The following is a 72089-nucleotide window of genomic DNA, read 5'->3' on the forward strand; positions in this document are numbered from 1 at the left end:
TGATGGCCACTTTCCTTTTACCACGATAAATTTCCATTTAATATGATTGAAAACACCAATTTATTTATTTTTAAGTTCCAGGGTACATGTGCAGAATGTGCAGGTTTGTTACACAGGTAAAGGTGTGCCATGGTGATTTTCTGCATGGATCAACCCATCACCTAGGAATTAAGCCCAGTATGCATTAGCTATTTTTCCTAATGCTCTCCCTCCTCTTGCTCCCCTTGACAGGCCTTAGTGTGTGTTGTTCCCCTCCCTGTGTCTATGTGTTCACATTGTTCAGCTACCACTTATGAGAACATGCTGTGTTTGGTTTTCTGTTCCTATGTTAATTTGCTGAGGATCATGGCTTCCAGCTCCTTCCATGTGCCTGAAAAGGACATGATCTCTTTTTAAGGCTGCATAGTATTCCATGGTGTATATGTACCACATTTTCCTTATCCAGTCTATCAATGATGGGCATTTGGGTTGATTCCATGTCTTTGCTATTGTGAATAGAACTGCAATGAACATACACATGCATGTATCTTTATAGTAGAATGATTCCTATTCCTTTGGGTATATACTCAGTAGTGGGACTGCTGGGTCAAATGGTATTTCTTGTTCTAGATCCTTGAGGAATCACCACATTATCTGCCACAATGGTTAAACTAATTTACATTCCCACCAACAGTATAAAAGTGTTCCTATTTTTCTGCAGCCTCACCAGCATCTGTTGTTTCCTAACTTTTTAATCACCATTCTAACTGGTGTGAGATGATATCTCAATGTGGTTTTGATTTGCATTTCTCTAATGACCAGTGATGTTGAGCTTTTTTCATATGCTTGTTGATCACATAAATGTCTTCTTTTGAGAAGTGTCTGTTCATTTCCTTTGCCCACTTTTTAATGGGGTTTCTTGTAAATTTAAGTTCCTTGTAGACTCTGAATATTAGACCTTTGTGAGATGGATGGACTGCAAAAATTTTCTCCGATTCTGTAGGTTGTCTGCTCTGATGATAGTTTCTATTTCTATGTAGTAGCTCTTTAATTTAGTTAGATCCCATTTGTCAGTTTTTGCTTTTGTTGCAATTGCTTTTGATGTTTTCATCAAAACATCAAAAGGACCTAGGCACTTTGCCTGTGCCTAGGTCCTAAATGGTAATGCTTAGATTTTCTTCTGGTGTTTTTATTATTTTGGGTTTTACATTTAAGTCGTTAATCCATCTCAAGTTAATATTTGTATAAGGTGTAAGGAAGGGGTCCAGTTTCAGTTTTCTACATATGGCTAGCCAGTTCTCCTCACACCATTTATTAAATAGGGAATACTTTTTCCATTGCTTGTTTTTGTCTGGTTTGTTGAAAATCAGATGGCTGTAGATGTACAGTCTTATTTCTGACTTCTCTACTCTGTTCCATTGGTCTGTGTGTCTGTTTTTTACAAGTACCATGCTGTTTTGGTTACTGTAGCTTTGTAGTATAGTTTGAAGTCAGGTAGCATGATGCCTCCAGCTTTGTTCTTTTGGCTTAAGATTGTCTTGGCTATTCAGACTCTCTTTCAGTTCCATATGAATTTTCAAATAGTTTTTTCTGATTCTGTGAAGAATGTCAATGATAGTTTAATGGGAATAGCATTGAATCTACAAATTACTTTGGGTAGTATGGCCATTTTCACAATATTGATTCTCCCTATCCATGAGCATGGAATGTTTTTTCCATTTTTTCATGTCCTCTCTGATTTCCTTGAGCAGTGGTTTATAGTTTTCCTTGAAGAGGTCCTTCACTTCCCTTGTTACCTGTATTCCTAGGTATTTTATTCTTTTTGTAGCAATTGTGAATGGGAGTTCATTCATGATTTGGCTCTCACTTGTCTGTTGTTGGTGTATAGGAATGCTTGTGATTTTTGCACATTGATTTTGTATCCTGAGACTTTGCTGAAGTTGCTTATCAACTCAAGGAACTATTGGGCTGAGAAGATGGGGTTTTCTAAATATAGGATCATGTCATCTGCAAACAGAGACAATTTGAGTTCCTTTCTTCCTATTTGAATACACTTTATTTCTTTCTCTTGTCTGACTGCCCTGGCCAGAACTTCCAATACTATGTTGAATAGGAGTGGTGAGAGAGGGCATCCTTGTCTTGTGCCAAAAACCCCAATTTATATTACATACATGAGATGGGAATAAAGCATGGTCTTTATTTAACAAAAACTAAAAGTAGGAGTCAACACTGTGAGGGATACACAATAATATGAAATGGAACTAATGCAAAAGTAAATTTTCTTATAATATCCTGCTAGAATTTTTTCTCCTATTTTTAGATACAAGACTTTTGCCTTATTAGTTTTCACTTGTAAACATTTTTTCCCATCTTTTCAAGGTTGGACAGAGCTTTGTTTTCCACCCTAACTTGCTTCTTGGAGTGAAAGGTGGCCCCTAGCTGTCCAGGGCTTAGTTGATACGATTTTGCTTTTGGATTTAGTTAGAAGGCACATATTTTCCACAGCCTTCCACCCTCTGGGCATGCAAGCAAAGTTCATACACAACATTGCAAGTAAACAAAAGTAAATAGAACAGCTAAAACCTTCTTTCAGGGAAAGGCAAACAGATTAGTGAAGGCCAAACCACAGTATGATTCTTGCCTATGCCCCCAAGATAAGTCAGCCATACTCACTCTAGAGAGAAATTGTGCATGTGTTGTGGGAGGGTGTGAGTGTGTGGTGTAGCCCACATATAGTTTGCCCTTCATGGGCCCTGTACAATATGGCCTGTGATACGGATTAGTTCTAAAGTCATTATACTTGTGGATGGTGGTGATACTAGTCCTGTCTCCCTTCAGCAGAAAAAGAACATTTAGCCAAAATACTTAGTTTATGTTTTTAAGAAATGTTTCCTACACAAGAAATCTTTCCCCTTCCCAATCCATTCCCTTCCTGCAGATTCCCAAGTCTAGACTTAGCTATCAAATCCAACTTTTGCCACCATGGGTATGCACCAGGCAGTGAGGGAAAAGGAACAGATGAACCTCCCCACAAAGCAAGTGAGCCACCTGGGTCATAATTGCATGATGTCTAGTCTCCAAAAATGGCAATATGCCTCCATCAAATAAAGGAGCACTCAGGTGGCCTTTTCTCTTCAGACTTCAGAGACTAGCATCCACAAGGGAGGAAGGCACACATCTAATCAGCTAATAGACATTTTCAGAGGCTCTCCTTATGCCTTGACAAGGAATTTACATTTTTAATGTGTTGCCATTTCTATTTTTTAATTTTTAAGCTCTGGAGTACATGTACAGGATGTGCAGGTTTGTTACATAGGTGAACATGTGCCATAGTGGTTTGCTGCACCTATTAACCCATTACTTAGGTATTAAGCCCAGTATGCACTAGCTACTCTTCCTGATGCTCTCCCTCCCCCAACCCCGCCCCCTGAGAGGCCCCAGTGTGTGTTGTTCCCCTCCCTGTGTCCATGTGTTCTCATTGCTCAGATCCCACTTATAAGTGAGAACATGCAGTGTTTGGTTGTCTGTTGCTGCGTTAGTTTGCTGAGGATAATAGCTTCCAGCTCCATTAGCTACAGCCTCTTTTCTTGATCACCAATCCTTATGAGGCAAGCATCCATGGCACCTCACTTATCAGAAAATTAAAACAGCCCAAGAATTGGTGTTCCTCGGCCATTCTAGTCTGATTCACAGTTCTTTACGGGTCACTGCTAATGTCCAAGCCAACGGGCTAGGCTTTCTACGGGAGGCCAAGAGGTAGGAAACACATTCTGCTTCCCTAAGAGTTCACAGACTACTTGGGGAGGTAAGTTTCATACGTGATGTAATTAGTAAATAACAAAAAGGCAAGTGTGATTAAAACATGAAAGCGTGAAGCCATTGAGGTTCAGGGAAATAAATATTTCATTATCTCCACTATACTCCATTACCAAGGCAGAAAAGTAAATTAGAATTTCTTGAAATATTTTCAGTGACAAATGAAATAAAAATTCTCTTTTCCTAGCCTATGAGCAGCAAAGTCAAATAGTCATATCACATTGGTACCTCATCATTCTGTTTACTTGATGGAGGAAAAAAAAAAAGTATCAACAAAGCCACCATTTCTCTATGAATCCAAATATCTTTGGTTTCCACTTTGCTTTCTTTATTAACACAGAATACTTTTTTGAAAGAAAGAATGTTATACATGTAGCAATCAATACCTGTTGTATTTTAGCCCTTTAAATGTATCCGACAAGTCCATGTCAGCTGTTAGGCTGTTAGGGGAACCCATAAAAAAGCAACCTCCCAGGACATCTCCGGGCTCCCTTTAGCCTGCCAGTACCAGTCATCCCATTCACTGGTTCACCAGTTCTGCCCCTCTTCCAGACTCTTTGATGCCAAATCTTGGTACTGCACCTATCAGGTGCCTTGGATTAGCCACATCACCCCTTCAGAACACAACATCCCAGAAAGACCTTTGTTTGCCTTGTTCCACCCAATCCTCGCCCAGAAAACACAGCCCTGCAAGACCCAAGGGTGATGGTTAGGGTGTAAGGGTCATCATAAGGGCCAAAGGTGTGGAAGTAAAAGACAACATTCTGGAAGGAACTGGGGCTTTCTCTTGACTAAAGAACTTTTTGATGCCAGAGTAGTACATATTGTAAAACATCTGCTTTACCTGCATACAGCCTGCTCCCCCAACCCCAGTGACTGAGCTCTTCGTGGTATGAGGCAAGGACTTTCTTAGCTCCTCATTCTAGCACAATTCTGGGAAAAATAACATGCAAGTGGTTGCCTAATTAATTAATTAATCCATGCTCCAAGGTTAATTAACTCCCCCAAACAAAACTTTCATTTATTCCATGGTCTTGACTAGAGTGGAGAAGGAAAACAATCTAATTGAATTAATTCACTTAAAGGCATAAATTATTTAAAAAAAATACATATCGTCCTGAAGTAGGACTTGGCAATGGTATTTTTAAAAATCTCCCCAGGAGGTTTGCATGAGCAGACTGGGTTGAGAACTACTGGCATAGAAAACCCTGTGTGTTCTCACTCTGCTTCTCTCTTCTGTTGCTTCTGCCATCATCCACTCCATGCCTGCACATATCTGGCTGTGCTACAATAGATGCACACCTTGCCCTCCCACACCCCCACACCTCTCCACCATACTTGGAGAAATCAAAAGTATGGGACCATGTTACTCTCTCCCCAACATCTTCTCATCACTATTCATATTTGCCTCCTGAATTACTTTTTCCTTAGAAATGGATGTCAGAAATTATGTTTCATTTGGAACAAGAGTTAAATTATCAGAGGAAAATACCATCTCTCCATAAGGAAACTGTATCAGTAATACTTGGAAATCATGGGAAATATAATTAGACTAAATGAGAAGAAAATACAAAGATGTAGCAGCACATCTCAGTGGTAAATAGATTTTGTTGGTGTTGATTTTCTTCATCTTTGGGGTGAAACCCATTTTCTAACTCCAGAAAAAGATTTATCCTAGTTGCCAGAGCTGTGAAAGGGAGTCATAATATCCAACACCTCTCCCCATTGCATCCTCATCCTCAAGCACAAAATAGCCACACAGTTTGGTAATGACTTAGGAGCTGCTGATGGTAGAGCTTAGAGTTCCATTCTGATGGATTCAAACCTGACTCATTCTGCTGGATTTCTGTAATAGCAGAGGGGGTCTCAGTGACCAAATACAGTGAGCTCAGGCAGTTTTCAAGTACATAAAAATGGATGTTTATCATGAAATCATCATAATTGTACTTTCTGATGATGGAGCTGCTGCACTCATGACTCCATCTGAAATATTTAGGGCTTATTCATTTAAGATGATCCTGAAACAGCCCCTTCACATACATGCATTTTCCAAGCAATATAAATGTGGTAGGGGAAAAAGAGTTATGGGGATTTATTCAGATTAATTAATACACAAGAGGAAAGAGATATATGTGATTAAACTAACTTCCCAGGTTCATCATAAATATTTTATTCATTTATATGACTCTGCAATTCTGTTTTTGTCACTTAGAAAATAACCCTAGATGTGAGGACTTGAAACTTCCTATGAGTGAAAACAGGGTACAAGGATTCCTTACAGCCAGGACTGCAGCTGGAGACACACAAAGAGGGAGCTATCTTTATTCAGAAGATATGACACTTCCAAGGAAGATAAGAAGGTCACACCATCACTGCATGCCTTGGGCCAACTCTGGCTCTCTGAAGACAACATAAGGTAAGAAAGGGGCATCAAAAGGTCTCTATGTATTAAATGCATAGTTTCCACTAATATTTATCAAAACTCTCTTTTCAACTTCCTTCCAATCCCAAAGATACTCCAGCAGCACACTCTTTAACTCCTCCCTAGAAAACTCTTCATCACCCAGTCAGAGCCTTGCTTTCTCCCTTTATTTCAGGGGCAGGGTGGGGGATTCTGGCAGAGACCACATCACTACGCCCATTGAGGCAGAGATCCTCTTGAGTTCTGGGGAAAGGGAAATGTCTGTGAACACACAGGTCTCATGAATTTGTATCCCATCGTACACTCATAACATACCCTTGTATTTTAGATATTTTCCTGTTTCCTTAAATAAATTATAGATTACTGAAGGCAAGAACTATGTTGTATTAACCTTCGTATTTTAGTGCAATGTAGGTTTTCAATAATAGTTTGTGAAATGAAAGAATTAAAATATGTACAAACAAAAGTCAAAGATTAAAATTTGTATTTCATTCATTCTTCCTGAAAACAACACACACTACACCCTCAGTTCATATTTTCTGATGATGATAAAATAGGAAGGCAAACCAATCTGAGTGAGGAGGCAAAGGTCTGTGCCCTGTTCACGGAGGACTCACTGGTATTTTCTGCCTCTGCCACCCTCTCTTTCCCGTGCTGCCTTCAGTCCAAGCCTGTGGTGTCCTTCAGGGTATGCCAATGGTGCTGATGCAACATCATGGAATTTATGATAGGCACCTGGCTTCCTAGAGCATCTTCAGCTGAAACCAGTGGTCCAGAAGGGTGTCTCTCAGTTGATGAATTTCCAAACAGTAGGAATTTCATCAATTTTCAAAACCGCATGACACTGAGGGTCTCAGGGGTTATTTATTTCACTCTAAGTCACGAAAATTTCCTTCCTAAAGCATCTCCAGCAAGTATTGATGAGTTCTCACTACGCACAAAACATCTCAAAATTCTGCCACACAACTGTACATATTAGATAGTGTTCCCTTGAGTTCTACCAGATCGTTCACCATGAAATTTCTATCCAATAGTTCTAGTGCTGTTCTCTGGGGTTACACAGACGCCTAACAATCCCGACTGTTCTGTGACTCTTTTCTCACCCCTTCCTCAATTCATCATGGTATATTCTGACGTTCCTCATTGTCAAGAATTGCGAACATCTAAGATTTCACCCGTTTCAAGCTAACAAGTCCGTCTTTTCATTTTGTAGATGCTAGCCAAAGACACAAGACTCACGGGTCAAAGAAAAAGGTCTTTGTTACTCATAGCACAGAAAGAAGCATGAGCTTCATGTTTGCATCAGTTCTTCTTGCTCTCCAAATCCCAAAGTAGGCAAGGTGGAGGTAGGCCAAGGTGAATTCTGTGAATACAGTGCGTTTATGACACAGCTAAGGAAACCTGAGCTCAAGAAACCCCCAATATTACAAGGGAGCTGCTAGAAAGCTTGCCCAGCTTCCAAGAGGGAGACACCATCTTTATTATCCTGGTCAGGAAACAAATCCGCCCTTTTCCCCTACAGTGATACTCTGTCCCCATCTTCAAAACCTGTTGCAGATATATTATATCTTTGAAAAGCTGGTCCATAACGAAGCAATGCCTCTTGTTCAAAAGATGAGCACAAATGCAGGAGAAGCCTGGAGCATTGTCTCCCAACATGTGTCTTCTTGATTTCCTTGACTCCTTATCATACGCCCAAGTTGAACAATGTATTTCTGTGCCACCCAGAGCTGAGTGTCACTTTCTAAATGGGCTTGACCAGTGCAGAGGACAGGACTGTCCCTTCCAAAGTCTGAACATGCACCTTTAGTAATGCAGTCGACGATTACATTGTTGATTTTCGGACTCCACGGCTTTCACAGGGACTGAAAATGTTTCATTAAAGATATATTACTTTGGAACTGGAGGCACAAAACCATTTCTTTGTCAAGGGAAAATGATATAGGAAGGAAAGCACCATGTCAGGAATTCTATAACTTCAGCATTGCTGTATTGGCCCGGGTGGAGGAAGCCCAGGAGGAAGGAGAGGAGGCAAAGGTTCGCCCCAACCCTACAGTCTTTCAGTCAGATTGAGATTGCAGTCAGCCAAACGTCTTGAGTTTCTTCCCCCTAACAGTAATTCAGCCTCTTCTCTCTTGGACTTGCACAACTGGTTATACATATGTGTGTGTGTGTGTGTGTGTGTGTGTATATATATATAGTGTGTGTGTGTGTAGTTTTTATATCTGCTGAAATTTATCAGATATTATTTGTTCTTAATTTTCTTTTCCTGTTTTTTGTTTTTGTTTGTTTGTTTGTTTTTGACAACTCAGGCTGGAGTGCAGTGGTGCAATCTCAGCTCACTGCAACCTCCGCCTCCCAGGTTTAAGCAATTCTCCTGTCTCAGCCTCCTGAGTAGCTGGGACTACAGGCACCCACCACTGCACCCGGCTAATTTTTTGAACTTTTAGTAGTGATGGGGTTTCACCATATTGGTCAGGCCGGTCTCGAACTCCTGACCTCAGGTGATCCACCCACCTCGGCCTCCCAGAGTGCTGGGATTACAGGCGAGAGCCGCCGCGCCCGGCCATCTGTTCTTTCTTTTAGTTCTCTACAACCCACTTGGCTCCCGGGTTTGTTAAACATCATGATCCCTACACTCCAAAGAATTAATCAGCTTGGCTCCACAGCTGCCTTTTTATTTTTCATTATCAACAACATCGTACAAGAAACTCATTTCAACCACTGAAGGTTGTCGTTTGAGTGCTACGTACATATATATACAGGCACATATACACATATAAATTCACATCAACAGACACACTGGAAATGTGCTCGCTTCCACACAAAGGCACATGGTATGGACTCTTCTCCCAACACACACTCAGACACATACCTCAGGACAACACAAAAATGGGCTCAAAGCACACAGCAGGCAGGGAGCAGTGTGTGCTAAGTACGGCCTGGTTGGAGCTGAGAACACTTGCTCTGGTCAGGTGGGGAGGGGCGCATAGCACACAGTGAAACAGGAGGAGGTGTAGCTTTTCCAGGCATGTCTTAAATATCCTGAACCGGATATTGTTGTCATGGAGCCCCATGAGCAAAAACTTCTTGAAAAAGAGAGCAGGGCCAATGGGCTGAGCTTCTGTGGCAGGCCAGCACTTCAGATGAATTTGTTCTGATTGCTACCACAACACTGCAGCACAGGGCGTCTTCTCCTTGTTTTGCAAATAAGAAAATCAAGGTCCAAATAAGGCCATAAGACCATGTTACAAGGTTAGAAAGTGCCAAACCAGAGCCTGATCTGAGGGCTGTTGATCCCGGCTCACACTACCATTCAGGATGCTGCTCTAACCCCAGAGAAACTCTGAACTTCCAACCTGCAACCCAGAGCTCAGACTGCCCTTGCCCTACCACAGGCTGCAGCACATGTCCAGAGGAAAGCCCAGCTATAGAGTAACACCCAGGCAAGCCCTGTAGGTTCACCCAGACGCAGAGGAAGACCACCACCTGCTGCAGACAGTCCAGCCCTTTCCCACAGTGACACCGCCAGGTTTCCGTCATCCTACCTTAGCCAGCTCCCTTTCCTACTAGGTGAGGAACACAATGTCTAATTTACTTGGCTCACTTTTCACCAGCGACTTATCAAGAGTCAAAATTGTGTCACAAAGATTCACTCAGGAGAGCCAGACTGAGTGCAAGTCTCAGCCCCTCCATTTTCCAGTTGCATAATTTCAAGCCTTTCTCAGCTCAGCTTCCTCACCTGTAAAGTGGGAATAAGAGCAGAGTCTACCTATTGGAGATCCTGGGCAGTTTGAACGGATTGATAATAAAACACACTTAGAGTAATACCTGGCCCACAGGGAGCACAAGATACATGCTAGTTCCTATTCATGTTAGCTCTGGGAATCCCCCACGACAAGACATGCACAGCCCCTGCCTCACCACCAACACTGCAGCCGATGCTAAACACATAATTGGACAAATAATTCATTAGTGTGAGATGAGTGCAAAGAAAAAGGACAAAGTGCAAAGTGTAACAAGAGCACGCACCAGAGGGTCAGAAGGAGCAGAAACCAGCCAGATCTGGGTCGGCAAACTTCCTACGACCAGGCTAGTCCTAATAAAGTCTATTGCAACACAGCCTCACCTTTTCATTCACAGATTGGCTGTGGCTGCTTTCACTCCACAACAACAGAGTTGAGTGGGCAGGACAAAGACCTGCCAGCCCATGAAGCCAAAAATGTGTTCCACTTGGCCCTTTAAGAAAGTTTGCTGACCCCTGAGCTAGAGGAAGAAGAAAGGGAAGCTGTCCACACAGAGGGTGGAGGGAGGCTGGGCCGGGGTGGAAGGAACTTGGAAAATGTGAGTCCCTTGGGCACGCACTCCCTAAGAACCCGTGTCTCAAGACGCATTGACATAGACACCTTGCTTCATCTTCTTCTCTCTGGCCTCTGAGGAAAAGGCAAACCCTCCCCTCTGCTTCAGTTCCCCTCTCCACTAGGAACATTCTCTTCCAGACATTCTGTCACCTGTGTCTTCAGTCTCACTCTTTACTAGACCCCTTTCCTCACTGCCTCTCTCAATGACAGCCATCATCGCCCTCCCCATCCACCCAGGCCAGAAACCTAGGAGACATTCCTGCCAGCTTCTCCTTCACAAGTCACATGGTTTCCTCCCCATTACCATGCTCCTACTGCCCCATCCCCTACACCTCCATTGCCACTACCTATTTCAGGCCCTCATCAGCTCATACTAGAACCATCTCCTTCTATTCCCTCTTCCCCAGCAACTGGTCATCTTGCCTCCAGCCCCAGGCCTTCGCATCCAGCCTCCTCACTCTGCCTTAAGGATCATCACCTTAAAATGCAATTCTGATCACATCACTCCCCTGCCCAAAACCCATCAGTGGCTCCCAAATGTTTACCTGCACATTGTGCACATGTACCCTAGAACTTAAAGTATTTAAAAAAAAAAAAATCTGAACTTTTCAGCTCTGCATGATCTGCGCCCCTCGTGTCTCCAACTTTACCTCCTGCCAACTAGAATCATCTATCCTATTGTGACAATTACTTCTCTTTCTCCTTGGCCACCTAACAACTTTGGATGCCACTCCATTTTTCACAAGTTCCTCACCTCACAAGATTTTTGGCAAGAGAACAACCGCCAGATACTCATAATCCCAGCCTCCTTTGCAAGGTGCAGGTTGCCTAAAGTGAGCTAAGTTCCTCCAGTCAGAGAAACCCGAGTCAGATTCTGAGTCCGAGGCTAGAAGCATGAAGAAAGAGGCACAGCCCAGAATCCATTCTGGTGTGTGTGGAGGCGGTGATGTCAGGCTCTAGGGGTATTTCCAGAGCCCAGCACTGTGGTTTCAGTGGTGAAAGCCCTGATTGCTGTGTCCGGCAAAGGCAACGCTACTTCTTCTGGACTGCACAGTCTGCAGTGCAATCTTAAACATGGTTCCTGCATCCATAGCACTGAGCCTGGGGTTTCTGCACCCCTAGAGATTCTGAGATCTCTCTGTATTTTAGTAAACTCATTTTTTGCTGTGTAATCTAGCAAAGTTAATTTCTGTTGTTTGATACTAAGAATCCTGCCTGCTATGCCTCTGAAGTCTTTTTTCATATCCTATTTCCACCTGAGAAGGAAAAACTAAGCTCTCTCTCTTCCATGCCCCCACTGTGCACATGCACACACTCACACATACACACACACACACAGAACTGCAGTACATGTACGACATTTATATTCCTGTCTACATTCCTCTGTATTATGAACTCATTCATTCATTCATTTATCAAACATCATTATGTTTCTACTAAATACCAGATACTGCCCTAAGTCCTGGAAATATAGCAGAGAATAAGATAGAGAAAGTCTCTATCTCTATTGGGCTTATATTTTAGAAGGCAGAAGCGGCATTAACTTATTAATCTTCAAGCACCCACAAGAATGCTGGACACAGAGAATATACTCCACATGTTTACTGAATGAATGAATGATGACTTTTGAGGCCTAAGCCATTCCCTTGCCCCTCTTCAAGGCAGACTAAAGGCTAAGATCCTATGATGCCCATCACTTCCACTCTGAGCTTTGCTTCCCCACCAGCACATGACTATGAAAGGGGATTGACTCCATGACATGCCTTGATCCCATTTGCCTTGTATTAAGTCCCTGTAGTAAGAATAACTACCTTATGGCTTTCAAGCAGTGCGCAGTGAACACTGGCTGGTTGTGTTTTGGTTATTGGAGTTATCAGTGACCAAGGGTTTTGATTTACTTCTTTGTGTTCTCTTTAGCCTAATGCATTCCAGGACTGGGAACATAGTAGATGTTGAATAAATTGAGATTGAACTTGACTTAGTTGTTGGATCTATGTACATATATACTCACAAACAGAGCACGTGAAGAGAGCCACAGGGTCTAATTTTTGCAGAAAAATTCAGAACAGCCTCCGATTAGTGAGTTTGTTCCATTTCCCAAGAAATCATTTTAACCTTTAAACACAGAAGGTCAGAGTCTCCTCTCTCTGCTCATGCATAATTCCCCATGCCCTCTGCTCTTCCGTGCCGCAGCTACCTGCTGGAGAGAGAGCACTGGAGTCAGCCAGAGGAAGAACACGGGTGCTCAGAAGCCCAGGCTGCCTCCCTGGGATTTACGAAGCCCTCAGAATATGTTGTCTCATTTGCTACATTATTAATAAAATTGCAAGAAGTTTGGGAGGAAAATTTCTCCCACCTAGAGAAATTAGCATTTATGCCACACACCGCACAAAGTTAGGAAGATGAAAATCAGTAAAACAGAAAATGTTCCCTTTGAATCTTATTTGCAGTCAATACCAGCAGAGGACTTGAAACAAAGGAAGGAGTGGGATAGGTCTGGTTAGGTGAGTGAGGGTTGCCAGGTGGGTACTGCGAGTGGGCCTCACATGGGGGCTGGAGGAAATCCAGCCAGCCCCAAGCATTCAAGGGTAATCACGGTTGGTGGGTGGTGGTGGTGTTGGGTGTGGTCAGTGACAGGGGGTCCTACAATGGGCAATAGCTCATAAGAGACAAAAAAAATGCACATTGACTGACCTAAAGCCAAGGTCAGAGAGGCTGGCTTGGTAATTTCCTAAAAGGCCTCAACCGGCCTGTGGGGTTGGGCCTGCTGCAAGAGGAAATCAGGTAGGTAGAGCCATCTAAGCAGGTTGCTCTAAACAGTGAGACTAATTAGTCTTAGAACCTAAGATCTCAGTCCTTTTGAGCAGCCATGTCAAACAGCTAATGAGATAAACACCTCCTCCTAGAAGTCTTCCCTGACTCCCCCATCTCACACAGCACCTCATCATCCCAGGTCCCATTGCCCTGCTTTATCTTCTCCTCTCACTTCCTACTGCCAGCTCACATAGCTACTGATTTCTATCGCATATTATGGACTGTGGATTGCATCACATCACGTTATGATAGTAGAATACAAGCAGTATGAGGATGATGTCATATCACTCACTGCTGGTTCCTAGTCCCTAGCTTCTGGATCAGTGCCTGAGATCCCACACATATTTACTAAACTTGTAAATAACTATATCCAGAACTAAAATTCCTGACTCTTTTCACTTAAACTGTTCATAGGCTAAGTAGTTTACTTGTCCCATATTGTGCAATTATTAGCTTTTTTTTTTTTTTTTGAGAAGGAGTCTTGCTCTGCTACCCAGGCTGGAATGCAGTGATGCGATCTCGGCTCACTGCAACCTACACACCCCCACACCCAGCTAATTTTTGTATTTTTAGCAGAGACTGGGTTTCACCATGTTGGCCAGGCTGGCCTCGAACTCCTGACCTCAAGTAATCTGCCAGCCTCGGCCTCCCAAAGTGCTGGGATTATAGGCATGAGCCACTGTACCCAGCCAATTATTAACTTTTAACTAAAAATGCAGCATTTTATCTTTCAGATTTTAGACCTTTTCCCAGCCTTTTGTGATTCATACATTTTGATTCTAACACAGTTTCAGTTTCTCTCAACATCGGTCAGTTCCCCCAAAACCAAGGCAGCATGTAGTCACCGCTCTATCCAACTGGTTGACAAAGACTGAATATGCAGAAGGAGTCTCCTGACAGGCCAGCAGATACATCCCTGCAGCCCTCGATTAATTGTTCCAAATCATTTGAGTCAGGAGTCATGAAGACAGAGGCTCTCCACCCTGGAAAGCAGCTTAATGATCAAGTGACTAGATGTCTCCATTTTTACAGACGGGGTAGTGAGTGACAACGTGACAACCTCTCTTTGACATCGTCCAAAGTGCAGTGATGAGTTTAGAAACTGTGCCCATATGAAATAAATGATTTCCAAATCCTGAAAATAACCTGTTTGCGTTGAGTGGGAGCTTCCATAGTAACAAGCTTCCAGGGTGGCCTGGACTTCGATGGGTCAATCCAGAGCCTGAATTCGCCATCACCCATACTGGATGGGTGGGATCCATTCACAAAGTTCATCTCCTCTCTTTTCTCCTCCTGAGTGTGGTCCATACACAGCAATGGGAAGCTTGGGAAGCCTGCACAGGGCTTTTGGTCTCTCACTTTCTCACCCTTTCCTTTCTTCTCCCCCTTACTGAAGCAGCCAGTGCTATCCTGATCTCTTTGTTTTCCACCCTACTAAGACTGTTAACTTATTTAGATGGGGTGCATATGTCTAGAGGCCCTGATGAGCTAGGGCCAGTGGATACTCAAAAACAAAAGAGAGGTTTCTTGGCACTCTGGAAGCATAAAAACCTTTGGTTTTCAATGACTAGTTCGGAATTTACAGAAAATGTGTCTTCAAGTACCCAGAAATACAAAGGTCATGGGAAGATCCAATCATAATATGTATTGTTGAATAAATGAATGAATGAGCAACTTCAGTAAATGAAAAAAGTAAGTGCACATAGTAATGGAAGCTGTTGGTTTTCCCTTGGGACTTACTTTGGTCCAAGTGGAGACATCAGGGGAAATTCCAAACAGTGTCTAAGAAAAGCCAGGCGAGGAGAGTCCAACGCTGGGATGCAATTTGTACTCCAGGGCTCACGGTGGAACCGGTGTGTGGCTGAGACCAGATCCTTCCTCTTTCCCTCATTCCCTGAGAGTACTCCCTCAGCAAGTCACTTTCCTAAGAATCTCCTCCTCAAGCTCTGCTTCTAGGGACGCTGACCTAAGACAACATACTTCCGCCATGTGCAGTGGAGTGTTTTATATTTGATCTGGCCCTTTACCCTCCTTTTACATTCCTCCCACCCTACCGGTCATCTCCTGCCCCAGATTCCACATCAGCAGACTTCCCTTCTGCACTCTGCTCAGGGTTAACAGCTGAGACATTCCTGATGACCACGATCACTCGTGTATCCTAACTCGAAGATGTGCAGACATGAACGGTCTGGAGCCACACTTGTAGATACAAGGGGAGCAGCTTTGCTTGTGGAAGCCAAGAACGACGCGAGAGTTTCAAAGCTGCCAAAAGGTGTCTTCAATTACACGAACAGAACCCGCTGTTGCAGTCATTAATTATGTATGGAACATATTTGGGGAGGAGGACTAGGCAGGTGGTAAGACAAGCAACACCATGAGGGGGACAGAAAGAGGGAATTGCACATGCTTATTTTACAAGCTCATGGAGTGGTCTCCTTCCTAGAGCAGCTGGCCACTTCTCTTTCCCTTCTAGGAGGCTTGGAAGAAAGAAGGTGCTCTGGAGGCCAAGGCTTTAACCATCTTGTCCTGCTTCGTTCTAAATTCGGAAGGACTGGGGTCTGAAATTGCTCCTGCAGCTCTGTGGCCCGTGTGCAGAGACCCCCTCGGTGCTACCAGAAAGTCCCCTGGCCAGCTCGTTCCTTCCTGCTTCACACGGGCAACAGCAACCATTCTCCACTCACCAATCTCTTTTTCCCATCGCCTCCTTCATCATTCCCAGGAGATCTGTACCTCCAATGTCACATACATGTAGCAGACTGCAAATGCAAACTCCTGAGCCCCTTGCTTACACATACACACAACACATGCAGACAACACACAACACATACACACAACACACATATAACACACATGCATGCACCACCTGAATCTCTACCCATCCTCTCCTCTGAAAAGATGGCTGAGATGGCTTCCTCTTCCCACAGCCCACTCCACTGCTTCACCCCCCTCCCACATCTGCAACCCCTCTAGTGCGGCAGCCTCCTTCCTGGGAGTATTTTATTGTGCTGGAGTTTCACTTCTTAAAAAAAATGAGAAGAGTCATAATGAACAGATTACCTCACCTCCCACCTACAGAGAAAATAGAAAGCATCAGATGGGCATTCCTTCCCTTCCCTCCTGCATGTAAACAAACCTACCTGGGCCACTCCGAGGGAAGCCGCATCCTCCTGCTTTACCTGAACAGCATCACCTGCGTTCCACGTCCCCCTGCCCAAGGCCATTCACTTTTCCCTTAACTATTCCCTCTCCTGAACATTGTACTTTTTGCTCTGCCATCTCCTTTCCTTTTCCCATCTTTAAGTGTGGTTCTCAGTGTTAAGTCCTCAGCTCTCCTTTCTACTCATTCACTTTCCTGCCTTAATATGCCCATGTGTCATAACCTCTTCACTGGCATCTCCAGCCCAGCTCTTGTTCCTAAGCATATCTCAGGAAACAAGATCTTCCTAATGGAAAAAGCCTGCAGCAAAGCAAAACCAACCCAAAACTAAAATTTTCACAATGCTCCCCTACCCGTTTGCTATTTTTTTTTTTTTTTTTTTTGAGACAGAGTCACATTCTGTCACCCAGGCTGTAGTGCAGTGATGCAATCTCAGCTCACTGTAGCCTCAACATCCCTGGACTCAGGCAATCCTCCCATCTCAGCCTCCTGAGTAGCTGGAGCTACAGACCCACATCACCACACCCAGCTAAGTTTTGTATTTTTGTAGAGATGAGGTCTTGCCATGTTGTCCAGGCTGGTCTTGAACTCCTGTGAACTGCCTGCCTCATTTTTTTTAAAGTGCTGACATTATAGGCGTGAGCCACTGCAGCCAGCCCTTAGCTCTTTATCCTTAATGTCTCACAGTAAATTAGCATTTCCAGCCACCCAGATGCCCAAACCAGAAGGACCTAGAAAAGGTTCTTGACCCTTGACCGTTAGCTTCCTTCTTCCTCAACCAGCAAACCTTCATGCCCTATGTCTCCTAAGTGTCCTTCAAATCCATCTTTTTCTCCCTTACATTCTAACACTGGAATAGCCTCTGTTCAAATATGCAGCCCAGCCCACCCCCACTGCAGCCAGGTGTCTCTAAAATACAAACTGGAAATTGTTACCCTCTCCTTAAACCCCTTCCTTGCATATCTGCCCATACTCACAGTCCTCCTCCCAGGAGAAATAGATTCAGAGAAAAGAAATTGAGCATAATACAGCAAATCCAGGGGAAAGGAAATTATCGATTCGTACATTTGTTTGTTCATTAGATTATACCTTCAAAACTTGGAGTTAGTCCTTCTGGGACTCTCCAGGTCCAAGCAGTTAGTTTCCTTGTTTATTTCTTTCATATTTGCCTCCATTTGTTATTGTTTTCTTGGCTTCACTGTTTCTGTGCTTTCTTTAACATCTGTCTCCCCTTTAAGAATGCACATTCCTCGAAATACTAGACACTGGGGATCTAAAAGGGGGCAGGTGGGAGGAAGATGAGGGTTGAAAAATTACCTATTGGGTGCAATGTTGAATATTCAGGTGGTGGGTATACCAGAAGCCCAGTGCCTACTACTAAGAAATATATCCATGTAACAAGCCTGCACGTGGACCTGCTGAATCTATAAAAATAGTTTTTTAAAAAATAATTTCAAAACTGTTTAGAAAGAACGCATATTCCTCAAAGAAAAAATCCAGCATTGGTCTGATATGGTGTCTCAGTTAGCTAGGGCTGCTTATGTAACATACCATGGACTCAGTGACTTAAACAACAGACATTTATCTGTTACAGTTTTAGAGCTGAGAAGTCCAAGATCAGGGTGCTGGCAGGTCCAGTGTCTGGGAAGGGCCTACTTCTGGGTTTGCAGATGGCCATCTTCTCATTGTGTCCTCACATGGCAGAGAGCAGAGACAGAGGAGGCAAGCACTCTCATCTCTTATAAGGGCACTAGTCCCATTCATGAGGGCTCCACCCTCATGACCTAACTACCTCCCAAAGGCTCCATCTCCTAATACTGTCCAGTTCGGGGTTAGGTTTCAACATATGAATTTAGATGGGGGAGACACAAACATTTGGTCCATAGCATAGGGTAACCACAGCCTCTAGTACAAAGTGGGGCACACAGTAGACACCCAAGAAATATTTATGGAGTAAGAATTGAATAATTGAAAGGGCAGATGAATGGCAAATTGCCACATGGAAGTTGGCATATGGCATTCTGGCCAGAGTCAGTGCTACCAACACTAGATTTTGCCATCATCTATTGTCAAGCATTTACCAAGTACTCCCCCATGTTCAACATTCAGGTGGAATGGGCTGGGCATCAGGTAGACAGATGCAGAAGATTCAGTTCCTACACTCAAATCCCTCTGGGGAGGCCTAATACTGAGGTACAAAGGAAAAACTCCCAGCAGAGAATGAACAGATCTCCCCATGCCCAGGGCCTGACCAAGCCTGGGCTGTGCCCCACAGAGCTGCCCAGGGAAGCCAGCTGCTAAGGAAAGTTCTCACTCTTCCCTGTGTTTTTTCCAGATCCCACACACCCATTCCATCTGCTCAGCCTTGAGCAGGTGGGAGAATATACCATGACTCGGGTCAGAGACTGTCCTATGTCCTTAAAGGAAAACATGAGGGTGTGCAAATGTATAAGGACAAAAGGAGGGGAGAAGAGAATTGGGTTACAAAAAAGAAATAAAGAGAAGGAAGGGGAAAGGGGAAACCCCTTGAGTCAACATTGCTCACCTCTCCTCTACTTTCCCAGCCCCAGAGCCCAGCACGGCTCACTTGGACAACACAATGTCTTTCTCATCAAATTCCCTCCTCCCACACTCGCCAGCTACAACCCAAGCTCCAGCCAGGGTCTGCAGGAATCTTTTAAAGTACACATCAGGTTGTGCAGATGTGTCCCTCCCCTGCTTACCATCCTCCTTGGCTTCTTCTGCATTGAAAATAAAATCCAAAATTCATGCTCACTCTACAAAAATCCCTATCTGACTTGATTTCTGCCTCTGTAGACACTCCAGCCATGCTATTCTGCTTTTTGAACCTGGAAAACACCAGGCTTGGGGCAGCTTCAGGGCCTTTGCTGCCTTGGACTGCTTCTTCCCCTGATCGTCACCAGGCTGGGTCCTTCTTGACACCTCCCCAATGCCTCACATGACCACCCCTTTCTAAAGAAGTCACAGTGCCCACTCTATCTTAACATTCCTGGGTTTAAATCCTCTACAAAACTCTTACCACTGTTCTAATCGTTCATGTCTACTTTTTTTCTATATTCCCCACGTATTAATTTTCTATTGCTGCAAAACAAGTGACCACACACTCAGCAACTTAGAACAATACCCATTTACCAGGTCACAGTTCTCTAGGCTAGACATCTGGACACAGAGTGGCTGAGTTCTTGGCTTGGGGTTTCACAAGGCTGCAATAAGGGCATCAAGTGGCTATATTCTCATCTACAGCTGGGGCTTCTCTTCTGAGCTCATATGGCCATGGCAGAATTCAGTTCCTTGTGGTGGTGGGATTAAGGCTCCCATTTCCTTGGAGGCAGTCAGCCAGGGTCTGCCCTGAGTTCCTGGAGGCCACCCACATTCCCTGCCACACGGCCCCTCCAACTTCAAGGCTGGAAATGGAAGACTCTTCTCCACATCAAATCCCTCTCACACTTTGAATATCTGCCACTCAGAAAAGCTCATTCCTTCTGAAGGGATTACCTGATTATGTCAGGCACACCCAGCAGAATCACCTTTAAAGTCAACCATACCATGTAACATAACCTAAACATGGCAGTGACTCTGCCATCATATTCACAGCTCACCATCCACACGCAAGGGATGGGAGGGTTACACAGGGCATGCTCACCAGCGGGTAGAAATCTTGGGGGCTATCTTAGAATTCTGCCTACCATACCCCACTGGAGTATTTGCCTGACTTGTTATCTCTGCATCCCGAGGCCTAGTATACTACCTCCAACCACATACAGAACACGCAGAAAATGACTGTACTACAGAGCATAGTGTGTTCAACCAATGTGACTGCTCAGCAACTAAAGATGACCAAAGCCCAGGAGCCCCACCAACCCAAGCAGGTTCTGCTCATCCAGCCCAGGAACTGAGAGAACCAAAGTCCTGCATACCTGAATCCAATCACAGTCTCACTAGTGTGCCACAGCACAGTACAGGAAGCCTCTGACTGGGATACTTCTAGCACTTAGAAGATGCTTATTAGGCCAGGCATGGTGGCTCACACCTGTAATCCCAGCACTTTGGGAGACCAAGGCAGGTGGATCACAAGGTCAGGAGATTGAGAACATCCTGGCTAACATGGTGAAACCCCGTTTCTACTAAAAATACAAAAAATTAGCCGGGCATGGTGGCAGGTGCCTGTAGTCCCAGCTACTCGGGAGGCTGAGGCAGGAGAATGGCGTGAACCCAGGAGGTGGAGCTTGCAGTGAGCCAAGATAGCACCACTGCACTCCAGCCTGGGCAACAGAGCGAGACTCCATCTCAAGAAAAAAAGGAGATGCTTAAATATTTTTATTAATGGAATGAAAAGGAAGAAAAATGCTTCCAGAAACTAGAGATGGAGAGAGTTGGAAAGATCGAGGTGTTGAGGGAGCACAAAAGGAGCCCTAAGCCAATCAGGAGCCTCTGTCTCTTCCACTCAAGGCCCACCCTACACCCAACTGTGCCCAAGGCTCAGCTTGCACCCAAGCCAATCTCCTCCAGGAAGCTTCCTCTGATACCCAGCCTGCAGTCCACTGCACTGAATGCCTGCCTACCTCATTTAGCCTTTGTAGGTGGACTGCCTTTGGACATCTATTTTCTTCCATGGCAAAGTAGATCAAATTATATTTGCTGCTTAGAATTTGCCATGCCTGAGTCTTCAGTCCCTGTCTCAACTATACTCCCCTTGAGGAAGTTGGCCATCTCACCTGTCTTTGTCCCCACCTAGTACAGAGGGAGCACATTCTGGCTGTGCAGGTCACTCAGGACTTGCTTGGTGGTTTGGAATTGAGATCTGGAGAAAGCAGCAAATGGGAATTAGTCTGGGTTGGGGTAGGCACGGGGCAAAATGTGCTCGGGGAGGGACATGTTGGACTCACCAGTGCTGTTGAGGTAGCAGGGACACAGTATGAGGGCCCTGGCACCCCCAAAAAGAGCATAGAAAGACCAGAAGGTCAGAGGGCAGAGAAGAGGAGAGGAAGGAAAAGTAACCAGACCAAGAAGGTGATTCTGCCTAAATCAGATGTGGCGCCAGGCTGCTAGCTCTGTAAATACAGGTTGCTTGCGCTTGTCCAAACCTTCCAAAAGAGCCACAGGCATTCAGAACTGTCATCATTCTGCCTCATCCTTATTTGTGGTGGTGACAGTGGTCAGTATTTGGTGCACATTAAAGGATGCAGTGACATTTGTGGGGAAGATGATACAATTTTCCCTGAACATCCAAGGAGAGTAAAGAAAAATGATGTAGTCTGCTGGTGGGGTAAAAGGTGACCACAGCCCATGAATAGGACTGTCACTAACACACAAACCCCTTTCAAGTGCATAACAGGAAGACGCTGTCCACACCATGGGCTCCAGGAAGATTCTCAATATATGTAAGATGGGCCGGAGACTTACTAGACTCCTGTGCTTTGTCTAGGCTCCCCACCAGGGAAACTCACACTTAGAGGGACTCTGAGGGCAGCTTCAAAGGTAACAAGCAGGCTGGGCTGCAGGGCCTGGAAGAAAAAGAAACTGGGATTATTCATTAGGGAAGACAGGCAAGCAGGATTTCATGCAATCTTCAGGTATCAGAAGAGTTCTTAGGCAGGGCAGGCTAAGTCTTGGCAGTGGCTACTGAGGATAGAATAAGAAAAGGAGCTTAATCCCCAGTATAAGGGATTTAGAATAGCTATGGGGGAGAATTTCCTGATGGTGAAAGTTGTTAAAAGTTGCAATGAATGGTCTCTAGAGAGATTCGGGTCTGCTCTGGAAGCTTTTACAAGTAGAAGAGATTATCCTCTGGCAGAGGCAGCTTATCTCTAATCCTGCCTGAAGGCAGGGGAATGGACATAATGACCTCGGGGTCTCCTTCAGACTTGTAAAGCAGGCCTTCCCATCAGCAGGCCAGCCAGCACCAGGGTGCGCTTTGAGGAAAGCCCAGAGTGTTCCCAGAAACAAGAAGAGGCCAAGGCATGTGAGATTTCCTTTCCTTTTTCTATTTTTTAGCCACATCTGCCTTACAGCAGTGGCCAAGGTCCTCTATAATCTCAGGTCTAATCAAGGGCACCTTAGACAAGAAAGCCAAGAGCAGCTGCAGACCACAGCAGAGATAGATTACGCCCCACTCTGCACATCACCCAGACAACAGGGGCACGACCGCGGTCCTCTCCATGGAGAGCCCTGCATTTAACAAGCCGTGTGAAAACCTCGATGCCCCATCCAGGCAGAAGCAACAGAAAACCCGAGAGCATTCTCAACCTGCCGCTGCCCACTAGGATGGCCAGAAGGGCTGTGCTCGTTCCTGTTTTCCAAATGTCATGCTTCCACTTCCTGTCAGGCAAGTGACAGGCCTCCTGGGACAGCAGCCTGTGCCCAGCTGTTCACCCTTGGGGACCAGAGAAGAAAGGGATACGTTTTTAGGCATGTTGTGGCCAGACAGTGCAGACGCCGTGGTGTGGAATGACAGCGTTAGGCACGCAGAGCACTGGCTGCCGCATCCCAGAAAGCTTCTCTGCTTGTGCAGGGCTGGAAGGGGACGATTTGGGCAGAAAGAAGACTGGAGAGCTTCTAGAGTGGCTTTTCAAAGTGCTTCCCAAGTATATGACATATTTAAGGGCCACAGATGATGCAAGGTTTTCTGCAAACCAAAAAGCCAAAGAAGAAAAGACCTTTGGCCTTCCAGAAACGAGAGTTGACTCTGTGCAGTGTTCAAAGCTACAGATAAAGTTGGAAGTGGGTACAGCTTTTACTTTCAGGTCTGTTCCTCCAATGAAGAAAAACATTCTTAACCCTCATACCTTCACAGAGCTTGATCTATAAATGTTCTTTATTCCTGCTATTGCTTTCTTAAAACACAGCTGATGTCTTTCAGTGCCTCCTTCTTGTCCTCCACATCTGTTTTCACTCTTCTGAGTGATTTTCCCCGACTCATCCCTGATTCCTACCATTCAGCACTTGATAAAGTGAATTAGTCCATTCTCATACTGCTATAAAAAAAAAAACTCCCTGAGACTGGGTAATTTGTGAAGAAAAGAGGTTTAAATGACTCACAGTTCCACAGGCTGCACAGGAAGCAAGACTGGGAGGCCTCAGGAAACTTACAGTCATGGTGAAAGGGCAAAAGGAAAGCAAACACGTCTACCACAGTGGCAGAAGACAGAGAGCAAAGGGGGAAGGGCTACACACTTTTCAACAACCAAATCTCGTGAGAACTCACTCACTATCATGAGAGCAGCAAGGGGAAAATCCGCCTCCATGATCCAATCACCTCTCATAAGGTCCCTCCTTCAACACTAGGAATTACAATTCGACATGAGATTTGGGTGGGGACACAGAGCCAAACCATATCAATAAGTCACAACTTTATACCCTCCCCCACAAAAATGGCCCTGGGGCCGGTTCCCCTCACTTCAAGGATGGCCTTCCTTCTGGAGCCTTAAAACACCAGCCCTCTGTACATTGCTACCTAGACTGCACCACCCTCAGCACAGGATGGAGCTGAAGCAAATGACCATGAATATGTAGGAAAAAAAAAAAAAGCATGGAAATGTATTATTCTGTCCATTGCATTATACTAGAAACAGACAGAAATTGTTGCAAAAGCATATTAAGCATGCAATCAGCTGCATTCTCATGCCCAAATAAAGCTATTTTCATTTCATAAAGCAAAAGAGCAAGTCAAGTCATTAGGGAAATAGAAATGGGGAACTTAAATGCCTAATTGGAAGCTCTACTGCACTTGCAAAGTACCTTTGGTTTGTCTAAAAATTCAGGGGAAACACATTGAGCTTATAATTGCCGATAGATCGATGCCATGTTCCTTCCTGCATTAGCACCAAAGGAAAGTCCCTTCCTGTAGGTTCATCTCAGTCCCAGCTACACTGTGTAAACAGCAGTGACAGCCCAGAAGGAAGTGAGTGGGCTCCTGGAAGCAGGGAAAATTGAGAGGAGACCAAAAATCCCTTCCCTTTCCACTGAAGAAAAAAACCTAGGTTCACAGCAGATTTCTGGCTCTTTTAGTGTAACTCTTCCACCTCACAGTTAAAAAATGGATATGTTTGATTTATTTGTTGAGCATTTCCTATGTGCACTGTGCAACGCAAGCTAAAGTAGTTCTCGGAGCCTCAGTGACTTCATCTGTAAAGTGCAAGGGTAAAGCGTGGCAAGTGTGTTTAGCCCTAGGATTCCATGGAAATGCCCTGGGAGCAGCTGCAGGGAGAGGATCATGTGGGGATTGACAGGCAAGGGAGGACCACGTGGTGAGACTTTAGTTCTCTACCCCCTCCTCCACTTCAGTGAGATGGCCCCGCTTTTATCTATGTAATATGTGGGCATTCCACAGAAGATAAATGGGCAGCAAAAGGGTTCCGTTGCTTAAATACATGCACCTGTGCACACACACAAATCCACTGAGCTGACTAATCTCTAGGTCTAGTCCCCTAACCTTACAGTAGAAATGAGAGAAGCCCTAATTCAACAGCTCCATAGCTTGGTTAGAGAGTTCAGTTGCTGGTAGGTTCTCTGGAGTACGTATCCCAGGAGCTCAGAGTGAAACACGTCAATCATTGTTCTTCCTGGGAACGTTAGGCTTGACTTCTCCCTGGATCCTGCACATGTGGTCTTTCTGAGGTTGGGCAGGAGCAATTCCTGCATCACCTGTTTTTTTCATCAAGAACTCATCTAAACTCATCTTTTCCCAATTCGTCTAAATCGTCAACTCAACTCACACAAGTTGGAGAAATGAGAAAATTCAGGTTTATTTGTATTTTTATTTGGGTCATGGGTCCTCTTATAGATAAAGTCTTTTTATTCAGAAGTCTCTGTCTGGAGAGGGTTGGAGAGGCATTTTTCAACATAGGACTGTCCAATGAGAGGAGCCCGCAGGATCCACACAAAGCCCAGGAGAATCTTTTTCTCAGAGCCGACATGAAAATGCCCAAAGATCCCCACACCTGAAGGAATGAATCTCTAATGAATAAATACTGGGATCTCTGAGTGCAGATAAGAGTCACATCTAAAGCCTTCATGCAAAACTGGCTCCCTTTCCGCAGCCAGCCCTGCAGATCACACAGAGGCTTAGCCTTGACTTTGCTCATCCCTAGGATGGGTTCACGCTGCACTCTGGGTAGCATTTTCCTCAGGCCATGGAATGTCTGTGCACTCCCACCCCTTTATCTTCATAGAAAAGCAGACATGAAGATCAAGTTAGAAAGCACGTTCTACCCTGTTCTTCAGGAATGACACACCAGTCTCAGGCCTGCGGTTCATGAAATTAGGAGTGATTGTGAGTAAAGCACTGACATGTACAGGTGGACATCCCTAAGTGTGATTAAGTCCCTAATTGTATTGGAAACGAAACTTCAGGTTTGTCATGGAGAACACGGGTCTAGTCCCACGCGTCATCTGGGCAACACCACTGAGCTTGGCATTCAGGTCTCCATCTTTAAGTGCTGTCTGTCGGAGTCATTACAGGATATGAAACTCACTTGCTCCTGCAGCTTAAAAGATGTTTGGATTTGCATGGGCAGCAGGGACTGGTCTGTAGCTAACAAAATTCTAGCTTATCCCCAAAGACTGTAACCCCAAATGGAGAGAGCATGGAGAGAAATGGAAGGATTTGGGGAGAGGAAGAGGAGAAAACGGAAGTAGCAGAGAGTGATACATGGCTAGTCTGGTTTCCTAAACTAGTTATTACTGAGCTGTTTGCCACCTGACCCCATGTATTTTTAAAGCATACAGTTAAGGAGCATTTATTAAAATGTTTTCAAGCTGTCCTTCTAAAGAAGAAACCCTGACAGGCCACTCAGTATACTGCAAAGGTAGGTCAAATACTATTATCCCTGCTTCAAAGATTGGGAGACAACAGTATAATGGATTACCTTAATTTCCCAGAGACATGCCGTGAATTTGTTACTGGGGTGAAAAAAAAAAAAAGAAAAAGGAGAAGAAAATTAGACTAAAGAGTCCTGAAGCCTAGGCAGTCTTGCCAAAAAAGCCAATCAGTTTGAGGGAAGCAGAAACAAGCACCAAACCTCCCAGGGAGCAGCTCCAAAAACACAGTCCTTACACACACAGACACCTTCAGGAGCTCCGAATTAAAATGTGCGGTAGAAACAAATTCACCACACACAAAACCGTGATGGCTCACCACTCTGCCTTGCACTGCAGATTGAGAGAGGAGAGAAAAATAATCCAGATCCTAATTTAGTTCAGGAGCTTGTTTTCTTACACTGACAAATCTTTCTAAAAATGATTTCCTGATTAGAGTCAAACGGCTGAGGCCAAAACTCTCTGAGATTGTTGTGCTGTCAGCATGTTAATGGTGTTCCTTAGCAACTCCCTCCCCTCCACTTTTAGGAAGAAACAACACCTCTGCCAGGAATGCAAAGCTGGAGAAGCCACAGCACCTCTGATGATTCATGGCTTGGAAGGGAGGCACAGACGACTGAGGCTGACAGGAGGCTGGCACGCTGGCCAGCAGCGGCAAATGCAAAGGCAGGCGCTGGCTGGGGTGGGGAAACTGGGGAAGAGAGGAAAATGAGCTGCCACCATGTCTCTGTATCTCTTCGCTACTTGCAGCTATCATCTGCAATTGCATCAGTTGAAATGTAAAAGGTACAGTAGTGATCTAGGATTAACTCAGCATTTCAGTTTGCAGGACTCTTCCCTTTACAACAGACGGACCCCAATACTTGCACAGAACCAATCTTCTTTTCACCAGACTTAAGAATGCAAGAAATTGTCAAGAGAGATCAAGTCAGTGAAGAATAAGAAAAAGGGTTTTCTGAACTCATTTTGTTTTCTTTATCATAAACTTGGAGCATCTCCAACTTGGAGAATTGGTTGGAAATAAATGAACATCGTAATTTTATTTAGCAAATGATGTATTGATTTATTGCACACTGACAGGATGCCAGGTCTTGCCCTTTGTCATTTCATATCACTTCTTTTAGCAATGAGTACCATTGAAAAACCTTAAAGCTGGAAGGAACATCAATTCCAACAATCTCATTGTTCAGATGAGAAAACTGAGGCCTTGGGAAGTTGACTTCCCTGAGGTCATGAGTTATTTATTGGCAGATCTAGATCATGAATCCAAGTATTTCCATCATGACTACTAATTCTCAGACCAGATGCTTCAAACCTGGGCTTGGACAGTCTCAGTTTAAGAAAGGGAGAAGTGAGATTCAATTTGCCAATATTCACATCCTTGGAGGAAGTGATATTTATCCTAAGCCAAAACATATTGGTAAATTCTCTAATTTAGTCAGATGATGTCTCACTTTATATGATAAATGTTTCCAAAAAGTTGCATGCAAATCAAATTTTTGTAAATTGAATTACTTTTTTTAAAAGCACAAGACAGATTGCTTTGTAAAGGAACCCTAGGCTGAAAATGAGAAATATTTCTGCAATTTAAATAATAACTACCTCTATAATTTATCTCTTCTGTAAATTTATAATTTAATATTCCTTGGTTTTGTTTAGCATCTCTTGTTTAAAACAAGAAAGATCTATATGTATGCAGCTAGTGTCACCAAGGAGTTTAAAGTACATTAATAAAATAACTAATACTTCCTTATGCATATCCTAAAGAACTGATAAAGAATTGGTATTCCCCTTTGGCAGATGACAACAGTGAAGGTATAGAATAAAAATAGATCCAAGACCATTGAGAAAGTCAATGATGTAGATAGGATACCCACATGTTTTTGCTTAAAAATTATACATTCTGTACTTTTATCTATTGTGATATGTTACTTCCTGCTTAGGAACCCGTGGGCAGGTAGTATCTCCCAGGGAGACATTCCCCACATCACAGATGCAGGGACTCCAAGGAAATTCATGAGCCCTCTCAAAGGCCCAGGCTTTAGGAATCCAGGTAGAGCTTCATACCCTCTGTCCAATTACTTGACTTACCTAGGAAACATGAAAGCCAAAAAAGAGTTTGCTTGATGACATATTCACAGATCCATCCAGGACAATGTGTCTTTACTAAGTCCCCATCATGCATTCAAACCCACCCACTGTAGGGAAGAAAATGGGAGAATCCGGAGGCTCTACCCACAAAGACTCATGGTCCAGTTAAAGAGGCAAGGCTCACACACAAAACTGAGTCCAAGTTTACCTGGGTCTCCCTCACTCCACTGTAGATTGTTTTTGGTTTATATTTTTTAAATGTTGTTTTGTTTTAAGTTCTGGATACATGTGTAGGAGGTGCAGGTTTGTTACGTAGGTAAATGTGTGCTCTGGTGGTTTCCTGCTCCTATCAACCCATCGCCTAGGTATTAAGCCCCAAATGCATTAGTTGTTTACCCTGAGGCTCTCTGTCCCCCCACCCCCCAGCTGTAGATGGTTAAGAAGGGGGATCTCCTTCATCTTTGCAAAGTTAGCATCCTGCCTTGGAAAAAGTCATCACCTGGTGAATTTTTGGTCATAGTGAATTATTGCAACTTTATTTTATCAGCCAGAGAGGTTGGGAAGGATGTTACCTGCAAACACCTGAAGGGCTGATAGAGACTAGATGAAAGAAACACACATCATATGTATCTCCAGAATGAAATGATCTCATCTGCAAAATACAAATGATGACAATACCAACCTCAGAGAGGTGCTGAGGCACTGGAGTGGTAAAACAAATCTAAAGTATTTAGCACAAGTCTGCACACAGTGAGTGTACAATCAGTAGTGCCTATTATTTGCATTATAAGCGTCACATACTATAGTTACAGAGAAACTGGTGATAGGTCAATGTGAGAAAGAATTTTCCAAAATTATTAAGGGCTGCCCACTACTGGAAGCTACAACATGGGCTGGGCTCCTTATCCCAGAAGCTGGATGAACATCTCTCATGAAGGTATCAAGAAAAGTCTTGCTCTAGATAATAGTTGTCTTATTGCACTGGCTCACTAACCTGGTTGAGAATCAGAATAACATAGGCGGTGTTTTAAAAATAAAAGTTCTGGCGGGGCACGGTGGCTCATGCCTGTAATCCCAGCACTTTGGGAGGCCCAGGCAGGTGGATCACGAGGTCAAGAGATCGAGACCATCCTGGCCAACACTGTGAAACCCTACGTCTACTAAAAATACAAAAATTAGCTGGGCATGGTGGTGCATGCCTGTAGTCCCAGCTACCCAGGCGGTTGAGGCAGGAGAATCTCTCGAACCTGGGAGACAGAGGTTGCAGTGAGCTGGGATCGTGCCAGTGCACTCCAGCCTGGCAACAGAGTGAGACTTCAACTCAAAAAAAAAAAAAAAAAGTTCTAGGCCAAACCAGACTTAACAATTGTGGAAAGGCTCAGGAATCTCTATTTTACTGAGCATTCCTTGTGATTATTATGTAGTTTATCAAGCATGCATCTAATTACCAGTTTGAGAACCACCCTTGTAGAGAAAGTTTATGGTTTCTTCCAAATTCTAAGGCTCTAGGAGTTCCTTCATCCACCCCGGTCACCTTCAGAATAGTGTCACGGAAAACAATGCAAATTGCTAACATCAGAAAGACTAAGCTCTAATCGCTGCTCTATTATTTCTTACTAGTATGAATTAAAACATATTGATTACCCTCCCAGAGCCTCAGTTCTCTTGCCTATAAAATAGAGATTAACATGACTACCTTGTGCAAAGGTTCTTGGGGTTTTCCTGGCTCATACTAGGTCCTCAACAAATATTTATGAACTTAATAGAAAAGTACCTCTCATTGTGTGAGGCAAATAAGGACTTAATAAATAAAAGTACCTTTTCTCATCACCATCCCATGCTTATGCATTACGTAGAGGAATGTGAGTTCACCTAATTCAGGGAGACAACAGGAGACAAGAAAGTGAGAAAGGAAAACTATGGCTAGGGGAAAGATGCCAGAGGAGCAAGAAAATAGCTTAAGGGATTCCTGAAAGGGAGTGGATTTCCCAAATCTAAAGTAGAACAGATAGAGAAAAAACACAATGTATTGAACTTCAGTGTAAAAGTAAAGAAATATGAAAGTATCATAGATCTTTCTGGATTTTGTTATATACTCCAATCATTAAGTCTGCATTTAGAAATATTTATATTTGCTGAAAACCAAGAACCTTGGCACACAGGGAGAATAAAAAGAGCAAGGGACAGAGTCTAATTCATCATCGGGGGCTGTCACCTTGACAACTAGAAGAATTGGAAAGTTACAAAGTACCAACACAAAACAACATCAATCACTCAACAATGGTAAATAAATTAATCAAAAATCATTGGGTACCAAAAGGTCTTGGGGGGAAATAAAAGGCAGAAGAGAAAAATGATCAAGAGCGACAAGCAAGCAAAATTGCAGGGCCTAACCCTGTTAGAGCCGAAGCCACGTACACTGGCTGATTGCCAGCCACTCTGCCTTCAAGGCCTCACCCCCAAGCAGGGTGCCAAGCATGACCAGGTGCAAAAGTAACCATGGAGGCTGTTGTCACACATCTATGACCCCTTCTGTATTTGTATGGCAGATCCACCCAGAACCCACCGCCTACCCCTAGCAAACGGAGAACATATCATCTTTGATATACAGGTCATCCTAAATATCACAATGCTCAAAACCATGCCCTGGCTCATTCCTAGGCTGTCATATTATGTGCTTGAGTTTAGCTCCCCAAATCCCCAACTGGTCTGCTGAGAACCATTTATCACCAGCCCCAGGCCTTTGCTGAATATATGACTCTCCCCTCTGTGATGTCAAGGACCCTTACCCACCCAGAATTATGAACACCTGGGCTTACTCTCCCCAATCTGGCCTCTACTTCCCCAATTAGTTAGATTTTTCTTTACTTGGCAAAAGAAAAAAAAAAGTGGCTGTAGAGGATATTAACCAGTTAACCAACTTCCCCACTCTTTTTCCAATCAAGATGTACATAGCTGGCCCTCTAGTTTCACAAAAGACAATGATTCATAGGGCTTAGCAATGCATTAAAAGAATTGCACTCCTGAATTTTCTATGGATCCACACAGGTCATGAAGTACCCCAGCAGAGTTTAACAGATATGAGGGTTCAAGTCCCACCTTTATATTAAATATATATGCTACATCACACGTCCTTTAAAATTCACCCACCAATGATAATTCACAATTTAATTCCATTTAACAGATATTCACTGAATGTCCGCAGGGATAACAGAAATGAATGAGGCTGTATCTCTGCATTCTGAGAGCTCATAGACCAGTAAGAGAGACAGGCACCATCACAGACAGCATGACCTAAGCAGACACTGACTATGGAGAACACACAGAGAACATCAACAATGCACTGTAGGAAAAAGGACAGAATCAACCCTCATGTGAGCTTCAGGAAAGGCTTCTAGTTTGGGAGAGGAGGACAGAAATTGGATGTGACTTGGGAGAAAGGACTTGGACAATGAACATAGGAGAAGGGCATTTAAGGCACAGAGATGAGCTTGAGCTAAGCTTCAGAAGTGGGTAAATGCAGGACATACCCAGGGAATCATGAGGAGGTTGGCTTTGCTGCACATAGAAAGCAGGTCACAAGTGGGGGACATTGATGGTAAGCACTAGGAAGAGTCCTGTAAGCACAAAAGAGTCCCCCTGTCCTGGAAACTTCTGAATGCCTTGGTGCACCATATTCCCCCTTCTTTAGACATCCAGGGAGGTCAATAGGGTGAGCTTCCAGAGCACCAGGAAACCTTACCAGCTGCCTCCTCTATCTGCTGGTGGGCTGGATTCTCCAAATATGAGGGTGGCAGCAGTAACCACCAGTGGGTCCTCAGAGCTAGTCCCAGGTGGCAATGGCCACATCTGAAGTCCAGCAGGGGAGTGAACAACAACAACAAAAAATTACTTGGGTCTCAAACAGGTTACGCATAGATCACACGTGTCCAATCAGGTGATGGGTAGGTAGGTAGCAAACAGATAATGCATATGAATAAATTTTGAAAAGTGAGGCACTGTATGCATACAACCAGTTAACTGAATGAATCCACCTCAACAGAGTACAAACAAAAAGTACTAAATTCTTTGTCACAGAGACCGCTTCCAGCCCGTCCTATGAAGCAATTCCTCCCTGCTCCTTAATGAGTACCCAGTACGTCTCATAACATTTTTTGTGAACACGCAGGTTAAAAGCAAATAATCTCTTTGGAGGGGGGCATTAAAAAGTCCAGTTCTATGTAATATTGAAAATCTAAAATCTCCTTCAATGTACAACTGGTCAGGCCCACCACTGGACCAGTCTCAGAAGCCCAAGGGGAGAAGCCAGCATCCTCACTGTTTCCTTTTGCTCCCTCTTCCCCAGTTCCGCAGCTCTGAATGGGGGGTCCTATGAGTGAGTGCAGGTGGGAGAATGGGGAAGAAAGTGACAGGCAAGGTCCTCCTGGAATGACACAGATATAATCCAACACCGATGTTCTCAGAATACAGGGAATGTCCAAAGCTCGTTCTTTCCTTCATGAGGGTTTGGATAGGAACCCCAACCCTGCATTCCCCTGTAAGAGCAATGCTTCCGATAGTCTGCTGCACTCCCTCATTCTCTGTCATCTTGCAATCTACCTCTCTCTTTGGGTCCCTTCATCCCCTCACCTCTCCAGCAGGTCCCCTTGGACAGCTAGACTCCATGCAGATCTCATTCTTGAAACTTCCTTTGCACTGTTAGAAACACACACCCTAGACTGGTTACACCCTGGAAGGATAGGCAATTTCCCCAGCCTCATTCTTCCCTCTCTGCTACCTCCACCCAAGCTGACCAATAGAGTCCATACCCTGTATCCACCAAAGGCCAGAGAATACATGTCAAGCTTCCTGGGCCTCTACCTCTCTTCCCACAAAGCCTGTGGGGGAAACAGCTCACTACACATTCACAACTTTCCCCAAAGGGATCCTTATAGTGACCTCCTCTTTCCCTCCTTTTTTCTTTATCCACTGGAGGTGGGTGATGATCCAATGTGGCAGAATAGTTTGGGGTCACTTATTTTTAAGGTGCTTTGTAGATGGACTAGTATATTTCTTTGAAGTGTGAGGGTACTTGGCATATATCTTTCTTAGCCATCAGAAAAATTCTAAATATTTAACATCCCAGAACATGCCTATAAATCACAGATTTATAGAGGTTCAAAAGCCCTTAGAGATCAAACAATGCTACTCCTTCATTTTAAATATTAGAAGACTAAGCTCCTCTCCCACACTTCACCTTATACTTCTCTTATGTCCCCCACAGAAGCTACTAAAGGCTAAAAAAAGACTGAACAAGACTTGCAAGAAATGGTTCCTCCCTAGCTTCTCAGACAGTATCTCTCTTTGTAAGACTTAAACGGCTCTCCTTTTCCCAAGAGAAAGGGCCTTTGAACAGATAGCGTTACAAGGAAACTGGAAGATTCAAGCCCATGTATTAATCAGGTGGGTTTGTTTTTGCTGTGGTAACAAATAAACCCTGAAAACATCAGTGGATTAAGATAATGCAAGTGTATTTTTCATTCATTCTGTCTTAGTCTGCTTGCACTACTGTAACAAAATACCATAACACAATCAAAACTGGGTGGCTTAAACATCAGATATTTATTTTTCATTATTTTTGATTCTAGAAGTCCTAGATCAAGGCCCCAGCAGGGCTAGTTTCTGGTGAGGTCTCTCTTCCTGGTTTGCAGATGGCCACCTTCTTGCTGTGTCTTCACAGGGCCCTTACTCAGGGTGTGCACTTGGGGGAGTGGGTGGAAAGAGAGAAAAAGCTCTCCAGTGCCTCTTTTTACTAATCCTGTGAGGTAAGAGCACTAACCTTATGGCCTCATTTCACCTTAACTATCTCCACATAGACCCTGTCTCCAAAGACAGTAGTCAGTTAGCTGGAGATTAGGGTTTCAACACATGAATATAGAAGACATAACTCAGTCCACAGCATACCCCAAGTTCTATGTGGGTTTATAGATCTCCTAGACAACTCTTTTTCAAGTAGCGATTCAGGGATCCAAGCTGCTCTTCCCTTATGGTTTTACTTTATTATGGTCTTCTGGTCTTAAGATTATCCTTCAAGGTTGTCAAGGATTCAGAGATGGGGCTGAAAAAGAAACATGGTAATGACTATAATGGCTCATATTACTTCTGTACACATTTCACTGGCCAGAACAGGTCACATGGTAGACCTAAATCAAGGGAGGCTGGGAAAAGTAGAAAAGCTCACAGCAGCCCCAAGGACCAAGTCTGTGCCATTTTCTAAGCACCAATTTCATTCTGTGAACAAAGAGATTTATTCTCTTTGCTCCAGTACTGAAATCCACCCTTTCCTTGCCTAAATGCTCACTCCTCCCGATACTGTGATTTGATAAAGAAGAGGAATTTTATATTCTTAGTTATGGACAGCATGGCATTGAGTTTAAGAGCACAGACTCTGGAGTCAGAATGTCAGGATTTGAATTGCAGTTTTTCCAGTTGTTCACTCTCATCTATAACATAGGAAGAGTAATAGTACCTGCCGCAAAGAGTTGTTGCAAAGTTTCAATAAGATAATATACCTATAGGACTTAGGAGTGGCTCACGAAAATCCCTATACCAGTGTTCACTGGTGATATCTTTGGTATTATTATCCTCCATACAAAACCCTTTGCCCCATTAATTCCAGTTGCTCTTGGCTATAGAGAATTCCCTATTAGCAGACAGCACCTCACTGAAAGATAGCAGAGCACTGTAACCCATCGCTTTGGGGAAGAGGACAGCCCCTTTGCCTACTCAGCTTCCACGTCATTTTTTCAAATCACTTTTCTAAGACCCAGCCTAATCATCACAAAGTCCTCACAGTTATATTCTAGGCTCTGTGCTTCCATGGCTCAATGCCCTCACACCAGCTTTCAGTGGCCTGCAGCTCTCTGAAGAAGGAATTATGTCCTAAGGGTGAAAAGTTATTTAGTTTCCCTGCCTGACATTCTAGCTTCTGGTCTTCCAGAAACAGAGAGGCTATTGTCAGCATGCCAGGACATGACAAATGATGTGAGGGGGCTGTTATGATACAGCCATCTATCCTCTGTCAGAGACCAGAACCACAAGGCAATGGAAAATGAACAGGGAAATTGTTAATTGTGTAGCTCTAAAGGCTGCCCAAAGAAACTTCAGAGAGAAACATGTTTTTCTCTTACCTGGAGAGGCAGAATACTGAAAGCCTTTAGGAGGCATGCTGCGTAGCAAGGGGACAGGCAGTGCTAGGGGCAGGAAACTACTCCAGAGATAGTACAGGGAGCAAGAGGAGGAATACTGCAGACAATCATTGAAAAAGGAACGAATATACTTGGAGAGAGAACTATGGTTCTGTTTCCATCATACACCTATGGGACCCTATGCAAGCCCCTTAACGCCTGGAGTTGCCAGTATATGTAAAATGAAGAAGAGAGTGTCTGACTTTCCTAAAGACAGAGGGCCATTCTTGAGGACTTTCCAGCATTTAAGACTAAGTGATTCTTGAAGTATTTGATGGCCTTTCTTTTCTCCAATTCTCTTTGCCTTTGATATAGAGTTGTTTATTTGATAAATGTGAAAAGTGGGATTTCATGATCCTGGATTTAGTCTCATTCACAAACAGTTATAAGTGAAATGGAGGCTAAATACATTTATAACCAAATTTCCTTGTGCAAATCACCTTCTCTTTCTGGAGTGTGGGCTCTACTGTCACACATAAACATCTGCTATGCAGTAAGGTTCCAGTGCACGGGCTGGATCTTTCTAAAGAGAAAGACCTAACACATGTCATGCAGCCTTGATGCCTTCATTCTCTCTGGACCACAACAGAGATGCCCTTGAAAGGATTAGCAGTTTGACTCTGACATGAAGCCTACAGAATCCACATCAAAACAACAGTGCAAGATTTCTGCTTCTGCCCAAGAAGGAATAAGAGGAAACTTCATCCTCTTACCTAAAACAAAACAAAATGACAAGACAAGAAGCATAGGTAAGGCAACAGCTTTCAAGACACAGTGCATGAGGCAATGAAGGATGGTGATTTCTGAAAGCAGAGGAGCGAATGAGAAGTTTTATGATTGCCCTGATGCACTGCGTTGAGAGAATCTCTAAGCCATGACTCAAGGACAGGGAACTTAGGCATGGCCCAGCAGATACCTCTAGGTACAGCAGGTGGAGCTGAAAGTCCAGGGAGACCTAGATTTTACCATTACAAGGATTTTTTCCACATTTGAAGTAGTATAATATACTTGAAGGTAGGCTATAATAACTGAAAAGTGTTATATAAACCTTAAAGAAACCACTAAAATAACTAAACAAAGAGTTATAGCTGTAAGTCAAAAAAGGAGATAAAACAGAATAATTTTAAAATACTAAACAATCCGAAATAAGGTAGGAAAAGAAGAAATGGAGACATAAAAATAGATATAACAAAGAGAAAACAAAAGGCAAGATGATAGATTTAAACTTAACCATATCAATAATTGAAATCAATAAAGTAAATTATCTAAATACACCTTTAAAGGACACAGATTACCAAAACTGACAAAGACAGTACAAAAGAAAGAAAACTACAGACCAATGTCTCCTATGAACTTAGAAACAAAGATCCTCAACAAAACATGAGCAAATCAAATCCAATGATGTATAAAAATAATTATGTAGCATGGCCAAGTGAGATTTAGTCCAGGTATGCAAGGCTGACTCAACATTCAAAAACTCAAGCAATGTAAGCCATAACATTAGCATGCTAAAGAAGAAAAACCATATGATAATATCAAATGATGCAGAAAAGGCATTTGACAAAATCCAATAACCATTCATGGCAACTCTCAGCATGTTAGACATTGAAGAGAATTCAACTTGATCAAGAACATCTACAAAAACCCCACAGCTAACATCACGCTTAATGGTGAAAGATGAATGTCAGAAAAGGAGAACAAATTAGAGGTTGCCAGGCATTAAAGATGAGGGTGGAGTGGAGGGGAAGGGGCAAGACAAAGGATCTTTGTGTTAGTGGCACTATTCTACATCTTGATTTCAATGGTGAATACGTGAAACTACGCATGTGACCAAATTGGGCTGAACTGTAAACACACACGAATAAGCCCAAGTAAAACTTGGGAAATCTGAACAAATTTGATGGATTGTAGTGATGTCAATATCCTGGTTGTGATACCGTAATGTGGTTTTGCAAGATGATACTGAGGGAAATTGAACAAGGGGAACGCAAGATGTCTCTATTATCTCTTACAACTACATATGACTCTATCACAAAATAAAAGTTGTTTTAAAGGCAGAGATTGTCAGATTGGACTAAAAATATATAAGACCAAACTTTTGCTACCTATAAGAAACATATTTTAAATATAAATACATAAAGAGATTAAATGTAGAAGAATGAAAATACATACAAATGAAAATTCAAAATCCAAAGTGGTCCAAAATCTGAAATTTTTGAGTGCTAACAACATGACACTAAAAGGAACTGTTCATTGGAGCTTTTCAGATTTTGAATTTTTGGATTAGGAATACTCAACTTACATGTATACACACATACATGTATATACATATATATATACACATTATATATGCATATATTATGCTCATATTAAAATAAAACTAGGATGGCTATATTAATATGAGCAAAGTAGATTTCAGAGCAAAGAATATTATCAAGGATAAAGGAGGTGATGTCACAATCATAAAAGGGTCAACAATTTTAAATGTTGATGCAATTTATAACAGAGTTTCAAAATTATTTTGTGCAAATAATTTTGCACCTGAAGCAAAAACTGAAAGAACTTCAAGAAGAAATAGATCCCCAATTATAGTCAGATAGATTAACATTCATCTCCCAATAACTGACACAACAAGTACAAAGAAAATCAGGAAAATGAGGAATCCAATACTAGAACAACACTGTCATAGTCACCTGTAAGACCAATTTTTATAAAAGCTTTATTTGTATGAGCAAAAGCTGGAAATAACCCAAATGTACCTCAACTTGTAAATAGATAAACAAATGTTGGTTATAACCATACAATGGAATATTACTCCACAACAAAGAGAATGAACTGTTTATACACATAAAACATGGATGAATACCAAAATAACTATGCCCATGGAAAAGGTCAGTCAAAAGAGTATCTACTGTTAGATTCCATTTACAGAAAATACTCAAAGATGCAAATGAATCTATAGCGACAGCAGATCACTGGGCTGCCTGGGGATGAGGAGCAGTGAGTGGTGGGAGGGAGAGAATTACAAGTGGACTCTAAGAGCCCTTTATGGGTAGCAGATTGTTCATTATCTTGATGGTTGTGACCGTCTCATGGGTGTATACATTAGTCAAATCTGATCATACTGTGTAGTTTAAGTATGTGAAGTTTATTGAATGTCAATAAAGCTGTTAAACATATACATACAGACACATACATATAAACATATACAGATGCATACACAGTATGACCAGCACTCATGAAGGGGCATCAACCATGGTCTCCAGCTGATCTCCTCTGCCCTAGCCAGACCTGTATCTTCACTGTTTCAGACACCTTGAGCCTCTTCCTTCTGTCTGCTGCTTCAAACTCTATTTGTCCTTCAAAAATCAAAATGAGTCCAGCTTCCTGCAGAAAATCTTTCATGACCTCTCAGTCCTGACTCTCTCTGCACCTACAGACTACAACAGTCTGATGTGAGAGTGCCTTCATCACTCAAATGGAACCTGAGCTCCCTGAGACCAGGATTCCTGACATCGGGATCCCTCCTCTACCTGTATAAGTCTGAGCCCAAGAAGTTTCAATCAATACCTGTTGATTATTTTGTTGATGAATCTCCCACTGAGAGATCTCCCTCTGTGACAACTCTTTGATAACACAGCCTTAATTTTCCTTTTTAAAAAAAGAAACATCTCATGTACCTTTGGCCTTTGCCTCTGCCAGGGACCTCTGTATTTCCAACCAGAGGTTGTCTTAGGGAAGGTCCTGTGTGCTTGCTCATGTAAGAGTTCCCTGCAGCTGGCTTCAATGCAGAGCTCACTGCAGCAAACCAGAGACTAAGGACTGCTTCAGTCTCCTCTGTGCTTCCCGTACCCCAGGGGTTCAGCAGCCTTTGCAGAGAAACCATGCAGTGACCTGTTGTTCCCACAGCCTCAGAACATAGGACGACATCTGGTGTCAACTAACTCCTTGCCCACATGAGTAAACCAAAGCCAGGGAGGGCATGTGGCCAGTTCTGGGTCATTCACTGAACCTTGCTTTCTTCATTTGTGCTTTCTTTGTGTTAGGCTTTATCAAGAGAAGAGATCATAAGATAAACAGTGGATAGCCCTCAACCCCCTGCCCTTTCCCTAGGCAGAGAAGAGCCATCACAAGTTCTCCATGCTCTTCTACAGATGTGTCACGATCAAATTCTCCATCGTTTGGTTAAAAATCATTTCTTCTGCACCTCACACTCCAATCAACTGTTTTGTTTTTTTTTTTTTTTTAAGTCAATAGGCTGACAGCCTTAGAAGTGGATAAAGATATTAGCAGGAGGCCTGCTGTTTGCAACGAGCATCAGACAAATAATAATCAATAGTTTTTATCTCCTAATGACTGGATGGCAATCGGGTAGCCTCCAGATAAGAACTTCATTGACAACCCCAGTGCTGTGTCTAGGACAAAAGGGAAGCCGATTTTTGCAAGGCCTGAACAGAAGTGTACCCTTCAGAAACACCTGGATCCCAGTCACTATGATGCTAGGAATTGAATTGAGCTGGATTCTTCTCTCTGTACTTTGTGACTGCCTAGTGCATGTCTCTCTGTACCTTGTAATCACCAAGCTCTTCTCCCCATCCAGCCCTGCCCTCCCTCCCTGCAGCTGCCACTCAGGCCAGGCATTACCTTGAGTACATCTGACAGTAGAAAAAGGGGCCATGGTCCCTGAAGACGATTTGCCCTCCTTCATGGCCTCCCTGGAGATCTGTACTAAGGTCCCTAACACCATTCATGACTCTTTCATACTCTGCGGTGAGGACTGAGTCTCCTTCCCCAGATGTCCACTGAATCGCTCCCTCCACAATAATCTTCTTTTTTCCTTATCAACACACTTCCCTGGTGCATCAGCCAGGATGTGGAACCTACTCATTCCCCACCATCTTCCATTCATTCCTTGCTTCTTCCTCGCCTTTGCTGAACTGGCTATCTCCAGTTCACATGCTCTTTCCCTAGAAAATCACAGCAGTCATTTTCATAACTTTTCACTTAAAAAGTTCTACCAAATAGCCTCATGATTCACTTCACCTCATTTTAATGACACCTTCCCCTGAGCTCTTTCCTGTTTCCCGACACAAACTGCTGGTTGTCTTTCTCCAGGACCACACTGTTATGAGGTTGGCAATATACCCTGTAAGATGAATTCTCAAATTAATTACCCAGTGAGAGAAAGCAGCTGTCTCCCAGACTCCAGAGGCACACAATGGGCATTTGGCATGATTGTGAGTAAATGCATAGAGCATAAACATTCATAGGTATGCCACATGGCTTAGCAAAGTACTTCCTATAATGTGCAAAATGGAATACTAATTTTCCAGGATGTTAATGGGTATCATAGTCTTCTTTTTCAACAAGTTCCATGACCAAATATGGATGATAAATGTTAAAGAAGAAAGTTAAAAAAAGATTGTTTTACTGCTGGAAGTCTCACAGCCTTCCATATGATCAGACGGAAAGTTTTCTCCAAGAAGGAGGCATACTATATGGCACTTCTAAATTATACGGTCATAGAGTACCTTATTCACAGACTATCTCAGAAGGTGACAACCTTCCATGAAGCACTATTTGGGAAACATTTCTCTGAAATATTCAGTACAAATCTTGGGTCTCTGGGATGAGAACCTCTCCTATGCTTCTCAGTTTAGCAAATCACGATCCCAGCACAGTTTTTCTTTGCCTAGCCCTCACATAGCCTCAGTGCACCATGTCAATCTGCAATCACACACATACACACACACACACACACACACACACAGAGTCAAACTACTCACAAGCATTGAAATCAAAATTATCCCACAATGAAATTACAGCATAAAACACCTTTCAGCAATAAGCCAAAAGGCAGAAAACAGAATTATATCTAAAAATCAAACTGCTCTCCCTCCACCTGTTCAGCAATCAATTCACCATTACCCCATCTACAGAAGTGGTTTGCAAGTAACCCTTTCCAGGCTGCAACAGGGGCAAAGGAAGGCTTGAAGAATTACATTGAATTGTTTGATACCATGATACCAGCCACACAGTCAAATGAATCCTTTCCACAGCTGAGGGAAGCTGGAGCAAGGTACCAAACTGGACCCTTGTCTCTGACCCTTTTGAATTTGTAAAATTGCCCATTCCTTTGCGTAAACACTCTCTGCCAAACAAATGGCTAAAACACACACACACACACATGCATCTGAGTTATAGAAGACAGTTCTGAAAAAAAAAGAGAAGAATTTAGCACAAAGAAGAGAAAACTCAAAAGTACAACTGAACATCTTCCCATGTCTGAACAGTTCTCATTTCAGAATATCATTTGTGTCATTACAGTGGCAGCTACAAGGAGGCAAAATTGGACTTAATCATAAAAAAAAACCTCCTAACTTTGTGCTGAGCAAGGGTCATATTACCCTTTAGGACCTAAAAATATTGCCCTGGTTTTGAAAAATCTAATTGCTTTCCTATGGAGCACTAATGTTGTGCTCTTGTAGGAAGGGATGCTAGATTTATACATATTTGAGCTTTTTCTAAAACTAAGCATACATGTGTTGACTGTGCCCTTTGTGCTCCACCAAGAGAGAAAAATGTACTGGAGAAGGTTTTTGTACACATGAACCATACTGAAAGGCATCCTTTGCATCAAACCTGCCATGAAAAATTTCCTGGACTGAGATAAGCAAGGTCCAACTTAGTGATGTGTATTGGGATTCTGTTATTCAGTAAGAGATGGAGATAAATTCGCCCATGGCTCTAACCTGAGAATATGTGCCAGCAGCTTCTACAAGTTAAAAAGTATCTTCTTCCCTACTGGAATGTTACCTTTGCTTAATGGAAATAAGAAACGTTCTATCAAAATAGCTCTGTAAATTTACACTTTGACACTAACACCCTGGCTCCAAACAGGTAGCAATAATACATCCAAAACAAAACAAAAAATGTAGCCAGGCTCAGAAACAAGTAAATGTCTTAATGGATCAGAAACAGAACAGCAAGTCTGAAATATGAACGACTCTGAAATCATAGACTGCTGAACACCTTGACCCAAACCAAAGTATTCAATTCCTCTGGGATAATAGGGGACTAGAAATAGGCTCACTGCTTAAAGCTAAGGAAGGGATTTTCCATTCTCCCCTCCCCAAACACACATATTACTAGATAAAGGAGGCAGAAAAGACATGCCCTGAAGTGCTCCCAGGGGCTCTGATTTATAACAGGTTACACGTCTAGAGAAGCACAGAAATACGAATCCAGCCCCAAGATCAGAACCAACTAAGGTACACACTAGCTCAGAGACAGGGTCAATAACTTCCCTGATTATACAATTGGGCGGGACACCTAAACCACTATTATAGGATCTGTTCAGAATTAAGAATTATGTGATGTCAACTACATAACCACTCAGATATGAGTAAACATTCACAAGAGAAAAGAGCGAAAAAGAAAATAACACATAACTAATAAAATCTCCCCTGAAAATGAAGCCATAATCAAAATTCCAAACCATGTAAAGAAATACAATAGTACGAATGAAAGCAAACAAAATGAGCAATTGAAACAAAAATCAATCCAGATCCCTTTATAGAAGTGTAGAAGTATGTTTAGGTGGATTAATGAAAGAATAACATCCTTTACACGAGCAAAAATCTATGTGGAAGAGAAAAAAATGACACTCGAAAATGATATGAAAACGAATCAGTGAGAAATCTTAGAAATGGAAATTATAATAACAGATATAAAAGACTTTCTAAATCAATAATGGGATAAACTCTAGCCTGAAAACAGAGGTGGAAGCAAATTAGTAAAACAGAGGATAGTATTGAAAAGTTCACCCAGAGGCTGTGCAGAGAGAAAAATATAATAGAAAGATCCGCAAAGAAAGAACGAGGGATAGACTGAGATGCATAACACAGGTTGAATAAGAATTCCAGAAGAAGAGAATGGAAGGAATGGCATGGAAACAATATTTGGAAAAGAACTTTCAAGAATTTGAGAATCTTGAGAACAATGTGCCCTCCACTTATCAGACAGAGAAAACAAAAATAAGTCTACACTAGACATATTATAGTGAAACTATACAGCATTAAAGGTAATGAGAAAAATCTGAAAATCTACCTTTAAAAAGAGGGCTATCACATTAAGATTAAAAGCAACCTTCCCACAGTCAACATTAGATGCCAGAAGAGAAGGGAGTAACATACTCAAAATGCTGAAGTAGAAAATACTTTGCAGTGTTTACAGCCAGCAAAACTATTATTCTAGAGAAAAGACAAAAATAAAGTCACTTTTCAGACATATAAAATTGAAAACAGATGGATGATAAGATATATAAGAAGTATTCAGGAGGTGGACACAGAAAAAAGTTGATAAGATATAGCATTAAAAATACATATATTTATACACACACACACATACGTTACGTTATTATAAAAATACTGCCCCATTGCCCTGCAATGAAATTTATAGATAATATAACATATAATTTCAAAAATATCAATCAATGTAAAGCAACCTCTCAGGGCTCAAAGAGGGAGGAGTTTCTCAGCCGGGGTAGAGTAGCTCGAGCTAACAATGCTTTGCCAAGGAGATGTCTCCTGGGCTCAGGAGGTTAGTTACAAGCAACGTGACTGAGAAAACAAGTGAATTGATCCTATGAGAGTCAGGCTTCTCACCAGCGAGAATGCAAGTCAAATATGGAAAGAAGGAGGCTAGAATAAACCATATAATGCTAGACTATGTTTAGGGATATGGATCTGCACTGTGACTTCTAATAGTCAGGTAAATATGCATGTCCATAGACGTAGATATAAGCATGTAGAGATCTATAGATGTAGATATTCTAGCTCTGCCTGCTGAGAAGGCCTAGAAGTCAGACAAACCCGGAGCGATTCATGCATTCAGCACCAGATCTTTTTTTTTTTTTTTTTTTTTTTGAGACAGAGTCTTGCTCTGCCGCCCGGGCTGGAGTGCAGTGGCCACATCTCAGCTCACTGCAAGCTCCACCTTCCGGGTTTCCGCCATTCTCCTGCCTCAGCCTCCGGAGTAGCTGGGACTACAGGCACCTGCCACCTCGCCCGGCTAGTTTTTTTGTATTTTTAGTAGAGACGGGGTTTCACCATGTTAGCCAGGATGGTCTCGATCTCCTGACCTCGTGATCCGCCCGTCTCGGCCTCCCAAAGTGCTGGGATTACAGGCTTGAGCCACGGCGCCCGGCCGGCACCAGATCTTGATTCCTGAAAGGAGTCAGGCATTCGTGGAGAAATGGCTGACTGGCTGACTGCAGGGCTGGGGCAGGAAACATACAAGCGCTGGTCGTCTTGTGCTGCAATGACAGGAGCATGGCCAAAAGACACAGAATCCAGCTTGACGAGGGTCCCGTAGCCAAGTTGTGGGCAACGTGAGCATCAAAATAAATGAAGATGGTAAGAGTTATAGCCCACTGAGTAACACAGGAACCCATGAGTCCATACTGAAATACATACACATCTCATACACACATAGGAGTTCTACCTTACCGTAGAATGCCAACTCATCAATGTAGAGAAAGATGGAATCAGAAAATTGCCATTTGACAACCATCATAATAATAACTGATTCAGGCAAGAATCATTAATCCCTGCTAATGCTAGAGTATGAGAGTTGATAAAAAGAGTTTACGTACTTATTCTCAAAGCATCTTTTCTTAAAAATACTCACTAATTAACTTTACAGTGCAGGAACCCAGCAGTCACCATCTTAACTAAGTGACTAGAGTTAACTTCTGTATTTTAACCGAAATGGGAAAACCCACCTCATATCTCTTACGAAATGATGCACTAAGAGGAGCGCAACATCATTTTTGTGACATTCCTGCCAGAAATGCGTGACCTGAACCTATTGACAAGGAAACATTAGAAAATCCCAAACTATGGGATGATCTACCAAGTAACAGACCCATACCCAAAAATCACGATGGTCATAAAAGATCCAGAAAACCGTGGAACTGCTACAGCTTGAAAGAGGCTAAACAGACAAGACAACTAAATGTAATGAGTGACCCTCGATTGGTTCCTGTACCTATAAAGAACATGGCTGGCACAGGCAGGATCTGTGAGCGGGACTTGTGGAAGTATGTGTGTGGCGGGAGCGTGATAGTCAACACTAATTTCCTGATGAGTGAGGTGTACCGTGGCTTTATAGGGTAATGTCTTTGTTTTTAGGAAACACGAACTAAAGTACTTAGGGACAATGGGGTATTGTTGTGGATTTAGTCGCAAATGAACTAGAAAAAAAAAAGAAAATGTGCATGTATGTGTGTGTGTGTTTACATACATTTATATACAGAAAGAGAGACAGAAGAGATAGAGGATAGTAAGGCAAATGTGGCAGTGTGTTTTGGGGAAAAAAGGCAAAAAGCATACAGGTCACCTCAACAGAAAAGAAAACTCTTGGAAGGAAGTTGAATCTAATCAACTGATCAGTTGACAAATTGCCAACTTGTATTTGGCAAATTGACCTTCAGCTAAGTCATGTGGCTGTGTAGAGAAAGAACCTGATACAGAAAGCTGGATGCCCACATCGCCCCACAAAGGGTGTGAGGTAGGTGGGCGTGTTTTCTTAATGCCAGGCTTTGGCTGCACAGAGTGTCCCCTCAATGCCTCTCATCAGAGCCTGGTTAGAGCCAATGCTCGCCTTGTATAACAAGCTTTTAGTAATGCCCCTCTCCTATCCTCATATGAAAGTCACAGGTAATATATCCTAACCACACAATTTTTTCTAAATAGAAATATAAGGTCCTAACTATAAGTTAAAGGAGAGATGAAAGGAAATACTTTGCAATGAAAAAAAAATCTCAATAAGTAAATGAGAATGATTACACTAACAAACAATAAAATCATCAGACATTTACACCTGTATTTGGAAGAATCACCATGAATGAGGCATGTAAAACCGCAAGCTGAATCAAGTGTCTTATATTTATGATTCAAATTATCACGAGCACTGTTTCCTTCAGAAAGCTGATTTTTCAAAATGGTGAACAACTCTATGGTAAAGTTCTGGGCAAAATAAAGTACAAGCTTACCTCATTTAACAACATAATTGCATTCTTATGCAAAAGAAGCATCAAAAATGTGTAAAAATGAGCATCAACATAATGCCCTAAATATAATATCATGGAGAAATACAGCTAAAATAATAAAATAGCACACTTTTCAATCTGTAAATGGTCAAGAGGATGACTAACCTAGAAGATATAATGAAGTGGCCAGATGCTTTGTGTGTCTTTACACAGACTCCCCAGGAATGAGATAGCTACAAAAGCATATTGTTATGGGTTTGTTGTCAGACAACTCCGATACCAGGAGAGGCATTGCCATTGGTGATCATGATTTTCCGTGATCAGAAAGATGAATACAATTCTTGGTCAATTCCTGAACATAATGAAACACAATCTCCTCTCAATTTACACAGTAGGTACTTCCTCTGGGAAAGTCAGTGCAAACCGCAATTGCATTTGTGCTACATGTAGAACAGTTAGAATCTTGGCTCTACCAATCAAAAGATTTTTCAACTACATCAATGTCCATTGAAACATTCGAGATTCCTGTAGGATTAGAGACAATTCTCCAGGTACAGGACCCATCCCTATCCTTCCTCCCCATATCATTGTGTCAACCAAAGGCCTCTCTCACACATTTCCAAATCCCCCTAGAGATGGAACTTCTCCAGGCATCGAGGGGGCTCTGCAAACAACCAGTTGGGTGGGGAACAGAATAATGTATACAGCTCCTGAACAGCATTCCATCCCTGTCCCAGCAGACATCAATCCTAAAGAAAGTTGAGCATTTCAGCTCAGAGCACTTGCTTTAAGCTCTTCTACAATGATGCACCCACCACAGGCTACTGATACATCTCTGTAAATGAATGAGCAGGTTACTTTTTTGATTTGCTATAACAAAACTGATGTTTTCCGGAAAGAGGTCAGAAAGTTCAAGTAATGGGAAGTGTAAACAAGAAAGAAAACATGCCCTCAGATGTGCAGTTAGAAATGGTCAGGCATCACAGCTGGGGAACTGAGCCAAGTTTCAAAGGCCTTCTTGCTGTGGCTGCTGTGGTCATTTCTCTGCTGTTTGACAGCTCCAACTTTCTCAGGTTTGATGGTCAGTGACAGTTCTGCTGGCTTGCTGGAAAGGCAGTCCCCAAACCTCTCTGGCTCAGCTTCCTCCTCAAGTGTGGCCATGAATAACTTAAAAACCTTGCAAGATTATCCTCACAACAGGAGGGCAGGGGGAGGAATCTTTCTAGAACCTACCCTGACTTGGTGGGATGGGCATCACTGAGCACCATGACGGATCATTCAGGATCAAAACCCTGGAGTGACAGAGTCCCCCACAAGCAGAATCACAGATTTTTCCATTTCTGTCTGTTCAAATTGATGTAAAATTCTGAGTGCTTACTGACATGTTGTAGATGTTCAAACATTCATACCTATAATTGTTATTATTTCTATTACTTTCTGTCCACAGACTAATGAGAAAATCAACAGCCTCTCAACTATTTCCTGGGTCTCCAAAATCAGTATTTATAAGATGAACCTGGGTCCGTGAATCTGTGAAGATTACTTTCAACTGATAAACATTTTACTGTCAATCTTTCTGTGTCTTTTACTGAATTTTTTTTAAATGCAACAAATCCACAGCAATCTCAGCAATTAAGTGCACTAAATAGAAGTAATTTCCCAAATATAGAGCCAAGCAGATTATATGCATGAATAGAAGATCACAAACTGGATACCCTTAAGGGGCCCACTTCCCAGTGGGAGACGGGGAGACTCTCCTCTTTCTTTTCCAGAAAACTTGGATTCATCAAAAACACAGCCCAAGAAACTGACCTCCTCCTTCCTATTTCCCCAGTTGGCTTCTATGCTCTGGGGGAGCCTAAAGACCACTGGGTAAGGCCACTGAGAAAGTCTCTTTTGCCTGATGCCCAAGTCTCACTCAACCTCAGCTTTGGTTCAGGCAAAACCTCTGCCCTTCATACCAAAAGAAATGTTTCTATGAATCAATAATTCTTCTAAATCTCAGTCTGCTAAGTGAGTCCCTCTTTCTTTGTGTCTCCCTGCCTATTAGTATCACTGCTAGGCACAATTTTGGGTGGAGTTAAGGCCTTTTCCAGATCTCTCAAAGGGCTGAATCACATAGCATTGGGTAAATGAATCTATTGTTTATATTTCAAAAAGGAATGTTTATTTGCAGCAAATGCATCTTTTTCTGGGCCGGAGCCCCAGAAACTGTAGAATACATTCAAAAGACATTCAATAAAGATATGCCTGAGTCTTACAACACTGATGCAAAACAGATGGGCCCCTGTTTTCTCCATTCTTGGATCCTGGTATTCAACATAAACATGAATATTCCTTCTCTTTCTTTGTGCTGATTTCTGATCACAGCTAGACTAGTTAGGCTCAGTCTGAGAATGAATACAGGGCTGAAGACTCAATCAAGGCAAGATCCAGGAGGTCAGCTCACCAGACTGACAGCCCTCACCCAGCCTCACGAGCATCAAACAACTGGTGCTACCTTCTTCTCACTCATGTGTGTATGTGGGGTGTGTGTGTGTGTGTGTGTGTGTGTGTGTGTGGCTGTGAGGTGTGTGTTGTCTCCTCAGTTTTGATGGAAGAGATGTTTTATAAAACTGTCTTTCCTACCCCCCATAGCTCTCAAAACAAGTAAAGACACACATTAGCAACCTAAATCATGTTGAACAAAGAAATGAATGAAATAAAGTACTTCTGGCTCTGTTCCCAACTCTGGAAAAATAATTCCAAGCATATGTCTTCCCAGCAGACTTGCTGAAACCTCTCCATGAGATTCTGATGTTCGCTGCTGAGCCCACAGATCCTCACGCCTCTCTCTCTGTGCTGAACAGGAAGAAATCAGGTATCCTTGACAAGTTCCAGTTCCAAGAAACAAGGGGTGCAGTCTCCACAGATGTGCTGACTGACCCTCAGAGAAGGAGGAGAAATTGTTGAAATAAATGCTAATTTTGAAAAGCATCTCATACATGCAAAAATGTCCTCATGCTACCCAGCATGCTTCTAGGATGTAGCAGGTGGCATATACTATAATTACTGCAGACCACACACGTACACACATGTGCGTAATACCAGGGCAAATGAAGAGTGTTGACACAGTACCACACCAGCCTAAAACCTTGGAGTCACAAAAAGACTGGGAGAGGATATGCTCACTCAACCAAGAAGTATATTTGTGTGGCTGTCCCACCAGTCTACCAACCACACATGATACATGTGAATTTCACAGGTGAACACAGATTAGACTCAACTGTGACCACACTCCATAACACAGTGCCAGATTCACTACTGAACAATGATCTCTAGTCCTCAACAATCAAACATTCCATAGATATACAGTAGTCCAGGTGGGAGGCAAAGCAAGACATTTGCAATAGGCCCTACTGACATTATAAACTGCCTTAGTCACTGATAACAATGAGCTTGTCAAGCCAAGCCTACTATTGAGTTTATGCCACTGACTGATTAGAAGTGAGATTTAGAGAGTGATAGTTAAGGGTGGATATGAAGTACAATGGACAGTCTGAGACTTTTGTATCTGTGAGATACAAAACGAAATGTTCAGCAGCAGCAGAACAATACAATTGAGTTAGTGTTTTTCCATAAACCAGAGTAAGGCTTCTCAGGAAACAGGCACCTAGGAGTAAATGTGTCCTGAAGCAAAACTGCAAAATCTCTAAGTATAGCCTGTAGAGAAACTAAGGGCAACAGAGAGCAACTAAGTGCAACAGATATGCAAGAAGTCACTGGGAGAGCAGAAAACCTGGAACATAGTGCCTGGAATGATGTGTAAAAAAGAACAAAAGAAATGAAACGGGAGCATTCTATTAATCCAAAACTGCCACCAACCTGACACTGTCCAGAGCTGGTCAGCCTGGAAGAATTATCATAGCTAGAACAACCCCCATGTAGAAAGGTGTGCTGAGTGGGTATATAATCGCTTAACATGCACAGTGTCTCTCTATGTGCACATGTGAATGGTGTTAGAAATAAATGTAATCATGAATGTGTCTGTTGAAAATAAAAATTTCATTCTTGAGCTCTAAGAATTCTTGAGCCCTTCCACAATTAGAAACATCAAATTCCCAGAAGGATTTGAGAAACCCCCACATGGCTTCCTGTTGACAAAGAGAGGAACAGTGGGCTGGAGCAGGAGGGAAGGTCAGTGACCCGTGTTTAATAAAGTGTGAGCTGCAGTGTCATCGTTAAAAGATACTTGTCTCAGGCTCCTAGCTCCTGAATGCATGCAATCATCAGAGAATTTTTTTGCATGGAAATGTTTCTTCATTGCCTCCTAATGTTGGTTCTGGATGTTTGATTCTAAATATTTGCTTCTGTTGCTTCCTGACTCCCACCACTGAAACAAAAAAAAAAAAAAAGAATTCTCTTCCAAGAAAGAAACTGATGGGTCCCTCATACAAAGAGATTTCTTGTTGATGCCACTTAGGAGTCCACCAAACACACAGGAATATATTTGAATTCCACAGAGCAGCACAGGTGGGACTCATGCTATGACCCACCACACAGTTTTGAGTAATGCTCACTGAGTTCAGACTTGGGGGCAGGAGAAAGGGCAGATGAATGTGTTCTGAAGCAAATTCACTAACTACAACCCATAGAAACCAGACATGTTCTGGTGGGACAAAAAGCACAAGGGAAAGAAGGAGGAAGAGCTGAGGCAGGGCTTCTGTCCTCAGGAAAATTCACAGTAATTAGGGAGAAAAGATGGACTCATGCAACAAAACAATTCTGAGCTAAGTGTCAGGTATCAACCAGTGACTTTCTACCCTGGCTGTCCATTAGAGTCATTGGAGAGCTTTGAGAAAACACAGTCACCCTGGCCCCACAACAAGAGATTTTAATGCAATTGAAATTAGACGCAGTGCAGGCAACATTCGTATTTAAAAGCTCTCTGGATATTTCTAATGTGCAGCCATGCTTGAGAACAATTTATTCCAACTACAGTGTCTGTAAGAGCTCAGATGAAAGGGAGATTCCTGAGGGTAGGAGCGGTCAGGCAAGACTTCCCAGAGGGATAGGTAGGGAAGAAAAGAGAATCACGATTGTAAAGAAACAGGGAAAAAGGAGGTCCAGCATGTGCCTGCTTGCGGTGGCTCTGGACACAAGCCCAACCCTGCATCCTTGATCTGATAGACCATAGGAAGTAAGAGGGCCCCCAAGATTGGTGCACTCCCATACACACAACATGTTTCACTCATCAGGGTGCTTTTCCATCCATGGTCTTTGATGTGAGGTGGAAAACACAAACATATCCACTGTGCGATGAGAAAATGGAGACTCAGAGAGTTAGAGTGACTCAGTAAGAGTAGTGTTTTCAGAAAATCAGTCCGGTGATGGCATGCAGTGTGAATTACAGCGTGGGAGAGACAATTCCAGGAGGGCCCTTAGAAGACTGATACCCTCCTACAAATGGGAGGTAATATCAGGCCAAGGCATGGCAGAAGCCTTGGGAAACTCAGCAGAGAGAGGATCTAAGAGCGACCTTTCCAGTACGTATCCCTCTATTTATGTTGGTGTATGGGCACCCGTGTTTAACACAGCGGGTTTAAGTTGGAGCAACTCTGTCTGCATTAAGAATTGGGGAAGCTGAAGAACAGAGAGGATGGAGTTCACAGAGTGGAGTGGGGATAGCTGAGAACTTGATCATCCAGCAAGGAGTGCCTTCCTACGCATGGTAATTTTAGGGATGGAGGAAGCTTTTCGTCCATTCCTGATGTTTCTGTCCAAGTAGAGGGAACTCCCTTGTTGAAAAGCTTTGGTCTCTGCCCTTCTCCCACCACTCCTTTGGTTAGGAAATTTGAGAAAAATAACTCAGGATGCTCAGTTGAACTCAGATTTCATTAATTGTGGGAACTAGCTACTCCATGGAAAGCAGGATTTCTCCCAAAACTCTGACCTGGACAGCCCTTTCCCTGTACCAGGCCTTGCCCATTCAGTGCTGCCAGGCCTAGGGAGATGGGCCTGCCTCATTCTGAGCTTCAAATTAACAAGCCTACTTAGTTAACACAATGGGACTCATGGCCTCCAACTTACTTGTTATCAGTGGTGTATTTGAAACCCATTCTTGCTCTTCAGTGCATAACTTATTCAGAGTCCAGCAGAAAAGCGAAGTTCTATTCATAGGGGACTCCCTCAGAAATCCCAACAGTTGACGATGTTATTCTAGCAGGAAAACAAGAGATTCTTGGCATGGACCCCATGACACTGGCTGTCTCAGGTGGGTTTTTGCCATTCTATAGCCCTGCAAGGGAAGAGACTGGTGACCATCTCCACAGACAATGTCCAGTGCCAGGAAACAAGGGTGGTCCACTCACGTGCCTAGTGGAACAAGCTGCCTCTGATTCAGCTCATGGATCCACTCTGAGAAATACTATCAGGCCCTGCTATGGTCGAGTATTTGTCCCATCCAAAACTCACGTTAAAATTTAATCCTCAATGTGGCAGTATTGAGAGATGAGGCCCTTAAGAGGTGATTGGGGCTGGGCGTGGTGGCTTATGCCTGTAATCCCAGCACTTTGGGAGGCCAAGGTGAGCGGATCACCTGAAGTTGGGAGTTCAAGACCAGCCTGGCCAACATAGTGAAGCCCCATCTCTACTAAAAATACAAAAATTAGCTGGGCATGGTGGCGTGCACCTGTAGTCCCAGCTACTTTGGAGGCTGAGGCAGAAGAATCGCTTGAATTTAGGAGGCAGAGGTTGCAGTGAGCCAAGATTGTACCACTGTACTCCACCCTGGACAACAGAGTGAGACTCCATTTCAAAAAAAAAAAAAACCGAGAGGCAACTGGGTCATGGGGACTTTCCCCTCATGAATAGATTTATCCATTCATGGATTAATGGATTAATGGGTTGATGGATTAATGGAATATCATGGGAGTGGGATCAGAGGCTTTATGAGAAAAGGAAGAGGGACTTGAGCTGACACATTAGCACACTCAGCCCCCTTGCCATATGACATCCTGTGCTGCCTCTAGACTCTGCCGTGTCCCTACCAGCAAGAAGGCCCTCACCAATGGCCCCTCAACCTTGGACTTCTCAGCCTCCAGAACTGTAAGAAATAAATTCCTTCTGTTATATATTACCAAGTTTCAGGTATTCTCTTATAAGCAACAGAAAACTAAGGCCACAACAGAGTCAAAATTTTGCAAGCATCTTGTTTGGTTACAGACTGTTGCCGCCATCAAATGCCTTCACCCACGCAGCCTAGTAAATGATTGGCAGGCTCTGTTCTGTGATGTTTACAGCACTGAGGAAGTGCAGAAACCAAGGCAAATATTTTAATATTCTTTACCTGTTAAACAGCCTAACAAGCCAACTGATTACACAGTATATCCTTAAAAGGCAAAGACAGCGTAAAAGATCATTTTTTTTTCTTTAGATGAGATGATTTTGCAATTCAAGTTCCTTCAATAAAGCTAAAGTCTATGCTTTTTATAGATCAAGGGTCAACATTTGTTCTCTATTTTTCACAGGTCTTGAGATTAAATGAGTAAATATATATACACACATATATATTTTATATATTTGAATATATACACTATATATTCATATATAGTACATATATGAGTAATATATATTTTTTATATATATATTCTTTGAGGGCTAAGCTTTTCACAAGGTCTTGGACTAAGCAACCTGGTCATCCAGAGGCTGCAGCTACCTGCTGATGCCAGAACATATGTCTCCTTGACATTGGGTCATAAGCTCATTTGTCAATATAACTTCCTCATACCTGAGACTCCTAGCTAAATATATATATATATAGCTATTGGGACCTGTTTTTTTAACAATGTCTACTTTTAACATTTGTTTCAGTGATTTGCTCCCAATTTCCACCAGTTACATTGCCGAGCTCCCCCCACCCACCTTTATTCGCCCACTTCTGGTGCATATCTAAATAAACTTGGCTGTGGCTCAAATTTATACTAATTTGCCAGTTTTGTGTCCGCCCTCCCTTCCTACTCCTCAGGGCATGGGAGAAGCCAGATGAGCTAGGTGAAGGCAGGGCTTTGGCAATTCAGGAGATGTGAATTTTGGCAGGCGTTAGCTCTCACTGGACATGTGTCCCCAAAAGTGTGGCACAAGAACCTATGTCACTACACCTGCGAAGAGAGCAATTCCTCAGGAAGCTCAGTACTAAGGGGTGGGGAGAGGGCTGTGTCCTATTTCCCACTCCCCTCCACACGAGGCCCTAGAGAGAGGACTTTCTGCCCTAGCCAGAGAGGTAGGAGGGAGCTGTTGCCACTTCTGGGGTTCTAAGCCTTTTGCCAGCAATGTTGTACTTAACTTTCCTTCTTTCTCCTATTTCTTTCCGAGTTTATCTATCTCTCAATGTCCAGTTCAAGTTTTGCCTCCTCCAGGAAGTCTTTCCTGACTGCTGCCAGAAGCAATTGCCTCTTCAAAGACAAGAAGCATCTACCACCTGTCCAGCCCCGTAGATGCTACCAACATCTGATTTTACTGTTTCAAAAACTTTTTTCAGACACAAATAATATAAGAGAGAACCAAAAAAAAATACAATTTTTAAAAAAGTATCCAGGAGCAACATGAAGTTCAAACTATGATGCTTTCAGGTGAAAACAAGGGACTAGAAAGGGCTGAGAGTCGTGGAGGGACATCAGGGTTCATCTAGTTCTGACTCTATTTGAAGTCTTTTTTTTTTTTTTTTTGGAGACAGAATCTCGCTCTGTCATCACGCTGGAGTGTAGTGGTGCAATCTGGGCTCACTGCAACTTTTGCCTCCCAGGTTCAAGCGATTCTCCTGCCTCAGCTTCCTGAGTAGCTGGGACTACATGCACATGCTACCACGCCCAGCTAATTTTTTGTATTTTTAGTAGAGATGGGGTTTCACCATGTTGGCCAGGATGGTCTCGAACTCCAGAACTTGTGATCCACCTGCCTTGGCCTTATTTGAAGTCTTTTAAAAAACCATCTCTAACAAGCCCTACATACAGATCCTACTTAAAACCTTGTAGAGGCAGGGAATATAGGTTTTCTTCCTCACTCACTTTTGGAGCATCTCTGAAAGTCAAAAATAGTTCCTTAGATTGGCTCGTAATGTATTTTCTTGTGTGATAATTGGAAAAATATTACAGCTTTAAGATGAACTTTTCCATTCATTCTTTCACAGCATCTACCTCTGTAGAATATCACTGAGTATCAGATTCCATCTATCTATCTATCTATCTCTCCATCTAGTGCCAGTGCTCAACCAGCCGAATGAAACATCAACAACCAAGTCCTCCCAACCACATGTAGCCTGCAGCCTTACAACCAGACACTAAAGCTATTTGTTCATTCATTCATTCAATCCTCTATTTAGAGAATAAACCATATACCAGGCATTGTTCTTGAGACTGGCTGTGCAGCAGAGAGCAAAATAAGCAAAGAACCTACCTTCAGGGAGCCTGTGCTCTAATAAGGGAGACAGGTTAACAAGAAATCATAAGCATACACAGGATCAGGCAGTGAAATATGCTCTGAAGGAAAATAACGCCATATTGATGGATAGACAGTGATTGAGAGTCGGAGGAGGTGACATTGGGGCGACCTGAGTGAATTGGAGAAAAAAGCCATGTCACTATCTGAAAGACGAAGCTTCCAGGGGGAAGAAGATCTAGTACCAAGGCCGAGGCAGGGGTTTTCTTGGTGTATAAGGCCTGTGTAGTTGGAAAACAGTGATCCAGGAAAGTGGCAGGGAAGAAATGAGGTCAGGGGCTCGACAGAGTTTGATGGAGGCCCGTGGACCATGGTGAGCATGGTGGCTTCATTCTTGGTGTGATAAGAATCTGTTGCAGGGTTTTGAGAAGAGCCATAGCCTGGTGTAAGTTTCACAACGCCACACTGTCTACTCTGTGGGGAAGAGAACAGATTGTGCAGGGCCCAGAGTGGAGGCTGGGAGCCCAAGCAAGAGTCTCTCTTGCTTATTCCTGCTGCTTCCTGTGTACCAGCTTCCCACCTCAGTTGCAATCTGTTCCAGGGCAGATTGTTCTGGTCTGTCTGGAAACCCCGCTGCTTGGCTCCAGGGAACCTTCCAGAGACTGAAACAGCTCCCTACATTCCACCCACCATGTTCCCCTTTCCTTTGTAACCCAACCTAATATGCCTGCACCACCATTTTCTAGCTTTCTGCCCTTCCCCAAACACTCAGCCTGCCCACTTTCAGGGTCAAATCCTGTTCAGATAGTGCTAGGGAACTACCAAACTAATCTCACACAGTGGTTCTCACTAAGGTGTAAATGGCAGGTGTAAATGCTAATATATTACCTGTCCAGGGGGCATTTCTTCAGTGCCTATTCCAAAAGAATAGCGCTTTAGCAATATCATTTCAGAACCCATTAACAGACTTCACACAAAGTATTGGCAAGATGTTAAGCCCTCCATAAAATTACAAGAAAAAAAATAAGACCATAGATTTCAACATTGACATTATTGCAAATTATATCATGAACATAGAATTCATTCAATGCCTGGGATGGCAAGGCTATAAAAAGCTATCTAATCAAGCCAACCCATTTTAAAGATGAGGGAACTGAGCCCCCCAAATGAGAAAGCTTTGGCAGAAAAACCACAGGATTGGTTTGCTGTAAACTGTGAAAATTGTACAATACTTTAGGAATGACTAGAATGATGCTGACAACTTTTGTTATCACTATTATTTTGCTAATTGTGCTCCATCTCCTTCAATCTCTTCCTCTCTGTGGAATCTACCACTTATGACTCAGAATTGATTTGGCGTCTAGAGTCAGGTCCTTGCAGCATGAATAGATACAACCCTACTGATCCATGTTTTGACTCACCTATCCAATGGACTCAGCACCAAAAGTAGAGGTGATCTGGCTTGGGAAAGCATCAACAGTATGAGCACAGACCCGTAACACCTGTCATTGTGCAGACTATCCACAGTTACCTGGGGACATTTAAGAAAGCATACATTTGTTCAAAAACAGCAGCTGAAAGAAGGAAAGCTTCTTACTTGCCATTCACTGGACTCAGGTACCACTTGGGCATTGGCTTCTCAGAGGACCCTGGCCACCTCCAAGAATCCTGGCCCTCCAGTGCATTCAGACAGAGAAGGAAGGATCCTGTGGTCTACAGCCTAAAGGATGGCTGCACCACTGAAGCTTCAGATTAAATATTTTTGTGATTCCATAAGCAGAAAACAAACTGTTCTCGATGAATGACAGGCACAGCACAGATGCCACCTATTAAATAATTAAAATAAAGTAGAAATTAAAAATAAACAGTGGGAAATGATTTGAAACACACACAACCAAAGGATGCGGAAAAAGTAACTTGGGAATGAAGAAGTGAGTAAAATTAGATTTGAGTTATTTCTAAATTCAATTGCATCTAGATTAACTGCCTGTCTTTCTCCCAGTGTCAGCATGAAATAAACAATACCTACACCGAGAAATCCTAGAAGCAAGTGCACTGCTAATGCAGCCACGGTGCCACTTCTGATGGTCCCAGCATTTGCCCATGCGGACAAGATGGGAAGGTATAAAATGAGATACGAACAAAGGAAAATGAAAATAGAATTTGTAATGCTCGGCAAATGCTGTGTAATGAACAATCACAGAATCTTAGTAACACACAACAATAAATACTTTTCTCTCTCAAATTTGTGGGTCAGTTATAAATGTGCTGAGTTACACTGGGCTTGGCTAAGTGGCTCTGCTTCAAGCTGCGGATCAGGTTGTGCTTGATATATCTCAACTGAAGTTTGGGTTCTAGTCAATTTTATGCATGCTTATTCTAGGACTTAGGCCAAAATGGCAAAAGTAATCCAGAGGAAACTTGCTTCCTGGTAAAGACAGAAATTTCAAGGTGTATAGAAACACACAATTCCTCTGAAGCCTCAACCTGGGACTGGCATACTGCCACTTTTATCTATTCTACTAGCCAATAGAAGTCCCATAGTCAAGCCAATTTTGATGAGATGGGAAAATACACTCCACCTACTCTGATAACTGGTACTGAAAAACCACATGGGAAAGAAAGTGGGCATGTAATTCTAATGTAGAAGATCATAAAGAACTGCAAACAATGGTTCATTCCACTTCAGGTTTTATTTCACATGACACTTTCCAAAGAAAATTGTTTCTGGGGTCCTTCAAGATGATGGTCTAGACCATGGTTCAGCAAACAATAGCCCACAGGCCAAATCCAGCTCGCCACCTGTTTTTGTATGTACTGCAAACCAAAATGAGTTTTTATATTTTTAAATCACTGGGAGAAAAAAATCAAAAGAATGGTGGTTGGTATCACATGAAAATTACACGAAGTTCAAAAATCAGTGTCTATAAATAAAGTTTCATTGTACCATAGCCATACTCATTTGCTTTTGTATTAACTATGGTTCTTTTGTACGACATTGCCAGAGCTGAGTTGTTACAGCAGAAACCATATGGCCTTCAAAGTCTGAAATAGCAACTCTCTGACCCTTCAAAGAAAAAGTTTGCTGACTCCTGGTCTAGACCACCATTGTCCAAAAGAAAAATAATGTGAGCCACATATGGATTTTAAATAATCTACTAGGCACATTAAAAAAGGTAAAAAGAAATCTGTGACATTAATTGTAATAATATATGTATTTAACCAAATATGTCCAAAATAGTACATTTCAAAAAAGTAGAAATGAGATATTTTATTCTTTCTTTATACTAAGTATTTAAAATCTGGGGTATATAAAATACTTTATTCTGTGGTACATAAAATCTGGGGTGTATAAAATATTATATACTTACAGCACAGATCATTTCAGACTACACACATTTCAAGTACTCAATAGCCATATGTATGTATCTGGTGGGGACCCTGTAGGAAAGTAAAAAGGTGCACACTTTTTATGGCCTCAGAAGATGCCTAATCCTGGTTTACTAGGGTTTTTTTTTTTTCCAAATCCCCTCTGAAGTCAATTTGTTGCAAATGATCTCTTAGTTTGAATGACCACAGAATGTCTGTCTATACTCAACATTATGTTACCTTGTGCCTTGAGAAGAGCCCTACCTGCAGCAGAGGCTCAAAAAATGTTTGTTGTATAAATAAATGCGTGAATGAATCATGCCTTTGTTCATATTATGCTTCTGAAGTCATTCTTTGGCTTGTCCCTGTATTTGACTCCTGTCCCTGCAACTAGACTGTTGGCTGCTTAAGTATGACAATCAAGTATCTCTTATTGGACTAATTCTCCTGTAGATAAAACTATAAACCATGGGAAATACTTTTAAAATAACTACGTGAAGGCACTGGAGAACAATCAAAAATAAGAAGAACTTAAGGCCAGACACAGTGGCTCAGGTCTGTAATCCCAGCACTTTGGGAGGCTGAGGTAGGCGGATCACTTGAACCCAGGAGCTTCCGACCAGCCTAAGCAACATGGTGAAACTTCATCTCTACAAAAAATACAAAAAAAAATAGCCATGTTTTGTGGCCCATGCCTTAGTGCCAGCTACTCAGGAGGCTGAGATGGGAGAATGGATTGAGATGGGGAGGTCAAGGCTGCAGTGAGCCATGATCCAAGCCACAGAACACAAGCCTTGAGGGGAGACTGGACTTATCTTGAAAGAAAGGAAAGGCACCTGATTTATTTCCCATTTTTACATTGTTTTTATCCTGAAGGCAGGCTTCATTCGGCAGCAAGTGATGCGGCTGAAATTTGATAGGCATTCCACAGTCCTGTGGCTTAAAGAAGCAGAGGATACAGTTCAGGGTACCCACAGCAGCTGAATGCAGGGTCAGGAGGGTGGGGTTTGGGGTGGTGGTGAGGGCTAATGCAAATAGAAATGAGCCGAGGATAGGGAGCTGATATGGTTTGAGTCTATGTCCCTGCCCATATCTAATGACAAATTGTAATCCCCAATGGTTGGAGGTGGGGGCTGGTGGGAGGTGATCGGATCAGGAGGCAGACTTCCCCTTTGCTGTTCTCATGATACTGAGTGAGTTATCAGAGATCTGGTTGTTTAAAAGCATGTAACACCTCCCCCTCTCTCTCTTCCTCCTGTTTCAGGCATGTAGGACAAGCCTGCTTCTCCTTCGCCTTGCACCATGATTGTAAGTTTCCTGAGACCTCCTTAGCCATGCTTCTTGTACAGCCTGCAGAACCATGAGCCAATTAAACCTCTTTTCTTTATACATTTCCCAGTTTCAGGTATTCCTTTATAGCAGTGAGAGAACGGACTAATACAGGAGCCCTATATTCTGCACATAAATTCTGTCCAAATATCTGGCTGTCTCCTGGACTGCGCATGTGTGAGACAGACATGAAGAAACCCAGCTGAGGGTAAAAGAAGAGAATTTTACCACTGCCTGCAATATTGGAGGCAGTTTAGAATTTTAGTACTGCAAGCTAAACTTCCTGCCTTAAGAAACAAACAAACCAAGTTTTCTGAGGACCATAACAGAATAAGCCAGAGTGTCTACAACATATAATTTAGAATGTCCTGGATACAATCTGAAATTACTAGACATACTTAAAAGCAGCAAAATGAAGTCTGACCCTGAGATAACCCAGATGTTGGCATTAGGGGAAAAAAAGGATTTTAAATCAGCTGTTATAATGGTTATAACTATGCTCAAGGACATAAAGAAAAATGTTTGCCAAGTAAATAAAAACAGAAAATCTTAGCAGAGAAACAGACTGTTTAAAAAAGAACCAAATGAAATTGTAGAACTGAAAACTAAAATTACCTGAAATAAAATATTCACTGAATGGAGATAACATAATGATCTGTGCAGAAAATTCCACAGAACCTACCAGAAAAAAAAAAAAAACCTTCTAGAACTAATATATTCCAGGATACAAACTCAATATTTTAAAAATCAATTATATTTTATTTCCTAGCAATAAGTACTCAGGACTTATAATTTTTTTAAAAAAGGCATAATTTACAATAGCAACGCAAACTATGAGACAGAGATAAGTCTGACAAAACATGTGACATGTGTAACTGAAAACTATAAAACATGGCTGAGAGAAACTGAAGAGCACCTCAAAAAATGAAGGAAGTTTTCATGGGTGTCTGTTTCATGGGTAGAAAAACTCAATATTGCTAAGATGTCAACTATCTCCAAACTGTTCTATACATTCAACACAATCCCAATCAAAATTGCAGCAGGCTTTGAGCTGAGAAGTTGATTCTAAAATTTGACTGAAATAGCTCAGTTGGCAGAGCATTAAACTGAAGATCTAAAATTCATATGGAAACTTAAAGGACATAGAATACCAAAATAAGTTAGAGAGGAACAAAGTTGAACGACATACTACCAAGCTTCAAGATTTATTACAAGGCTACAGTAATCAAGACATTTAGTACTAGCATCAAGATAAACAAATAGACACAGAAGAAAACAGAAAATCCAGAAATAGACCGAAAAAATTGAAAACAAATCAATTTTTAATTGCTTTTTTACATAAGTGTTAGGCAATTCAGTGAAGAAAGGACAGTATTTCCAACAAATGACATTGGAACAATTAAGCATCCATATGCATGCATCAATTAGTTAATTAATGAATTTCAATCCATAAATCATGTGAACTGAAATCATCTGGATTGCATCATATATACAAATTTACTCAAAATACGTCATGGGAATAAACATAAAATCTAAAATTATAATACCTCTAGAAAATGAAAGCACAGGATGAAATCCCTTTTTACCTAGATTAAGCAAAGATTCTTCAAATATGATGCCAAAACAAGAATTCATGAAATAAAAAAATTTATAAATTAGACTTGATCAAAATTTAGAACTTCTGCTTTTCAAAGACACTGTTAAGAAAATAGAAAGAGAAACTACAAGCTATGAAAAAATATTTTCAATATTAATTTTGATAAAGGCTTTATATCCATATATATGAAGAACCCAAAAGTCAATAATAAGAAACCAAACAACCAAAGGAAAAATGGCAGAAAATTTGGCATTTTCAGAAGAAATGGCACAAATCAGAAAAATAGATTTGTGGATAGCACCTCGCACATGAAAAGTTGCTCCAACATCATTAGTTTCCGGAGAAATGCAAATTCAAACCACAATGAGATACCACTACATACCCACTAGAGTGACTAAAATAAAAAACTGGCCATCCCATGCCAAATGTTGGCATGAATCTAGAGCAACTGGAACTCTTATAGACTGCTGATGGGTGTAAAATGGTACAACCACTTTGGAAAACAGTTTGCTATTTTTTAAAATGTTAAACATTCATCTACTAGATGTTTGTCCATGAGAAATGAAAGCATATTTCCATTCAAGGACTTGTACGTGAATATTCATAGCAATTTTATGTAGAATAACCAAAAACTGGAAGCAACTAAATGTTCAACAGGTGACTGCATAAACAAACTATGATATATTGTTGCAATAGAATACTATTGTGCAATGAAAGTGAATGAGGTGTTGAAACACGCAACAACATAGTTGAAAAGTATAATTGTGTAAGTGAAAGTTGCAGACAACGAAAGAAACAACTGTCCTATTTCATTTATATAGAATTCTAGAAAATGCAATCTAATCTATAGTGGATCATAGTTTCCCAGGGGACCAGGGAACAACAAGAGTGATATTACAAAGGAGTATGAGGAAGCGTTCGAGATTGGTGAATATGTTCATTATATTAATTGTGGTGATTGTCTCATGGGTGTATTTGGATGTAAACCTCATCAAATTATACACTTTAAGTATATGCATTTTATATTTCAATTATACCTCAATAAAGCTATTAAAAACAAACAAAAATGCACTGGATGCACTTAATAGTATTTGAAAGACAATAGAAGAAAGTCAGTAGACAGAGCAATAGAAATTATCCAATCTAAAGAACAGGGACAAAGCATCATTACAATAATGAAAAGAGCCTCACCAATCTATGGGATGGTATCAAAAGATCATTCTCATAACTGAAGTGCCAGAAGGAAGAGAAAGTAAAAAAAAAAAAAAGTGAACAATTTGAAGAAATAATTGCTGAAAATCTCGCCTGTTTGGTCAAAAACATAAATTTATCCAACTCAAAATATCTGCACAGCAAGGGAAACAATCAACAGAGTGAAAATGCCACCTTTGGAATGGGAGAACATATTTGCAAACTATGTATCTGATAAGGTGTCAATTTCCAAAATATGTAAGCAATACCAACAACTTCATAGCAAAAAATAATAATAATTTTAAAATCCAATTTAAAAAATTAGCAAGAGACAAAAATAGACATTTCTCCAGAGAAGACATACACATGGCCAACAGATATATGAAAATGTGCTCAACATTGCCAACCATCAGGGAAATGGAAGTCAAAACCACAATAAACTATCACCTCATACCTGTCAGGATGGCTACTATCGAAAAAAAAAACCAAAAGACAACAAGTATTGGCAAGGTTATGGGAAAATTGGAACTCTGTATACTCTCGGTAGGAATGTAAAATGATACAGCCGCAATGTAAAGCAGATTGGCAATTTCTCATAAAACTAAAAATAGAGCTCCCATATATCTATTTCGGGGTATAGAGCGAAAAGAATTGAAATTAGGATTTTTTTTTTTTTTATTTTTTTAGACAGGGTCTCACTTTGTCATTTACTTTGGAGTACAGCGGTGCAATCATTGCTCATTGCAGCCTCAAACTCCTGGGCCCAGCTGATCCTCCCACCTCAGACTCCCAAGTAGCTGAGACTATAAGCACAAGCCACCATGCCAGGTAACTTTTTAATTTTTTGTAACGATAGGGTCTCACTTTGTTGCCTGGGCTGGTCTTGAATTCCTGGCTTCAAGCAATCCTCGCTCCTTAGCCTCCTAAAGTGGTGGGATTATGAGTGTGAGCCACCACATGCAGCTAAAATCAAGATCTTGAAGAGGTATCTGCACTCGCACGTTCATTGTAGTATTATTCACAACAGTCAAGATACGAAAACAGCCCAAATGCCCATGGACAGATGAATGGATAAAGAAAATGTGTTATATAGGTACAGAGGACTATTATTCCATCTTTAAAAAAGGAGAAAAAAAATTACCATTTACAACAACATGGATGGACCTGGAAGATATTATGCTAAGTGGAATGAGTCAGTCACAGAAGGACAAATACTGCATAATCCTGCTTACATTAAGTATCTAAAATAGTCAAACTCATAGAATAAGAAAATTAAATGGTGGCTGCCAGGGGATGAAGCCGGCGGGGAGAATGAAGCATTGTTCAGAGGGTATAAAGCTACACCTACACAGGATGATTGAGCTTTAGAGATCTGCTGTACAGCATTGCATAACAAGAGGGTAGATCTCATGTTAAGTGTTTTGACCACTAAAAAGGGGTGTGGGGACACAAGGAAACCTGTTCTACAGTTTCAAGGTTCTTTATATGAAGTAAATAGAAACTTCTAAGTAGTTTGTGAAAATTACAGTTGTATATTGTCATCCACAGAGCAGGATTTTTCAACCTCAGAACTTTTGATATTTTGGACCAGATAATTCTTTGCTGTGTTTCCTGTGCACTGTTGGATATTTAGTAGTATCTCTGGCTTCCACTCGCCAAATGCCAGTAGTACTTCTCTAGTTGTGACAACCAACAATGTCTCCAGACATTGCCAAATTCCCCTGAGAAATAAAATCGCCCCTGTGTGAGAACCACTACCACCATACACACACACACACACACACACACACACACACACACAACTAACAAATAATGTAAAGAAGTATAGCTAAAAAGCCAATGAAATGAACTAAATTTGAATTCTATAAAATATTCTGTTAATCCAAAATACTTCAGGAAAGAATATAGAGGAACAAAAAGAAAAATGAGAAAAACATTGATATGGTTGGGATATTTGTCCCCTCCAAATCTCATGTCAAAATGTCATCCCCAGTGTTGGAGGTGGAGCCTAATGGGCAGTGTTTGGGTCATAGGGGCAGAACAGTCATGGAGTGCCCTTCCATGGTAATGAGTTCTGACACTATTACTTCACCCAAGAGCTGGTTGTTTAAAAAAGGGACTGGCACCTTCACTTCTCTCTCACTCCCTCTCTCATCATGTGACATGTCTGCTCCTCCTTTGCCTTCTGCAGCAAGTGGAAGCTTCTGAAGGCCCTCACCAAGAGCAGATACCAGCACCATGCTTCCTGTACAGCCTGCAGAACCAAATAAACCTCTTTATAAATGACCCAGGCTCAAGTATTCCTTTATAGCAATACAAATGGACTAACACAAATATAAAACAAACAGAATAAGTAGTAAAAGATTATGTAGAAACTCAACCATATCAATAATCACATTAAATTTAATTGGACTAAACATTTTAGTTAAAAGGCAGAGATTTTCAGAATGGTTAAAAAAGCAAAACCCAACTATACGATGTCTATAAGAGATGGACTTTAAAGATAAAGCCACAAATGGGTTAAAAATAAATGATCAATGGAATATTTACTATGCAATCACTGAGCATAAGAACGCTGGACTGGTTGTATTGATATCAGACATATTTCAAGACTAAGAGTATTACCAGAGAAAAAGAGAGACATTTCATTAAAGCAAAAAGGTCAATCCATCAGAAAGGCGTAACACTGCTAATTCATATCAGCCTAATAACAGAGCCTCAGAATATACTAGGCATAAATTGTCAGAATTAAAGGGAGAAATAGACAAATCCACAATTGTATTTGGAGATTTGTAATATACTCTCAGCAACTAATAGGAAGTTCCGCCTGTCCATCTGATGAGGCAGGTGCCATAAGAAAGCAACCCACACAGTCTAACCAGTAGAGATCAAGGAAAGCAGTCAACACTTCATTCGGGGCAGTGACATATTGGTAACTACAGAGTTACCAAATTTGAATATCTGTGGGCAGGCACTGTTGTGTCAGTCACTTCAATTTATCACAATGATTCTCTACCATAGCTGCACTTCCAAATCACGTAGAAGGATTTTGAACAAGACCTGGACTTGGGCCTCAACACTAAAAACTTTGATCTGATTGATATGGGGATGGCTGTAAGCATCTATATTTTTCTTTTTTCTTTTTCCTTTTTTTTTTTTTTTTGAGATGGAGTCTCGCTCTGTCACCCAGGCTGGAGTGCAGTGGTGCGATCTCGGCTCACTGCAAAGTCCACCTTCCAGGTTCACGCCATTCTCCTGCCTCAGCCTCCCCAGTAGCTGGGACTACAGGCACCCACCACCACAACCAGTTAATTTTTTTTTTGTTTTTAAGTGGAGACGGGGTTTCACCATGTTAGCCAGGATGGTCTAGATCTCCTGACCTTGTGATCCGCCCACCTCAACCTCCCAAAGTGCTGGGATTACAGGCGTGAGCCACCCCGCGCCCAGCCCAAGCATCTATATTTTTCTTAAAGCTGTCCACATGATATTAATGTGCATTTATTGCTATATCATCTCATGTAATGACTTCTGTTGGCCAATTAGACTTTTAGGTCACATCACCCCATTGGGTATATGTATTGAAGTTTTCAGTACATACCTGGGCTTGGCACTGTCTCCTCCACCCTATTCACAGGCAGTTTAGGTTTTGAATACAAGTGCAGAAGTTTGTATTTTTCTGTATTGAATGTCATTTTTTATGATCAACACTTCTCACTGTCAAGATCCTATAAGCTCCCACTTCTATCTTCAATCCTCTCATCCTTTTTATCCTGTTTTATGTGAAGAATACAAGTGTCCAGTGGTCTTTCCTAACTCAGAGTCACTAAAATTACTATAAATCTGCCCCTTCTCAGACCAGACACGGTGGCTGACAACTGTAATCCCAGCACTTTGGGAGGCCGGGGCAGGCGGATTACGAGGTCAGGAGATCAAGACCATCCTGGCTAACATGGTGAAACCCCATCTCTACTAAAAAATACAAAAAATTACCCGGGCGTGGTGGCAGGTGCCTGTAGTCCCAGCTACTCTGGAGGCTGAGGCAGGAGAATTGCTTGAACTCGAGAGGCAGAGGTTGCAGTGAGCCAAGATCGCGCCACTGCGCTCCAGCCTGGGTGACAGAGAAAGACTCGGTCTCAAAAAAAAAAAGTCCCTTTTCAAGGGCTAAAATCACAATCAAGCTCCTCCATGTGTGTGTTTTCTCCTTATCTGAACAAGCTCTATTGTCTTTTCTACCAGAAATGCCCTTCATACCTCCACATCTTCCTGGACAATTCCTTCAAGATCTCATGCAAGTACCAGTTTTACTAAGAAGCCCTTCCTGCCTCTACCTAATCATTCCCTCCCCTTTCCAATCTCTAAACCCAGGAAATTCCTGTATCATAGTACACATTACAATTTAGAATAATCTGTTTCTTCATTAATCTGTCTTCCTTGCTGGACTATGAGCTACATGAAGGCAAGGACCTGGTCTTGTTCCTCTTAGTATCCCCAGTGCCAAGTCCTCATAGTGAGTGTCCAATAAATGCGTCCCGCATGGAGGGAGGGAAAAAAAGGAGAGGTACATTTTTTCTTGGAAATTGGGGGTTCAAAACATCAAACAAAATCATTTGACTCAGATATTAGCTTTCCATAATTCTCATAAGCCCAGAGTTTTAGGTAGCAATAATAACTCTCCATATGTCTATAACATTTATTATTTACACAGCACTGAACAAAATCTTACCCGACCCCTTTGACAACCCAATTATGTACTGTTACCCCAATATTACAGATGAGAAATATGATGATCAAAAACATTTATTTGTCCAAGATCTCTGACTAAAAAGGAACCAAACTTAGGTCTTCAGATTTAAGAATTGATCTGTTTTGTTTGATTTTAAAACATACAACTCCGGAGGATTAAATTAAGCTCTCTGCCACCTGGTATGGGTGAAGCCTTATTGTGTCTCTCCCATAGATATGCAGATTATCATCGGTGATGTACAGGCTACCAAGGCCTGCTAGGTACACTGAGTGTGAAGGCTTCAGGAGCCCCAGGCATCACTGGCTCCCAGCCTAAGTCCAAGGTCCCGGACGGTCTAGGACCTGGCTCCCATCTCATGAGGGCAGTGCTGTTCTCAGGCTCTGCTGTGCAGAGGTGACTGCTAATTATATTCTGGAGACTTTATGGAAAATGGGATGTGTGATGAGTCTTAGTGGATGCGTAAGCGGATACATGGAGAGGAATGTGCAATGTGCTTTAACCAAAAAGAAAGATTTTTGTAAAACAAAATTTTCAATGCAGGAAAGTCCATAGTTTACTCCCAGGATTTATAGAGGCTGCCACAAGTGCGGCTACCATGGCTTAAAGAAGACCCCACCACCAACCCCTACCACTTCTGCCCCAGCCTCCTTCTTTCCACCTAACCATGCATTTTTCTTTTGTTTTGTCTTTTCATTTTTGAGACAGGGTCTTTCTCTGTCACTCGGGCTTGAGTGCAGTGGTACAATCACAGCTTATTGCAGCCTCAAACTCCTGGACTCAAGCAATCCTCCCACCTCAGCCTCCCAAGTAGCTAGGACTATAGGCACACATCACCACACCTGGCTAATTTTTACTCTTTTTATTTTTCTGTAGAGACAGGATCTCACAATAGTGCCCAAGCTGGTCTTGAACATCATAAGCATCTTGACGCTTAAGCATCTTCCCACGTGGGCCCCCCACAGTGCTGGGATTACAGGCAGGAGCCACAGCACCAGGCCCGTCTTCTGTTCCCCTTGGGCATAAACCTGAATATGGCTTTACATCAGACAGAACAGCTTTGGGGGACAAGGATGACACCTCCAGCTATTGATGCAAAGTCAGAGGACATCTGTGAGATCACTGGCAGCCCTACCCTTGAGTAAGGAGCTCTCTGCAGCACCAGGTTGCTGTACCCCAAAAGGAGCCCCAAAACTTTGTGGAGCAACTTGAAATAGCCATTCGTTTTTAGCAAATGTCAGTCTGTGCACCAGGACCTGGCTGCCTGAGAATCACTGTGGGCCATTTTGTTTGTTTGTCTGAGATGGAGTCTCGCTCTGTTGCCCAGGCTGGAGTGTAATGGCATAATCTTGGCTCACTGCAACCTCCATCTCCTGGTTTCAAGCAATTCTCCTGCCTCAGCCTCCCAGGTAGCTGGGATTACAGGCTCATGCCACCATGCCCGGCTAATTTTTGTATTTTTAGTAGAGACAATGTTTTACCATGTTGCCCAGGCTGGTCTTGAACTCCTGACCTCAGGTGATCCACCCCTGCTTGGCCTCCCAAAGTGCTGGGATTACAGGTGTGAACCACCGTGCGTGGCCAACCATTTTTTAAACTATAGTTCCCCACACTTCTCCTGTGGTAATTCTGATTTCCTAGGTACAGAATCGGTCTTTCAAATATGCAGATTCCCAGGCCCTGTGCCAGACAAGTTAAATCAGTATTACCTGGGGAGGGGAGTGGGAATGGTTCTTTTTAAAACATCCCCAAGTGGCTCTACTGTACAGCCTGGTTGGGAACTGCTGAATTGAAGTATTCTATTTTCCAACCAAATCTCCACTTGTCCCCTCTACCTGTCTCCCACTGTTCTGCCCCCTGCAGCCACCAAGGTACCCAGGGCTTCCTCCTCAAGGCACCTGTTCTATGTTTGAAAAATAAACACCATCTTCTTCCCTTAAGTCGTTTCTTTTTAAGACTAAAAAGAACATCACAGCAAGAGAAAGAGTGATTTGCCTGCTAGGAGCCTCCAGAAATTAGGCTCAAAATAGTATTTGCTTCAGGGACTTTTTTTATTATTATTCAGAAACAAAGTGTTGAAAGTATAGGGAAAATGCAAACTGATTTGTTTCACCTGTGTATCAATGGATTCAAAATACTGAAGACTTTCTTTTCTCAGAGCCAGTTCTGTTTTGCAAGTGACCTTGTGGAAAATCAAAGGAAGTGGTTCAGGCAGATTCCTGAACTACCCCCAAGTGGGGTCACCTTGTGATGGGTCTGGGCTCCTGGCACTTCTTGAGAGGGAAGGGGTTCTGTCCTGCAGAGACAGCCTCCCTGCAGAGCTGCACCACCGCGAGGTGAGATGTGTGGCTTCATTAGGGTTCAGCTCTGGATCTGGGAAAAGGGATCATCTGTAGATTCATGTCTTGGGAACCTAGTTGGAGTGGAAAGCAGAGAAAGAAAGCCAGGGGCTGCAAGGTGTAAATCTCATCCCTCAGTTTGGCCTGTGAGAATTAACTAGTACAAGGAAGGAAGACTTGAAAGGCAATAGTCACCTATGAGCAGCAGCTAAAACCACAGTGACATAATGTTAAAAGCAGGTGCTTGCACCTCACACCGGATTTATCTTTTCACTGGTCAATAATTGGTCCAGTTAGCTCCAACTGGAGTGGTGAGTTTCTCCAGTGGGCATTCCCTTTGTGTGCTGACCTCATTTCTTCATGACAAGCTTGATGTTTAGCCGGGGCTTAATACCAAATGCTGGAGAAAAAAAGATGGATGTGAAAGCAAATCACCAGACATAAATAATGTTTATTTATCCTTGGTGGAGATAGTCCACCTGAAACTGCCAGGCCTCAAAACCTCATTGCTGCCTGAGAGAAAGAGAAGGGGACAGGTTAAAAACTCCAGCCATGTATATGGCATCTTCCACCTAATATTTTCACAATCCTCAAAACTCTCTCTCATGTTTTTTTTTGTTTTTTGTTTTTTGTTTTTTTTTTAGTTTGGCCTCAAAAAAGTCCAGTTCTAGAAGCAAGATAAATACTATAATCCCATTTTACAGACAACAGATCTGAGGTTCAAAATGCATTTTACTACCAAAGGTGGCACAGGTAGAAAATAGCAGAGGCAGAGCTCAAACTCCAGCTCTCCAGATTGTAGCTAAAGGCGCCTTCCAAAAGATGAGCTTCTTCTTGAAGGTATAAGGCACTATACATCAGGGCACACCAGGATCCAAGAGCCTCATATCCTCAGGCCTCAGGGTACCCATTCTAAAAGTAATATCCTTCCTATGTGGGGTTAATGTGGTTAGTGGTTAGTGTAGCTTTGTTTCTAAGAATTTCTTGGCTCATATCTTCCCCAGAGGACCAAATTTCTAGGGAGACAGAGCCTGATGCCTCCTCTTTCCATCAGCAATCTCACCTAAGACTTCTAGATTCATAGCCCTGGCATTAAGACTTACCACTTAAGATTCTGGAGTCAGGGCAAGAGGTATAGCAACGTATACCGAGGATAGGACATTTCTTTTGGAAGGAAAAGGAGACTAAGGCTCTTTGACCCCAGGAATATTTGACAAGAGAGAATGGATAGGGAAGGAGAAGTGCAGCTTAAGTATTCAGAAACAGGAGAGGTCATCCATGAAAACTACCAGGGATGTTACTCCACACATCATGTCCCAAAACACTCAGGGCAAAACTGAGACCCGAAGCCCT

This window comes from Colobus angolensis, unplaced genomic scaffold (assembly GCF_000951035.1).
Source record: "Colobus angolensis palliatus isolate OR3802 unplaced genomic scaffold, Cang.pa_1.0 Scaffold109, whole genome shotgun sequence".
NCBI lineage: Eukaryota > Metazoa > Chordata > Mammalia > Primates > Cercopithecidae > Colobus > Colobus angolensis.